Source organism: Terrapene carolina, unplaced genomic scaffold (assembly GCF_002925995.2).
Source record: "Terrapene carolina triunguis isolate 2854851 unplaced genomic scaffold, T_m_triunguis-2.0 Scaffold85, whole genome shotgun sequence".
Taxonomy (NCBI): domain Eukaryota; kingdom Metazoa; phylum Chordata; order Testudines; family Emydidae; genus Terrapene; species Terrapene triunguis.
This window is the reverse complement of record NW_020664436.1, coordinates 37,459,744-37,531,832: the sequence shown is the minus strand read 5'-3', so window position 1 is coordinate 37,531,832 and position 72,089 is coordinate 37,459,744. Positions and strand designations below refer to the sequence as shown.

General features: G+C 41.0%; 1 protein-coding gene across 1 annotated transcript; it reads right to left on the bottom strand.

Moving 5' to 3' along the window:
• Nucleotides 1-11,906: 11,906 nt before the first annotated feature.
• IPCEF1 (interaction protein for cytohesin exchange factors 1) lies at nucleotides 11,907-71,775 on the bottom strand. Its single transcript, XM_024201602.2, has 12 exons — nucleotides 71,608-71,775; nucleotides 70,237-70,424; nucleotides 66,624-66,675; nucleotides 61,427-61,463; nucleotides 60,617-60,786; nucleotides 49,742-49,815; nucleotides 46,174-46,245; nucleotides 43,651-43,712; nucleotides 39,458-39,549; nucleotides 31,799-32,171; nucleotides 16,889-17,079; nucleotides 11,907-13,346 (listed from the first exon to the last, which is right to left on the bottom strand). Exons 1-12 carry the CDS (start codon nucleotides 71,773-71,775, stop codon nucleotides 13,182-13,184), a joined length of 1,644 nt encoding a protein of 547 aa, XP_024057370.2. The 3' UTR covers nucleotides 11,907-13,181.
• Nucleotides 71,776-72,089: the final 314 nt, after the last annotated feature.

The following is a 72,089-nucleotide window of genomic DNA, read 5'->3' as shown; positions in this document are numbered from 1 at the left end:
ATGTGGGGGTGGCCAAAATAAGTCAAAGACTTCTCTGGCCTTTTCCTGCCTCAACATTGGGGTAGGCACTGACCAACCCACCCGACGCGTATTTTCCAACGGCCCCAAGCCGTTCCTTCTTGCTAGCCAAGAAGGGTGGCTGGCAGGATGGAGAAGACAGTTATACAATTCCTTGTGGGTCAGGTGGTTTACCCTTCCACTCTTTGAGCTGTGAGGAATGAAACCATTTCCACAAGGGTTTCCCATTTTTTCCATTCAGGATTTCTACCATAAACACTGGGGCTGGCCTGATTCACAATAAAGCAGGGGCCATCCCAGGTGTGTGTCAAAGAGTACTCCTTTGCTGAAAACTTTCTGTACATAAATAGTTACCCGCACAAAATTCTCTGTTAGTCACACACTCTATGGGCACCAACCTTTACCCAGTTCTTAGGGCTTAATTTATGCACCCCATCCTTTCCCAGTTCGTAGGGCTCCAGGCAAAAAGCACCTAACTTTACCCCTCTGTGGGCTCTGGGTTTTACTCCTCTGTGGGCTCCAGGATCTACTCCTCCATGGGCTCCAGGCAAACACCCTTTCCCTGTGGACTTGGAGCTTAATCTTTTGCGGGTTTATGGGGTCTCCCACCAGTGAAAGAGACCCACACACCAATACCCCACTCAATCTCCACTTATCAACAATCACCAAAACAGAATGCACACGCCATAAGCACAACGCTCACCACTCCCAACAAGACAGGTGAATCCTTCCTGATGGCCAGCCAGGATCATATCCATCTGGGGGACTCCAGCATCCGCACGGTGGCAGCTCCGATCCCGGGGCTGTTTCCTGGAGTTGGTTCCCTTAGACCACCCCCTTTCCCAGGGGCATTTCCCCTTCTTCATTACCCATCTCTCTAACCTGTTGGTTTTCTCCTGTCTCAAGCGTGCAGCCAAGGTTTTTTTTCCCCAGCCATCTCTACTTCTCTGATCTCACTAATGATCCCTACCAAAAGCCCTTTCATGCAGTCACAGCATTGCGCTAAAATCTTTACTTTTAAGGCACAACTCTTAACTCCTTATTGCACATTCCTAAAGTCATTCTAAAATTTATGGGATGTTACCAAATATTCTATGAGAGAGGGACCTCACTAAAGGAGTTTAGTCTGAAAAAGGAAGAGACAGTTTGCTCAGGTCTGTGCCTCAGTTTCCCCACTCCACAGCAACTACTCAACAAGTACCACATTCCTCTACCAATTTGTTACCCAATTTTCCCATTACTTTGGGGTATGCTCATTTATTAGGGTTACTCTTCTGGGCGGGGGGGTCTGTAATTCTATCAATGTACTGCTTTTGTCACTTCTGTTTTCATATGAAACTCTACTTCTCCCTTCTGCAAGTTCCCTTCCAATGGAGCTATCCTGCAGGGCCTAGGTTCCCCAGGGCCAGGTTCTTCTAACCCCAGAATCAGACGAACACACACACACACATTAACAGAGCACATCTGAGAGGCCCGGGTTAATCAGCACTCCCAATCTGACCCTTTATATGCCCCTGGACTCATCAGGCTGGGTCGAGCAGCACTTCCAAGCTGCCACCCTCATATTTCCCAGGTTCAGCATGTCCCTATCCCCACGTTTACGTTACAATTGTTCTGGTAGTAACCCACTTGATGAGCAAACCCCACGGGATTTTTGGGCACTGCAGGGATCTTTAACTTAGGTATGAGGAGCATTGCTGCAGAGTGAATGGGGAAGCCAACACCCCCCCCCCATGGGGGAGGGGGGCTGAGAGAGAAGCAACCAGCTTAACGATTAAAGCTATTTATTGCCAGGTAATAACCATACAAGGGGAGCCAAACAAAACAGTTATAATATTAAAATCTAACTTAAATTTGATTATAAAAGTCAGGTTTAGAAAACTATAACTTATCACACAAGTCAGGGTTAGAAGGTTATACCTAGAGAGAGAGAGAGAGAGAGAACAAGAGAGAGCTGGGATCTCACCACGCCGTGAAGCTTGAATCAATCGGGGTTCCCAGGTGGTGATGGTAGTGGAGGGTCCGGAGTGCTGGAGACAGGCAGAATCCCCAGCATGATCAGCCAGGAGAAGATGAAGTCCCAATGGAACTGATGCAGATGTTGGATCCAGGCATCAGAGCACTTAGTTGAGCATGGGTAGGAGTTTTTGTAGGGCAAGAACAGTGGTTCAAGGGAGAACACTAGATTTGTTTATGGGTAAACTGATGGCTCGAGGGAGTATACCAAAGTTGTTTTGTTCAGGCTAGACAATAGGAACTGATCATTCCTGGCTATGGGTGGTATTCCTTCAAGGGCGCTCAAAATGCAATTAGGCAGCTTCAGTATTTTGGATACCAAGAAAGGATTTATTACTAGAATTGGTCTGATAATTGCTGAGCTGGGTGTGTGCAGGCATGGGTTCATTAACATCTAGAGCAGAAATCCCCCATCATGCAGTGCTTCCCTGATTTTCTGGTCCCAGAGTTCCGTGCGGTTCATGCTTTGGAATCTCTGTTCTCCATTCTCTGTGCTAAAGGGGATGCAACCCTGTCCCATCTTGATTCAAATGAGGCTAGGGGAGTTTCCTTAATCCTATCACCTTTGTCTGGAGGGGTTTAGGTGTGTCTCCCAGTGCCTGTTCATTGCTTTTTGTAAATCTTTCTTCTGATCGGCTTTGGTTCAAGCAGAGGCTGGGGGCGGGGAGGTCTTTTGTGAGTCAGACAGGCTGGGTACTGTGCCCTGGTTCCCCAAGAACACAGAGCTGATACGTAACAAGCTCACAAGAGAGGCAGCATTAAGGTGATGTAACGTGAAGCTCAGCTTGATCCTTCATGCTGACCACTAGAGTTTCAAATAACATACTCCCAGCCAAATGTTTGTGATTAATCCACCCAGCAGCACAGAAAATAAATACATGTCTTTGGTTAAACTGCAATAACAAATTCAAGGAAATCACACTCTGCTCACTAATGTTTCTTGAACAAGGAGAGAGGCTAAATTAACTGTGTGTGTCAGTCAGTCAGTTCTACTTCGTACCCTTTTCTTACATGGACAGTGTTGTTTTACAAGCCATTCCTTCCTATATCCTCAATGCCCATCTAATTTCCTGAAGACTGAGGAAACCATGTTTCCTTGGTAAGCAAGCTATGTGGGTCTCACAGTCACAGCAAGCCATCATTTGTGTCACTCTCGGAGGCTCTGAGTTGTGTCTGCATAGATGGGATGTGAGCATTCTAGAGCTGCTCCCAGCCAAAAGTATTAGCAATGTAATTCAGCATTTTACAGTATAAGAAAATGTGGTTCAAATCACAGGATGATTGAATTTGAATTCCCTTTGCTTGTCATCATGCAAGCAGGAGAATTTCCAGGCTGAATAATAATACAGAGTCGATATCAACTGACAATTGGCCTCAAGATGAAATAGCAAACAAAGGCCACACAGGTGGACAATGAAAGTAATGCACATTTTTTCTAGTAATGTGCAACATTGTGTATGGTTTCTGTTGGCACAATCCCCCCATTGCAGGGTTGAATGCTGCTGTCCTTCAGCAGAACCCCCCCAAGGTGGACAGCAGTGGCAACATTGTCTTCACCACTCATGCAGTTTGTGTCACCACGTGCTAGCAGCAGCGAATGTAATTCACTGTCTTTAAGAAGACTGAGAATAAAAAAAATGCAGCAGTGGATCTACAAAGAGAACAGTCATTGAAGTGCCATAAGGAAAGATGGTTTTGTGGTAACAACACTGGATTATGATTCAGGGCAGCTGAATTCTATTCCTAACTCTGCCATAGACTTCCTGTGTGACCTTGGGCAAGTCACTTCTATTCTTTAAGCATAAGTTTTCCAGTGTGTAAAAGGGGAAATTTCCCTACCTCAGAGTGAGATTTGCAAGTATAAGTTCATTAATGTTTGTGAGGTGCTCCACTACTACCTTGATGAATGCCATAGAAAAGTCTATAAACACAATATCTGAAGGGCACATTGCATGCTCAGAGAAACTTTTTCACGAGTTCATAACTTTGATAATTTCTAACCAATTTTTCTAAGTGTAGTAAGGTGGATACATCGTATGTGTTAAATTTCATATTTCAAATCACAGCTGTGTTTTAAGCTATTTGTATGAAGAAAAAATGCAGCATATTTTTAGAATGGGAAGAGTATATTTTTATCCATGCTCTCAGCAACTTAAAAGCAGTTGGATTCAGCTTGCTTAAACTTTCACCAAAAAAAAAAATCATTATTGAGACTGAGAAAAAGCATGGAGCATCTCAGAATGAAAAGGCAAATGTTTTGGGAAGTTCTGATGTGTTGTGAGAAAACTGTGTATTATAACAGAAACAACACAGCAACCCTCACAATAGCATTTGCTACCTATGAGCAAAATAGGTAAGGGAGAGAAAAAAATTATGTATAAGAATGTAAGTGAGGGACCATATATTTCCATACCAGTTAATACCCTAACTAGACTTGAAGTCTGTTAGATAATACAATGGTGTGTTTTGTGGAGCTTCTGATGTCATTTCTACAGTTAGCTAGGGTTGCGTAATATTTAAAAATAGTATTTTTTTCTAGCCATTTAAAAATTATTAGTAGATTCTAAAAGACAGAATTGCTTAGATATTTATTAGTGTCCTTTCATTTAAATTTGCTTGTACCAACTTAATATATAAGGAAGCAACAACAACAAAAAAACCACAGGAGAGTCAAATAACCTTCATAGGGCATCTAACAAAATAAGGCTTCTGTCATGGAGATAGAAACTGTTATACCATTTAATTATTAGGCACCAACTTCTTGTTTAAGCCACTGCAGGTAATGGATGTGCCTAAATCAGGATTGTAGAATGACACGGGCCTGATCCCGAAAAGAGCTCCACCTAGAGTGCTCCAATACAGAGGTCTTCGGGGGTTCCATGTGGGCAAAGAATCTGCCTGCCTGGACTCCTCGCAGGATCAGGGCCTAACTTAGCCGTTTATGTGGCACGTAGCAGAAGCATAACTGACATACAGCCTGCATAACATGTTTTGGGGTTTTTTTGCCAGGGAAAGTGAGTTGGCCAACTGATGTACACGGTTACTATAATTAGGTGTCAGTGCTCAAGTTCAAGTACCTATAGATGTGACAGTGGTTTTTGTGTATAATGCCAAGACTTTGAGTGATGCAATAAAAATACAGATGGGAAAATATAAAGATATAAAAAGGAAAAAAAATCATTAAGTCCTATGAATGAGCTCATTGGATTATTAGGTTTCAGAGTAGCAGCCGTGTTAGTCTGTATCCGCAAAAAGAACAGGAGTACTTGTGGCACCTTAGAGACTAACAAATTTATTTGAGCATAAGCATTATTAGTTCACTTGCAATATCACTAAAAGCCAGCAGGCTGTGCATGTGTACTAGTTTTCTTAATTAAAAAACCCCACTATTTGATAAAGCTATCATAAAGCTGCCTTTTCCCAAAGGCAATAAAAAGGTAGTTTTACCCCAAAACACAGTCACCTGCTTTTCCTATGTTTTATTCAGATGTAAGAAGGGAACATAGGCTGAGGATCTTGCCCAATATCCATAAATTATTGTGATATATACAGAATGATACACACGTTTTATGTATGTGCAACACACAGTTTCCCACATATTTAAATCTTTTACTTACAGATAAGGTACATGCACAGATCAAAGAGTTCCCTTCATTTACATTCTTACAAAAACAAGCTGATGAGCAGTTACACTTTATGCCACCAAAGGACAGTGTAACCTAAAAAATTGTCGAGAAAGGAGGAAATGGAAAAGACTTAAGTTTGCTTCATAACAGTGTATGATAACAGGGATCTGGAGGAAGCATATTTCCTATGCTGCTGCATGTGTTGCTTTTCTAAAATGAAGTGAAATTTCCCTTATGCAACTCCCATCCCCTTTATTATTTTATTTTAGTAAAAAGAGCTGCCTGGCTGTGCTATATATATGAACATGTAAACACATCACATGTCTTTCAAGGGCGTTCATTTAGCATGAGATGTCCTCCTTTAGGAACAGGTACAGCAGCCAGTTAAAGGGGCTGTTTCAGCCAGGCTGTCCAAACGGTACGTTCTCTACCAGAGTGCAAGGCATTTTTCAAAATAGCCATTCACAGAAGCTTCCCGATTCTAAAAAAACAGGCTTTGAAATAATAATCCCCAAGTAAATTTGCCTGTCTTAAGAACAGGCTGTTTTTTATGTTACTACAAAGCAGCCAAGTTAGGTTTATTTGTTTGCTTTTTCAAAACCAATTGGGGGGGGGAGTCTGAGTTAAGAATTCTGTCTTGCGTGTTTAACGCAGAAGTGTCAATGTAGGAGGCTAGTTACCCTGGGCTACATGTATGTCATGTCCCCTAAAGTTAGGAGTTACATGCATTCATGCACCAAGATGCAAAAAAATTAGTACTGAGCACACTTATAGCACTTTACATTTTAAAATATTGAACAAATATTAACCTAACTAGCTAGTAAGCACTGGACTGGGGCTCAGAAGATCTGGACTCTGTTCCTGATTCTGCCACTGGTCTACTGGGCAAGTCACTTCATTACTCTGTGCCTTAGTTTCTCTATCTGTAAAAAGAGGATAATGATACTGCCCTTCTTGGTAAAGTCCTTTCGGATCTATTATTATTATGCATGTGTGTAACTTTATTCATCTGAGTCATTCCATTGACTTCTCATGGGTAAAGTTACTCACATGTGTGTCTGCAAGACTGGGTATTAATCAATCTTCACATCACCTTATGAGGTAGATAAATGTTTATATCTTCATTTTACAGAAGGGGGAAAGTGAGCCAGGAAGGATAACTTGTGAGAGCAGCTACAGTAACCTGTTCAAGGCCGCACAATATCTGGGACAGAGTGAGCATTAGCACTCAGATGGTTCCTAAGTTCTTGACCAATCTACTAATGCAAAACTCCTGTCTTGGAGAAAATTTACCCCTGTGCAGATGGTCCACAAAAAGGCTCATGTTCACTTAACTCCTCAAAATAGGTTCTAAGTGGGATATTAGTGGCACGTCAACTTGGTAGTGTCCCTCTGCAGAGGGAGAATTTCACTCTAATAGTAGACCCTTCTGTTTAAAGGCTGGGCCAATGTAAAAAAGAAAGCAAGAAGAGTAAACTGCGGAACTTGCTGAAAGTTCAGGGAAATCATGACTGACATTTTAAAGTGTATGTTCTTTCTACATGTCCCACATAAAACAGGAAATACCACTTTGGCCCTACCACTAGAAGAAAACCACTCCATTTCCTGTTATTAGAGTTTAGCTTTTCTCATAAATGATACATACTGCCATTGCAATCGATCACAGTTGAGCCACACAAAAAATCTTCCCATACAATGCAGGGAGACTCCTCCTTTGGAAGTGCCTTACATTTAGAGACGGATTTTATCAAAAAAATAAGTTGGTATACCAAATATACCGTATTATATACATACCCATCCCCATATATGTAGACATGATAGCCATGCGATAAACTGCATTTATCTTCCACATTGATTTACCTGCACTCTGCCCATTAACTTCTCCAATCAGCATTAATTCCAAAACTCTGAGTAGATTTAAATTAGCTCCATTACCACACACACACACTTCAACATACTGCCACAAAAAGTTTCCTTTCTCCCTCCCCCAAATGGTAGGATTTCCCCCCACCTCCCAAAATGACATTTGTCTGAGGCACATGGCTGTCGCCATTCAGTCCTGGACCAATGACAGCTCTTCAGTCCACTCTCTGATGAAATCATTACAGCTAGAAATGGAGCTCTGGGATTCTCTCCCATCTCAGGTGATTACAGCATTCACGTCTAGTCCTAGTAGCTCATGAGCTCTGGAACACTGAAATAGAGACACATCCTTGATTTACAGAAAAGCCATTAAAAATGGATTTTAGAAATGACTAAAATGGTTAAGTTCTACTTCTCCAATCACTCCAAGGTCTGGACAGCTGGACTTCCTGTACTAATGTAGAGATGGGCCTTACAGACAAAGGAATAATAATGAAGCTTTTTATTTTCTCTTTCTCTCACACACACACACTTAATTCTAAAACATTTCTATCTAAGTTCTCCTGAATAATATGTGAAACAACACACCTGGGTGCGATAATATAATGGCACCCATTTAGGACCTGAGGCATAATTCCCTGTATACTTCGCATTTTAGAGTAATGCTGCCATTCCAAATTCATGCCCCAAACCTTTTATACAAACATAATTGACTGCAAACACCACTGAGAAGAGAACATGGTGTTCAGTGCTCTCTTGTATTGATGTGCTTAACAGTTACATACACCACTCGTGTACGTCTGTTTACATAGGATTCATCCCCTCCTGTATCTCCTCTCATTCTGACTGAGAGATTTGAGATTTTTGAGCTGTTTTTGCTGCAATTATTTCAGCATCAGACAATAGAGTTATTTATCAGCTAAGAAGATTGGAATGTTTTCCCTTAATGAAAAATATGTCCTTTTATTCTGACTATCTCCACTTCACATTCTCCATGCTTTTCATTTCCTTCATGTCTGGGAGGCCTCAAAACCATCTGAAGAGGCAGGAGATGAGTTCTGATTGCTGCACTTATAGGTACAGTAAATTTACTTTCTCAGACACAGGAGTTTTTTGCCTGTGATATTAGCTACATTAAAGTTACCTTGTGCTGAGAATTCTCTGTTCTATTTTAAGTAAGAGTGATGTGACTCACCCTCTGCTAGTTTTGGAAAAGTCAATAGTTAAAAAATCTATAAGCCAGTTAACAGGGCAGTATTCCAAAACTATTTCAGGTTGCGTGACCCTGTTACAACCAATTATACTGCATTTGTCAATCCAAGGGCATTGTTGCATCGCTATATATTATACAGACATACACACATCTACACATACACACGTGAGTATGCACGCATTCACTCAGAGCAAGAGAATATGAATCACTGGGCCAAACTGTGCTCTCGTTTGCACAGTGTAAATCTATTTCAACCAATGGAGTTGCTCCAGATTTGCAAGGGTCTGAGGGCTCATCACTGCTGCTGCTGATCACTCTGGCCCTGATTCAGAAAAGCACTTGAGCATGTGGGCAGTGGAGGTGTTTAAAGTTAAGCACATGGGAAATCAGCAGCTTGCAAGACCAAGCCCTAAAGGACTGAAATTTGGCCTTCATTTATTGATTGATTGTTTAGCACCAACAATAGGTTTAAATTTGAGATGGACCCCGGAGATTAATCCCCAAGTTGGTACCTCTGAACATGAGGATACCACAAATGGGATAAGTAATTATTTGATATAATGCCAAATACATGGGCAGAGATCCCTCTTCATTTCCACATCTTTTGATTTTCACATCTAATCATGTAGTTCTCATTTGGGGAATTACATCCAGGCATCAGACAACTGGATTTTCCCACCTTCTAGAGGTTTTGCTGGAAATTATGCAAGATAACAAAAACCACTCCATTTGCTGTTATTAGAGTTTAGTTTTTCTCATAAATGACAATCGGTTGTCATTGCAATCGGTCACTCTTGAGCCACACAAAAAATCTTCCCATACAGTGCAGGGAGACTCCTCCTGTGGAGATGCCTTACATTTCAAGAGATGGATTTTATCAAAAAATAAGTTGGTATATCAAATATACAGTATTATATACACACCCATGCCCATATATGTAGACATGATACCCATGCAATAAACTATATTTATCTTCCACATTTGAATGATTTACCTGCACTCTGCCCATTAACTTCTCCAATCAGGATTAATTCCAAAACTCTGAAAGCCCCTAAAGAGACTCTCCTGGATAGATATATCCTTGAGTAGTGCAGAGCTCCTGTATGGCTCCCACACCACTTACTGTCGCTGTCAGCATAGAGGGTGTGGCTAGGGGCAAGGTGTATTATTTGGAGCTTCCATAAACCTGGCTGCCGTATGGACCCTTGGGGCCACTGGCAGCTGATGAAGGTGAAAGGATCTTGAGACTGTGGCCTGGTACAGAGCAGCCCCAGAACCAGGAAGTCCAAAGGGCACTGCACCAAGCACTCTATGCCTACAGGTGAAGATCTGTCCCTTCAAACTTTAGTGATCTGGTTTATTTTAGGCTTTTTTAAAAAAATGTACTTATTGTCTAAAATCTCGACAATTGATTTTTTTTAAGAAACAAGAGGAAATATTCCAAATGTGAGTGAAAATATTGGTTTAGCCTAATTTTTTGTTTACAAAATACAATACGATTAGATTTAAGGAAAGAAGTCTTACCAGGATAATAAATATCACTAAAAAATCTGAATTTTGTTGTTCACTAGGAACAACTGAAAAAAGTATGCTTGAAGTCTAAAAACATAATGAGGAATTCCTTAATGTCATAAATCAATATTTTATTGATTTATCCTAAACAGAATTTTCTTTAAGTTCCTGAAGTATTTTACAGCTTTGGCTGCATAATGTCAGTGTGCAACTGGCAAAAAAAAAAAAAAACCTTCAGTATTGTTGCTTAAAACAAGAGAATCTATACACACACACTCAGACATAAAACAAACCTTCATCATGTTACAGTTAAGGTTGCTAATGCAATTCAAGAGAATGGTCTGAATGGTAAAGGCTGGTGTAAGATCTATTTATGTCACTTAGCTTGTGGTTTCCATAGTTTAGGAGGTTTAGTTAAAAGATTTTGTGGTTTTGTTTTTAACAGATGTGCCCAGTGATTGTTTCAGTTTCTTTCTCTGATTCCTATACTAGTTCTTACCACCCAGTTCCAGTCCCCAGCCAGTCCTTGTTCTCTAGCTACAGCTCTCCATAGTCCAGTACTAACGCTGATTCAACAACCAGTCCCACTCCCTAGTTCCAGTCCAGAGGCAGTGCTGGTATCCCAAATCCAACCCTGCGTCTGAGCCACAGCACCCAAGCACCTCCTGCTTTTGCCTCCTGTGTCTCCCCATCCCTCAGTCCACTCTTCTCCTCCCGCTAATATCTGCAAAAGGGAAAACCTGCTTCACAGGAACCTATACAGTCCACCTAGGCAGGGCACCCTTCAATCAAACTTTAGTAGACTTACCAGCTGCCAAAAGTGCCCATACATCAAAGCTCAGAGCCTCATTTCTTCCTGGCTTCCTCCTGCATTCAATTCCCACATCCAACCCATCTCTAATGATCCAACATCTCCGGGATGTTCTGGGATATAGCTAAGTGTTTGGATCTTAAAACATTAATTGCTTAGTAATGAAATAATTCCAAGCAATTAAAACTGATTGCTAAGCAAGTGGAGGAGAGCCAATCTGTTCCAGTGAAGATGGTTAATATTCGTTTTCATAATCAAAATTCTAGTAACCCACACTATACATACAGGTAGGTCAATATCTGCATATCTCTGATTTTTGGTATTTATAGTGTATTCTGTTTAAAGCTAGATGAGTCCAAAAACTCTTAAGAACATTTTTACACACTGGCTAACTGGAGTGCATCTCCTTCACACCAGAGTATTTGGGTGTATATCTTTAAATGCTAGTTCCTGTGATGGGGATCCATTTAATAAGGAGGATTATTTCTTAAAACTCAGTGACTTTACAAAGTCATATATGCTGAAATGTGCAAATCAAACTATACTGCACATGGCCCAATTGGGAGTTCAAACGCGTATCCTGTGCTGAGAAACCTAAGGCTGAAAATTATGCCACTTTGCAGCAAAACAATGTAAGTGTTAATTTTTGATTAACTAGAATGTTAATCAAAACTATGCCACCTGTGGTTATGAAATTTTACAGTAAAATATTTTCCAACCCTAGACTATACAGTGAAATTTTTAAACAAATCTCACCCCGAGATCAAAAAGTAGAAGCAAGGTAGTTAAAATAAAGCTTACAAATGCAACTCCCAATGCGTCCGTAACTTTGGAATGATATGAATATATAAATTTATATTAATTATATTTGGGTATGAAGACTGAGCAGGCATTTCTCTTGAAATCAACAGATAAACAATCTCATCTATAACATGTGGTCCTTTTTACAGTAGGAAATGTACAGTACATAAATATATAAATAAAAATATATACAGTACATGGTCACACATTCACGTAAGCCATAAAGTGACACATATTAAAAAATATATAAGCAACTATGTTTTATATGTTTGGATCTGCCCAGCTCCACCACTGCCTGCTGAGTGTCATCAGGCAAATCACTGCTGTCCTGTGCCTCAGTTTCCCCATCTGTAAAATGGGGATAATATACTGACCTCCTATGTAAAGCATTTTGTGTTCTACTGATTAAAAGCGCTATATAAGGTCTATTATTATGAATATGAATTCAAGATAAACTTGTACTTTACGTATTCACTACTGTCAAAAATAGGTAAGCAGAAAATTGTCCTTTACTGAGTCCTATATTCCATAAGAAAAGTTGAAACTTGATGAGACAGAGTTTCTGCATTGCAGAACAAATTTATTTGTCACCAACACACATTAAGGGACCCTCTCCAGATGATGTAGGAAAACAGCATCTTGATCTTGTCCGTACACAATTAGGAAATGTTTATGGTGTCCACTGACTGGGTGCCTTGAAAATTATTTAAAATTCAGATGTATGCATAATAATTATCCTAGTTGCCACTGTTTAAACAGTAATGCAGTCAAAACAAGTGTAAGTAGAGATAAAAGTTCTTATTTGTAGTTATCTTGAAGAGACAAGTGGTAGGAGAGAGGATTGTATCCTGTTAGCATTATCATAGCTTTAAAAAAGTTCCTTCCATCAATAGGTTACATGAATAAAATGACCCCGAAGGTCTAGTATCTACAATATGTACATTCCTCTGTGACTTTCAGGTCTTTGTGTGCTTGGTTTACCTCTGACGAAAGATCAGCCATTCTTGAATGTCAATCCATTTCCTCTCTGCTTCAGATAATGTTTGCCTCAGACATGTGCCCAAAGGGGGCATATTTTTTTAATTTTGGGGTTCCATTTTATTGGTATGAAATGAGTTTGGAGAGAGGAAATAATGCTTTGGCGAATGGGTTGTTTTCCTTTTAAAAGGGAAGAGATAAGCACTTGGAAAAAACAAAACCTGAAACTGTAGTAGCTTAAAGCATCAGTAGGTAAAGAGGGACAGGGAGGAATCCTGTCATGTACTGCAGGTTCCACTGTCCTCAGATAGCGTTTTCAATTAAAGAAAGGTGGTAGATTCATCTATGGCTCCTTGCTATTCCCTCCCGGCACAGCCAGGGCATCCTGCTGCTGATAGATCTCTTGGATCAACATTGTGTTTGTATTCTTCCATTCTCTATACTTCCTTGCTGTCAGCTCCGGATCCTCCAGCAATTGGTTAATCATGGCCAGGTCATGCTCTTTACACTAGTAGGAAATCAAGAGGGTTAATAAATATATATATATTTCATACAAACTGTACACCGTATTTCCCTTAATAAAAACTGTCTGAACATAAAGCTGGCAAATTGCTCATTTTGGCAATGTGATTCCCTTTTTGAGTATGGGAATTTTAAAACACAGCCCATGGCAAAAGTTTCTTCCAATTGAAGTTACGGTTCTGTTTATACCTGGATATTTAAAATATACCAGATTTTTCACAAAAGCTCAAGAGAAGAGTTACATGAAGAACTGATCACTTTTCACATCATTTTACAAAAATGCTTAATTTAAAAAAAACTGGTAACAGCAGCAGCAATTACTGCAATTCAGACATAGTTTTTGACTTTCCTGAAAAACACTCCCTTCCCACATTGTAAATACCCTACTTTAAGTCCTAGACATATTCCATTTAGATGTAATCCATACTCACATAGGGTAGTTATCTGTCCCACTCTAGTGGCTAGACCACATAGGGAGGTTTACAAGGCTGCTACTACTTTTAAGTTAATGCACCCAGTTCCTTTAGCTCAGTATGTAGAGGCTCACATTTTTAGGCCCAGAGATCTCAGCTTCAGCCCTCACAGAGGATGTGAGCAGAGACATCAGTACATGGAGAATAAACACCTCAAGGTGGACAGGGATGGTGTCCCTAGCCTCTGTTTGCCAGAAGCTGGGAATGAGCGACAGGGGATGGATCACTTGATAATTACTTGCTCTGTTCATTCCCTCTGGGGCACCTGGCATTGGCCACTGTCAGAAGACAGGATACTGGGCTAGATGGACCTTTGGTCTGACCCAGTATGGCCACTCTTATGTTCTTATGTTTTCTATTGCAGAGCTCCATTTTCCTTTTCCAGGTCTACGGTATCTTACTATCCTTTTAGTGTGTCCCAGGCACACAGGGCTCCTCCAAGTGGTGATACTGGATTTCAACTATGGACACGTAGACGTCAACAAAATGTTCTTAGTAATTGTAGGGTAAGGACAAAGGGATCTGAACTGAAATGGTTCTCCACCAATCATCATTTAACTATGCCAGCTCCGGGCAGAAGCCTCTGTTGAGACAAATTAACTGCAAAAGTGGCCAATTCCCTCTGGCATATGCTCGGAGCAGGCCTCTGCTGTTAAACAGCCCCATGAGATGAAATTCTAGTGTTATAATAAGAAGGGATAAGCAAATACCCATTCTGGGTAGAAAAAAATAATAAAAACTATGTATGTGAGGCAGCGGACCCCTCCACTGACCTATGTCAAGCACCTCTAGTCAGCCTCAGGCAAGGGTCATTACGGAAGAAAGGCAAAAGTAAGACAGAGAAGGTTTCCAGGTCAGAGCAAGGAGGATGAGACAGAGAGTAAGTGGGGAAGTAAAGGTGGGTAAGTGGGCCCAGAGCTTTCTTGACCCCCAAGAATTATGCACAAAAGTGATCCTGACCCATAGCCTCAACAACTTTCCCGGAAGGCCTGACCTCTGTGATCTGTGCTTCTTGAACCAACTGGAACTGGACAGCTTATTAAAAAGGCAGATTACTCAGGTTCAACCCTATGTCTAGCTGGCAACCTTTATAAGAGGACAGCACAAGGCACAGGACAGAGAAACAAAGACGTGCTGGTAAAGTAGAAGAGGGGATTTTTTTTTCCCCAATGGGGAAATTTTCTTATTTTGTGGATCTTTCTTCCATATCTCTGGAGAAAAGACTAATTTCCCCCATTCATTTAGCATGTGAAACACTCTGCACACAGCTTCCCTCTCTTCCTAGCCATCCGAAGTATGTTTTGCTAATGATATACTATGGCAGCAGCAATGATTCATTGCTAGAGATGTGGAGTAGCAAGTCCAAACTAAGAATCCCAGTCAGCTTCGGTATGTTCATAAATCACTCTGCTTTAAGCTCATAAAGGTTTAGTCAAAGCACAGCAAATATGGATCAGATGTAAGACTTCCCTGAGTTCTGCATTTCCAATAGATTATGCAGGGTTAATTATGTCCTGCTTCATATAATATTAAAAAGAAATTACTTTAAAAGCATACTTTTCTACTGATGCAGAGTTTGGCATTTTCCTTACTATGAGAAAGTGCCTTTCACACTAGCTAATGTAAACAGCATTGCTTAAAGAATTCTATGTGTCTCCGTGTGAAATTCTCTAATGCCATATTTCTTTTGTTGACACTCCAACCTCCTGGTTTGAATATAGCAGAACCCATATTTTCTGCATTAAGAAAAGTATCCAAGAAAATTATCTTTCCATATTCAACTAGTGTTAGATCAAAACAAAAAAGTCGGAAGTTATAAAGAGTGCCATCCATTGTCAGATCCATGATTTACTCATTTATTTTCCCAGAGGGATGTGAATCCCCTTAGGAAATAAACAAAAACTCTAATAGCACTAAAGCTTTTATCCCCAACTCACCATTATCCCAATCTGAAGATTTAACACTAAGATGTGAGCTACCAATCCACTTGGCATTAAGCGGTTCTGTTCTTTCCTTTACTGGTGATACACATTACACTGGAAAAGCCATGTAACGTTTTTCTGTCTCTCAGTTTCCTCACCTGTAAAGTGTGGATACTATTTATCTATCTTACAAGTGTGTGGTGGGGCTTACTTCATTAATGATGAGATCCTCAGACCGCAGATGCTATAGAAGAATGGATTATTATGAGTCTCAGAACAGCTGATTTGGCATTAATACCAGTGAGAAATCTCTTTATAAATTTCTCCAGAGTAGACATGACTTAAAGCTAAGTAAAAACATTTGAGGTAAGATACTTCTAGTGACAAAAAAGCAAGAGGATGGGGAAGGCAACTTTTTTAATGTTCATTCAAATCTCTCTATTTACAATTTAATTTTATATTAATAACTTTTTTCTCTCTCTCTCTTCCAGTAGCACCCAGAAACAGGACTAGAAATTCCATGAGACACAAATGAGGCTCCAAGTGATTCCTATCCATCAGAGCATCGCAAAGTCTATCTATCTCTCAGACCCTCCAGGGAATGTTCTGAGAAACCCTCTCATCCTCTGCCCATGGTAAGATTCCAACATGAAAGCAGGATGCCTGTGTTATTAAAACTATTTTAGTTCCAAGAGGCCCTTAAAATAGCTTTAGCACATCCTGTGCATTCTGCAGTAATCCCTTAAGGAAAACTTTCTTGGCTAAGGATCATTTGTTTGTCCATTACCATCGTGTACTTTTTCTGCTCTCCCTCCTTTGAGGCTGCCCCATTCAGTGCACTCACCAAACACCCACTGAAAGTGTGAATTTTACAACTGACTACAATATGATCTCTTATAAATTCCTGACACCTTCTCCAATCAGGCTGGAACTACAGCAAGACCTGAACTATTGCTTCCACTTTCAAATATAGCCACAAAACACAGAGGCAGGAGAAAGTGAAACATTATTTCAAAGACTTAACTGAACAACATTCACTTTGAGATTTGGGTGAAGTTTAGGATTGTTTCTTTTTCAATTCAAACTGTTTCCCCTCTTTTTAGGCTGGAACTTTACCCCTGGTAACACCTCACCTTTAATGTGCTATTCAGCATTCGGATTTGGTGGAGTTTCTCGTTCATGGAGGGGTTTTTGCTCCGTTTGGCGAAGGACTTTCTGAGCTCTTTTTTGGTTGAAGGTCGACGGTCCCCGATGGGAGACAAACTTGCTTGTTCTAATGACTTGTAAAGTCGCTCCATTTCATCTTCGGAGCATTTTGCCTGTTCTATAAAGAAAAGAATAATAATAAATAAGAATGTGACTATGATAGCAAGTTACAGTGATGCTGGATTCAATTAACAGGATTTTAACAATGTTAAAGGGACTATATTTTCAAAATAAAAACAGATGGCAATTTTTCAGTAACATACATATGACAAAAACAAAAAAGTAAGTGCTGGTATTGATACTTCCAGCTTCTGTCTCAACAGTGACAAGTCTATTTCTTGAAGTGAAGGGCTATTTTGTGTTCTGAATGTCTTTATTATGTAACTCTGAACAAGTGTTAACAACATTCACTTTGAGCAAAAAGAAGCTTTGATGGAATCTACTCTCATTCAGCTTTTCCCTTCACTCCAAACACTGTTCATCACCTTGAACACTTGTTCCACTGGTCTCTCTCTGTTCCTAGAAAACACAGAGCAAATTCTGTTTGATACAGCAGCATATCTTGAACTAACATTTTGTAGTTTTTAAACACACAACCAAAAATATTTGATTGAGGGAATAAAAAAACAGGGCATTTCAGGAGTCACGAAAGAAGTTTCCGAGATGCTGGGACTATGTATGAACAACTAGGACATATGGTCACATTACATATAGTTGCCAAATTTCATACACTGACTGTGGCACAGAATTCCTCATGGAACTTTCACAATGAATCCTTGTTTAAGAGTGTTTCAATTATTCCTTTCAGTCTGACAGCTTTCTAGGTGCAGCACCATCTCCTCTAGATGGGGACATTTGGGAGAAGGAGAGAACAGCTGGGAATTAAGCAGAAAGATAGGACAAAAGCAGCCCTGGATAAAAGGTAAATTTTTAAAGACACTATTTAATATGAAGGCGCAACAATTAATATGTGCCAGGTTTAGATGACTGAAGGTTAGTAAAAAGCAGGGCTGTCACTTAATCACAGTTAACTCACGCGATTAACTCAAAAACATTAATCGCAGTTAAAAAAATTAATCACGATTAATCGCAGTTTTCATCACACTGTTAAACAATAGAATACCAATTGAAATTTATTAAATATTTTGGATGTTTTTCTACATTTTCAAATGTATTCATTTCAGTTACAACACAGAATACAAAGTGTACAGTGCTCACTTCATTATTTTTATTACAAATATTTGCACTGTAAAAATGATAAAAGAAACAATATTTTTCAATTCACCTCATACAAGTATTGTAGTGCAATCTCTTTATTGTGAAAGTGCAATTTACAAATTTTGTTACATAACTGCACTCAAAAACAAAGCAATGTAAAACTTTAACGCCTACAAGTCCACTCAGTCCTACTGCTTGTGCAGCCAATCGCTAAGAGAAACAAGTTTGTTTATATTTACGGGAGATAATGCTGCCTGATTCTTATTTACAATGTCACCTGAAAGTGAGACCATAGCTGGCATTGCAAGGTATTTACGTGCCAGATATGCTAAACATTCGTATGCCCCTTCATGCTTTGGCTACCATTCCAGAGGACATGCTTCCATGCTGATGATGTTCATTAAAAAAATAATGCATTAATTAAATCTGTGACTGAACTCCTTGGGGGAGAATTGTATGTCCCCTGCTCTGTGTTTTATCCGCATTCTGCAATATATTTCATGTTATAGCAGTCTTGGATGATGACCCAGCATGTTGTTCGTTTTAAGAACATTTTCACTGCAGATTTGACAAAACGCAAAGAAGGTACCAATGTGAGATTTCTAAAGATAGCTACAGCACTTGACCCAAGATTTAAGAATCTGAAGTGCCTTCCAAAATCTGAGAGGGACGGAGTGTGGAGCATGTTTTCAGAAGTCTTAAAAGAGCAACACTCCAATGCAGAAACTACAGAACCCGAACCTGACTCAGATGATGAAAATGAACATATGCTGGTCTGCACTGCTTTGGATAGTTATAGAGAAGAACCCATCATCAACATGGACTGATGTCCTCTGGAATGATGGTTGAAGCATGAAAGGACATATAAATCTTTAGTGCATTTGGCACGTAAATATCTTGCAACGCCGGCTACATCAGTGCCATGCGAATGCCTGTTCTCACTTTCAGGTGACATTGTAAACAAGACGCAGGCAGCATTATCTCCTGCAAATGTAAACAAACTTGTTTGTCTGAGCGATTGGCTGAACGAGAACTAGGACTAAATGGACTTGTAGGCTCTAAAGTTTTACATTGTTTTATTTTGGAATGCAGTTATTTTTTTGTACATAACTCTACATTTGTAAGTTCAACTTTCATTATAAAGAGATTACACTACAGTACTTGTATTAAGTGAATTGAAATATACTATTTCTTTTATTTTTACAGTGCAAATATTTATAATAAAAATAAATATAAAGTGAGTACTGTATACTTTGTATTCTGTGTTATAATTTAAATCAATACATTTGAAATGTGGAAAACATCCAAAAATATTTATATAAATGGTATTCTATTATTGTTTAACAGTGTGATTAATCACAAATATTTTTTTTAATCACGCGATTAATCGTGATTAATTTTTTTAATCGCGGGATTAATGACGATTAATTTTTTTAAGCACTTGACAGGTCTTGTAAAAAGGCATTTTCAATATGGGAATCTTGACTGTAGGACTCATTTTGCTGCTGGTTTGACAAGGCCAGAGATTTTTGGTCATCAGCTCATACTACAAGCTACACAGGTTAGGCTCATCTAGCCCACATAATCTCTCAGGAAAAAGGCCTGGGTTTATTGTTTCTTTCAGTGATATTGGGTCCTTTAGCTGGCAGTGGTATAACATTCAATTTTAGTTCACTGCTTTTTTTTAAAAAAAAATGGCCACCTATGTGCCAACTGAATTTTGTTGATCAGAATATTTTATAAACTGAAGTAAATTAAAAAGTGAAATTAATCCTTTCCTTTCATCCTACCAAACTGTCTTTTCTTGTCTGAAGGAACAGGTCCCACCCATCTTCCCCCCCACTCCCCCCAACACACACACTCTCTCTCCTTTATACAAAAGAGCCTTCACATTATGACTGCCCTAACCTCTCCAAGGAAAGGATTAATTAATACTGCCCAGAGTGAGCCATCTTCTTGGATCTCCACAGTAAATATTTTAAGGAAAAGGTAAATGGAAGCCACCACTGTGTCACACGCTTCTTTTATAAGCCTATGTCGTACAGGTTCTTAAGTGACACTTGCCATTAGAGAGCAGCACTAAGGGAGATCAAAGAATCATAGAGTTGGCTAAGAGCCAAGATTTGATCCTAAGAATATCTTTGTAAGGTTTTCCTATAGCACCCATGACCATAATGTCTAAAGGCCTCATCCTGTATCCACTGAAGTGAATGGGAATCTTTCCATTGACTTCAATGGGCAGTGGCTCAGGCACAAAATGTTGAAGCAGTATAAAAGATGTTTCCCACGTTCTAGAAAATGTTGCTCTCTTTCCCCCTCCCCACAATGCTTTTTAAAACCCTTTGGCTATAGTGAGAAAACTTTAGCTTTATGATACTTTACACATATTTGTGTTTCCAGTGCTCAAGGCGTGTGTGGGTTATCAGGCATTTTTACATTACTTTACAAATATAAACAGACTGACTGTACCTTGACTGGAACTAAATATAGCTTATGGCTTTGATACAATATTTGAGGGGAGGGGGAAGCAACTGCTGTATATTTAACAAGCTACAGGAAACAGAAAAAAAATTGCACGTGCTAGGCATAATACACGGCAGTAATATTTCCTGAAAATTGCTGGCTCATACTGTTTACTTTGGAAGAAGCAGCTGCATTTGGTTCAAAAGTGGATTTCTGCTCATGGCAGGGTTGGCTTTGTTGGTAACATGACATATTGGGATCGTAAATGTGACATTCAATTTCAGAGTGAAGGTAACAATTATCAGGTGTATAAGCAACTCAGGAGACAAAAAATAAATGGAATTTTATTTTATTAGCTTCAAGCCACAGCCCAAAACACACTAATTAGGGAGTAGGGTTCAAAAAAGAACTAGATAAGTTCATGGAGGATAGGTCCATCAATGGCTATTAGCCAGGATTGGTTGGGATGCAACACCATGCTCTGAGTGTCCCTAAACCTCTAACTGGGAATGGGCAACAGGGGATGGATCACTTGATGATTACCTGTTCTGTTCATTCCTTCTGAAGCATCTGGCACTGGCCACTGTCAGAAGACAGGATACTGGGCTAGATGGACCATTGGTCTGTCCCAGTATGGCCTTTCTTATGTTCTTACACAAGACTTTCTTTTGGAGCTACTCAATGATGACCACCAATGCACTACAAGGGCCACTGAGGAGCATGAGACATGCCATCCATGAACACACCTCTTCTGATTTCTGCATGCTGACATCTCATAGAGCAAAATTACTATTCTTAATAATAATAATAAATAATTAATAATCATCAGGGTATTTTATGTGGCAACACAGAGCACTAATTCCTAGGCCAACCAGACAACTTTCAAACTCTTTTTGATCAATTCCCCTTTCCATCGCCTCCACAAAACAATCCAATTGGAAAGATTCTCAACTTGCTACTAAAACACTCACATGGTCGAAGGCCAAAACCAGCTATTTATCTCAGAGCCTATATGACAATGAGCTGATGAAAATTCACATTTAATTAAATCACTTCATCAATTCGTAGCAGTTAAGGCCAGAAAGGACCATTAGATCATCTAGTCTAACCTCCTAAATCTAACAGACTATTAAATGTCACTCATTTACCATTCCACTGAGCCCAATAACTTGTGTTCTCATCCTACCTGCCTATTTTCTCAATTTAAACCTTATGATACAAGAAGGGAGGATTTCCTTATGGCCAAAAACTCAACACAGCAGCTCCCAAGTAACTCCATACAGTAGCTCCCAAGTGACTAGCACTTCAAAGGACAGACAGAATAGGGTGACCAGATGTCTTGATTTTATAGGGACAGTCCTGATATTCAGGGCTTTGTCTTATATAGGTGTCTATTACCCCCCTCCTCCCCATCCCAATTTTTCATACTTGCTATCTGGTCACCCTAGACCAGAATTTTGAATTCCACTTCCAAAGCCTTTCAAAACTGCAGAATTAAAGATTTTTTTCCCAAAAGAGGTGGGTCAGAGTCAGTAGATTTTACATAGAATGTTAAAATACGAAGCTGTTTCGCTCAGGTGAATAAAAGTAGCAACAGTGTAGAATCTAAATGGAATTTTAGAAAATGGTTTAAAACAGGGTTCTGTTGACCATGGTATGTGGAGCACTGGTGGACTGGTCACATGATGTTCTTTGTTTCCAGTTGCTCATTAACCAGGAGCTATAACCAAGGAGAAGAGTTGCCACCGGAACAGTTAAAAATAACTAAGTAAATACTTGCCTAATATTTCTCTTTTGTAAACAAATCCTGTAGTTATCAATAGATAACATGCCTGTCTATAGATCAGAAGATTTCAGATTTGACTCCTGCCTGGCTTGTAGTTCTGACCTCAGCAGCTTGCCTTTTGAGCAACCCTTCCCCAGAAGCAAAGCCCAATGCTTTGTGGTCTTGAAGGTTTTACTCAATGCTTCATATTCAATGCTATGCGATTGCAAATGTGAGAAGTGATCCAGGTGACTATAAATGGTAAAGGAGTTGTCCACAAGACACTCACTTTTCAGATGTGGTCCACGCTTTTGAAATACCTCATTTTAATATGTCAATTAGGTGTTTCAACAAGTCCAATAAACAATTTGTGATAATAAAAAATACTTAGCACTTGGACAGTGCTTATCAACTTTGAAGTGTTTCACAAGCGTTTTGTCATGTCAGAAAACAAGACGACACAAATTGTAGTTTTGTTTCCATAAAAATATTAGGGAAAAATTAAGGTTGGATGGTTGTGATAAAGTAAGCACTGACCCAAACCTTGACCTGCAACTGAACTTTTTCTGAAGTTCAAATCATAGGCGCTGACTCCATGGGTGCTCCGGGGCTGGAGTACCCACAGAAAAAAAATAGTGGGTGCTCAGAACCTACAAGCGGGCCCTGCTGATCAGCTGTTCAGCAGCGGGCAGGAGGTGCTGGGGCGGGAGGCGGAGGAGCAGGGGCAGGAAGAGGCGGAGTGAGGGTGGGGCATTGGGGGAAGGGGTGGAGTGAGAGTCGAGCACCTCCGGGGAAATCTGAAAGTTGGTGACTCTGGTTCAAATAATGTGATGTAGTCACAAGTTATTTTCTATCTTTCAGCTTAGTGCTTCTGGTTCCATCCATGACTGGAAACAGAGTACTGATACAGTATATCACAAGAGCAACTCAGCATTTCTATTCCAAACAGAAGCAGGAAGCATAAGAAATCTCACAAGGAAGCCAATTCTCATGAGCTTTGTGAACAGATGTTTTAGGGCCCAGTGAATTCAATAGTTCATATAAAGCTTGAGCAATCTTGGGTGTATTATTGTATCATTGCAATATGTTTACTTTGGGTCAGACAGTGAAAGGATATGCAGAGAGTACACATCACTCAGTCTCCCATGTCTGAGTCATCTATATTGTGACACCCAAATGGGGTTTGTTCTGATGATGTACAGTAGAACCTCAGAATTATGAACACCTCGGGAATGGAGGTTGTTTGTAACGCTGAAATATTCATAGCTCTGAACAGATTGTTATGGTTGTTCTTTCAAAAGTTTACAACTGAACATTGACTTAGTACAGCTTTGAAACTTTACTATACAGGAGAAAAATGCTGCTTTTAACCATCTTAATTTAAAAGAAACAAGCACAGAAACAGTTTCCTTACCTTGGCAAATCTTTTTTTTTTTAAACTTTCCCTTTATTTTTTAAGTAGTTTACATTTAACATTGCCTTTTTTTTTTCTTTGTCTTTGCTGCTGCCTGATTGTGTACTTCCGGTTCCAAATGAGGTGTGTGGTTGACCCGTCAGTTTGTAACTCTGGTGTTCATAACCCTGAGGTTCTACTGTAGCAGCAAAGTGCTGAAGAGTTTGGGTAGGTGAGCTTTCTCTAGAACCTCTCTGATCTTCATCCTTCCAACTGGCTCATCTAGCCAAATTCAGGTCAAGTTGTTATTCATCTCTAGCAACTTATTTCATAACTCATCACAAATTAGTATTTTCTCTACCCCTGCCCTTCAGAATATGTGTATTCTCTCTAAACCATGCAAGTTAAGCCATAGAAATGCAACTGCAGCACTTCTTTATCTCATCCAAATTTTTCAGTTCAGAAGTGGATGATACAAACATGCTCATTTTTCTCCCAGCAGCTGCAGAGGGACTGGGAATAAAGTGAAATGGTGAAGATTAATAGAGAAGAAATACAGCTGTTATGTACTTTTCCATTTGTCTGGCATCGTTAGCTACAGGCTTCTAAATTGTAGGATGTTACTGATGATCATACCACACTGATCAGTTTTACAGCATCTTTCAAGCAAGGATCCCCCAGCAGTTTACAAACATTGGTATGTTAAGCCTCACAACACTTCTGAAGGCATTATGTCTGCTACATAGGTGAGTAAATTGAGGCCGAAAGAGATTGCGACTTGCCCATTGCTACAGAGGGAGGAAGTGGCAGAAAAGGGAACAGAATCAAGACACTCAACTACTTGTTCTCCATTCCCCTAAATACCAGATCACACATCTTGCCAATAATGTCAGATAGACAAACCAAGTAATCTATCTGCTGCATCCTCATTCTCCTCTGCTGCACACAGCTATTGCTTGTGGCCAGGGCCGGATTAATGCAAGGGCTTTAGGGGCTGCAGCCCAGGGCCTCAGGCTAAGGCAACAGGCCCGCCGACAGAGGAGGGGGACAATTGCCTGGAGGCCCGGGTGATTTAAAAGAGCCCGGGGGCCCCAGCCACCACCAGTGGTGCAGCGGGGCTAAGGCAGGTTTCCTGCCTGCCCTCGCTCCACGCCGCTCCTGGAAGCGGCTGGCACATTTCTGCGGCCCCGGGAGTGGGGGGAGGGTGTCTCTGCACGCTGTCCCCGCCCCAAGCACCAACTCTGCAGCTCCCATTGCCTGGGAACTGCGGCCAATGGGAGCTGTGGGGGCGGTGCCTGAGGGCAACGACATGCCGCAGAGATCCCCTGTGCCACCCCTCCTAGGAGCCGCTGCCAGAGGGGTGTGCCGGTCGCTTTCGGGAGCCACCCAAGGTAAGGGGCAACCCCTGGCACCCTTCTGAACCCCCACCCCCTACCACAGCCTAGAGCCCACATCCCCTCTCTCACCTAAACTCCCTCCCAGAGCCCACACCCCTCCTGCACCCAAACTCCCTCCCAGAGCCTGCATCCCCTCGGACGGGGTCCCACAAAATCTAATAGCCTCAGGCCCACAGGAGAGTTAATCCAGCCCTGCTTGTGGCTATCACAATGCCCCAAATATCTTGGTGTCAAGGTTCACAGAAAAGAGAAAAGAGATCGGAGGGAGAAATTGAAAAAAAAAGAAAAGAGAACTCTGCGTCACCATCTTGTGGCTCTCTTTCTCTCTCTCTCTCTCATCTCGTCTCCTTTCCCAGTTATGTCTGTGGGATTCCACTGTCTGCTTTTATGGTAATAGAAGACATGGAACCTGTGGTTAAGAGGAAACCAGGGAGACTCAAAATCTTATTGTTCATTTTTTTAAAAAAGTCCTGTTTCAAGATTTTGATGATGTTCCTGGGAAGTTAATTACAGCTCCCTCAAAGCCACAGACAAAAGAAACTGGGAAATAATTTACTTAAAAGCATAGATTAAACATACTAGTCCCAGTGAATGCAGAGCTGCAAAACTCAACTCTGTAAAAGGGAGAGACAGAAAAAACAGGGAAGACATGTCATTACAAACATTAAATACCAGGCCATTTACCCACTTGTACTTTGGGTTCAGAACTGAATCAATTTTTAAAGAACTGAGACCTGACAAGGAGTTGCACAGTTAAAAGCTCATTTGCAAGGTTCTGAAAAATGTATAGGTAAATTTTCACTTTAAAACGTTGATCCTTTTCTACATCTATCAGAATTATCATCAAAATAAAGCTAAGGTTAGCCACGTCCACCTACAGGGCTACCTTCCACATGCAGCACCAGATTCTCTCCTGAAGCAGAACTCCACCAAGAGAACTCTGTTGGTTAGCTACAGCCAGAATCTTACCCCTTTATACAGTCAGAGCAGGAAAAGGGGGTCAAGGCATAGTAGAGAATCTGGCCCATGGCATTATTAGCAGAGATGGGTTAAACCAAGGGAAGAGAATGTCAACTCTGAAAACCAGGAACTGTTCAGATCCAGATCTCATTAACAAATTCCTTCCCACAGAGCCACCCCTGCCAAAGTTCAAGGAGTTTGAAGAACAGGCGCCAGTTTTGCACCATCTCTAATTATGAGCATGACACAGATCATCAAATGTTACTGGCTAAAATGAAACAACAGAAGAACCAGCATGAGAATCATTTGCCGGAAGAATTTCTTTCCTTAAGCTTTAGGCCATTAACTTCAGCTGGCCGTAAATCCTCAGGAAGAAGGATGTTATTGCTGTTGTAGAAGAAACCTAGATAAATATAAATAAATGTTCCCATTCTCTTGTAGCAATGTTTCAATATCTTCTGCTTCCTTTCTTTCTTTGTTGTTATTATTATTTGTGGTGATGGTCATAATCAGGCAATTTGTTCCAACAGTTGCCAAAAGAAATAAAAATTATAGGGATTGGTTATTGAGTGTATCTTGCTGCCAGGGAGAAGGTAAGAGAAACCCCTGGATACAGAGCACATAGTCAGATACTTGTTTATATTCTTAACTGACTGGTGTTTACTTCTCTGTTTCTTTATGCCAGGTGGAGTTTTGATTCCTTTGTCTTATGTACAGCAGGCAACAATCCTGCAATATTAATTTCTATAAAAAGCAGATGATGGAATCAACTTCCTATTTCAGAGTGAGAAACCTGTTACATCTCTCTACAGAAAATAGTCCCCTCCGTCTTCTCTCTTATCTAGGGTTTTGTACCACACTCATCTCTACAATATCTGAACCTTCCTCAAAATACAGAGCAGTGGATTTAATACTACTACTACTATTTAAAAGTGCTGTGCAAGTCTCAAAACGTTCAGCATTTCAGTTTGAATAATAATTCGAGTCTGAACACTTAACTGAATCCTTTGCTTCTCTTAAGGACATAGCCATTTTAAAAAGTGAGAATGGGTTTGTTTCATTTCCGTTTTCCTGTGTCCATGTAACGTTACTTCTTAATCATGATATTTACTATGACCCAGTATATGTTTTGGGGTCTACTGAATTCTATCTCCAAAGGTGTATCACATAGTAGGTGTAGCTGGGATTGTATTTCATAAATTTACTGTTGCTTGTTCCTATTCTTATCAGCTCATTATTATACAGTTGGTTTTCTTTGCAGCAAAACATTTTTTAAACTGGTGTTGCTGTGTTTCTTTTTCTCTTGCCAGGATATCAGTAGAGCAAAAGTCCTTGTTTAGTTTTGCACATTCCCCCAGGTTTAAAATAACTGTTTAAATCTGTTTTTATCCCATTTTTTTTCTTCACATATATAGTCATCCATGGTGCACACAAGCCTAATAGCAAATGGCAAAACATCAGGCTAAACTCAGCTGAAGACAAACAAGCAATGTATATACAACTAACCTGATGTTGGGATTTGCAATTGGAAGGTCTCATTTTGGGTTATGGAACCCTTTACCCACCAGGCCCCCTTCTTTCCTGCATAGCCCTTCCTACAAAGTCAGAGATACTCCTCCCTCCCTGTAGGTCAGGATTTTCCCCATGTAGATCCTTTTTCCTGGCTGTTGATAACCAAAGAATTCATCAGTTCTGGAAACCTTTCACCTAGGTCCTACATGCCACCATGTTAGAAATTCCATTCTGGTTCTTCCCTTTGCCAAAGGGCCTCAACGTAGATTGTGTGACAGGTTATTTCTCTTCCCTCAAGAGTGAAGAGGGAGGCGTGTGCATGGAGCTGAATGTTTCAAAGCCAGAATATTCATCAACTCTATAATTGTTCTGGTTACAACGGTTCAGTCCATTAGGCAATAGGAGTATTGGGCCTTCAAGGAGCAGCAATATAAGCTGGGACCTTGCCCCTTACATCCTATCTCAGGCAGAAGGGTATGTAAGAGCAGCGGTGCAGTACATGTACAGAGAAGAACCAATACTCGTTGCATTAACAAGTCTTCAAGCCATGGTATATTTATTCACTGATTAAAACAATCCTTTCATTCTGTTGTTGCTTGCTCTGAATAGAGTATATTTACATCTGGCTTGCCTGTGCTTTGCTAATGTACTCACAGGGTTCAGACACATCCCTATTAGCTATCTGCAGTGGGAAGGTCCTGCTTGATGAGCCTCAGAACCAGCATTATATTCCTTCCAATATGCTCATCTCAAGCTGAATCCCTGATTTTCTCAAATCTCATAGCTGAAACACCATGAAATTTATCTGCCACTGAGACTTCACACTCCCCCCCCCCACAAATCTGCTACAATAAAAAGCTTTTACTCTCCACCCCCACCCTCCCCTCCACTGCACCCCACCCCCACTCCCAACCAAATGAAGGAGAGAAAGACGTGTACAGTATGTAATTGGATTACTTGGTAGTGGGTTATGATGCACACAAGCAAACACGGAGGTTATTCAGTTTCCATAGTGACTACTCTGTTGAAGTTATCTATTTCTGGAGTTCCATCACAGAATATCAATAGCTAGGGATCAGTTTACAAGCACTTTGCCTTTTTTGACAGCTGCCAGCTAGACAATGCGGGAGGAGGAAACGTTACTTTTCTCCAAAATATGTTCAGCCATTTTAAACCAGTGTACCAATGGGACCTTTATAACTTCACAAGACAATTATACCAAAAGGTTCACAGATTTTCTTCATTGTTTTTAGTGGTTGGTATTGTGTCATCTTAGTAAGATTTGCTTCTGAAAAATTGTATTCCTAATATTCTTGTGCATTATCATGCTAAATCTTAGAGACAAGGTGGGTGAGGTAATTTCTTTTATTGGACCAACTTCTGAGACAAGAGACAAGCTGGTCCAATAAAAGATATTACCTCACCCACTTTGTTTCTCTAATATCCTGAGACCAACATGGCTACAACTATACTGTACAGGGCTTTGGAGCGGAGCCTGGAGCTGGAGCGTGGAGCAGCTCCGGAGCAGTGGAGCTGCAGGTTTTTGCATGGAGCTGGAGCGGAGCCGGAGCACAGCTCCAAAGCCCTGATACTGTATACACTAAATCTTAGTAATACAAGTAATTGTCAAAACAACTGATTATATCACATTAGTGTATACTAAGCAAAAAAGGTACAGCTACAAAAATTTGAATAGCAACCTCTGAACAATTGGGACAGTCCTCTCCCAGAGGCATGGAACCAAGCAATTACTGCACCCCATCACCTACTATTTAAGGAAGCTTACCCTGCCTGAACGAAACTGTGAGCTCTTGGACAAAGAGCTCTTGGCAATTAACACTGCCTTTGAACAGTGGTGTCACTACTTGGAAGGGGTCCATCATCCAGTCCATGTATTTACTGAGCTCAAGAACCTCGAGTACAGTGCAGGGCCAAGCCCATAAACCAACGACAACTCCACTGGGCCCTATTCTTCTCCCAGTTCAGCTTTACCTTGACCTACCTCCCTGGAACTAGAAACAGCAAGGCTGACACTTTGTCCCCAAAGGTATGGCTCTAACCCACAAGGCCCCAGTCCAGAACCAGCCCACATTCTCAAGTCCGATAATTTCCTTCATGTGACCCACTGCCAGGACCTGCTGATGCTCATCCGCTCTGCCTCTGTCTCTGGAGTTCCACCAGAGGAGATGGCCATTACTGATCAAGAAACACATGACACCCAGGAGGGGATCATGTTCGTCAGGGACCACATCTATGTTCCCCCTCGACCTGCAAGAGTGGTTGTTCTTCAACTGTGCCAAGACTTCACCCAGGAAGGACACTTGGGGTGACATAAAACACAACAATTAACATCCGGTACTTCTGGTGGCCCCATATGCACCCTGCAATAGGGATCTTTGTTGCTTACTGCCAGGCATGTGCCTGCACCATGATCCCATGCCAGAAAGCCTATGGTCTCCTCCAACCTCTGGACACCCCATCTCTGCCCTGGGAGGCCATTTCCTTGGACTTTGTGGTAAAACTATCAGAATTCTGACAATGGTGGATTGCTTTTCCAAAATGGCCCACTTCATTTCCTGCTTTGGTTTACCCTTTGCAGGGGAAACCACCCACCTCTGGCTAAACAATGCAGTCTATCTTAATGGACTCCCAGATCATGCCACCTCTGACCAGGGGCTTCAGTTCACTGCCTACTTCTGGCACTAGGCCCTACATCTATTAGGGGTCAATGTGCACCTGTCCTCTGTCTACCATCCTCAGTCAAATGGCCAAATGGAAAGAATCAACCAGATCCTAGAACAATACCTATGATGCTACACCAACCATCACCAGGATGACTGGTCTACACTATCACCATATGCTGAGTTCTTGTATAATAATGCAGACCATGCAACCATAGGCCACAGCCCCTTCTTGTCAACTATGGGTACCACCCCTGACTTCACCCACAACTATCAACATCCTCACCCCCCTTCATTGGCGTTGGACCTAGTACAACACATCCATCACATCCAAGAAGAGATGAAGGAGGACTACAAAAGGCACATGGACCAGCATAAGCAATAAGACTCTACCTACTCCGTAGGACAAAAGCTATGAATTTCTATAGACAGACAAAAAGACTGTATCGGAAACTAGACCACTGGTTCCTTGGCCCATACCAGATTTGGTGACAAATCAATCTGGTCATCTTTGAGCTCCAACTCCCTCAATCCCTTGAGTCCACCTTGTATTCCATGTCTCACTCATAAAACCTTACACTGAGAACACATTTCCCCATAGATTCCAGTCACCACTCCTACCAGTACAAGTACAAGATTAGGAGGAATATATTGTCCACAAAGTCCTCGATTCCAAAGTCAAGCAGTGTAAGTTGTGGTACCTGATTGACTAGGAAGGTTATGGCCCAGAGGAACGCACTTGAGAGCTAGCTGAGAACATTCACGCTCCTGCCCTGGTTCAGGTCTTCCATAGGAGCCACCCTGAGAAACCTAGACCCATGTCTCCCAGAGGGCACCCCTAGGAGAGGGGATGATGTCATAACCCACAGACCTTGAACCTTGGCCCAGAGGGTTCACAGAAGCAACCATGCTCCAGCCCTCCCCTTGGCAGCCTGCTGACAACTGCTTACCCAGGACTCATGAAGCCCAGCCCGTTTGAGGCTCCACCCCTGAGGTCCTATTGATGGAGTCCCACTGGCCTGACTTAAGCCAGCAGCAGGAACAGGAAGGTGTCTGAACAACTGAGATCCACCCTGCTCTGGACTGTGTGCTTCCCACTCCCACTCCCCCAGCTTGACTTCCTGGCATCCCAACTCAGCTTGACTCCTGGCATCTGACTTGTGGTTCTGATCTCAGGTCTGTCTCCTGCGTCTGATCTCTCGGTATCCTGACCTGGCCTGACTCTTGACTCCTGTCTCGTGACTGTGGATGCTAGCTCTGACCATTAGATCTGGCTGCCCACAACCCAGCCATGACAGCAGTTTATATACTCAATGCACTGTACAGACATTCTCTCATCAATCACACTCCACTGGCAAGTTATTCAGAGAAAAATTAAAAAGAAGAGAGGAAAATGCAGATTTCATGTTCTATAGTCCTGCAGAGAGGTGCCTCTCCGATATGCTCACCTTTGGATAGTGTCTTCGTTCCTATCAAATCTTCTGGCACAGTTAGGCGATCCCTGCTGCTGTCTGATGAAGTTGTGCCTTCACTTACTAAAGAGTTCTGAGATCCATTATTAGATTTGAGAAGCCGGCTTTCTGCCATTTCACTACTGTCCGCCATTGGATGATCATCAGCATGAATCTGGACACAGAAGGATAAAGGCTGATCAACCTCTTCCGTGTTAACTATGTCAAGCCAAGACTGTCTCTCCGAATGAGCCATTTTGGCTAGCAAGGAAGATGAGGAATCTTGTGACTTCATGGTGCTTTCCAGGGAGGAGAGAGAACAGGATGCTTCACTTGATAGCGGCGAGATCAATAAGGACTGCTGCTGAGCCTGTTTTCCGGAACAAATTGAGAGAGAAAAATAATTATCCAACCGCTCCTTCTTTTCTTATTATAATGACCCATGAAACAGTTTCACACATTTTCAAAGTATGCAAAGAAGTGCATGGTCACAAATCAACAACTGCTCCCCATACACACTTTCACACATCCCAGAGAGCACATTCTCTTTTGAAAATGTGGGCATATGGCTTTCAAATATCAGCTAAGGCCTTGTCTATACCAGAGACCTCTTCTGCTTAAGGCCATTGGTTGCCAGTCATTAGGAGTGCAGCAATGGTGCAAACTCCAGTATAGACATACACATCCACTATTTGCACTAGTGAGACTTACCCCAGTTTCAAACTGGGGAAAACTCCACCAGTGGAATGCTTATGTTTTGGATTTGGTCTTCTTGGTACCTCAAACTTCAATAGATTTTAGTTCTCCCAGCTTTAATGATCTGTGTTCTGGTGACTACAGGTGTCTGTCCTACATGTGTCTCAGGCCTTGTCTACACTAGGCAGTTTCACTAGTGCAACTATACTCATAGCTGGCCACCAATGGCAAAAATCAGGTCAAAACCCCATTGTATACTAGGTCTGAGGTACAACAGGCAAGGTCCTTCACAAGAAGCTATTTAAGAAAGTAAGAAGTCATGGGTGAAAGGCAAAATATTGTTATGACTCAAAAACTGCCTAAGACTGAAAACAAAGAGTAAGAATAAATGGTTAATTTCCATCATGGCAAAAGGTCAACAGTGGGGTGCCTTCAGGTTCTGTATTAGGTATGGTGGTGTTTAATATATTTATTAACGAACTAAAAAAGGCAAGGGGGTGGAAACAGCGAGGTAGCAAAATTTGCAGAGGACAAAGTTATTTAGGTTAGCCACACCCAGAGAAGATAGGGGAATTTCAAAGGGACTTCACCACGATAGGTGAATGGGCAACATGATAAAGGATGAAAGTGAATGTTGATAAATGCAAAGTAAATTAATGGAAGCATATTATCCCACATCTGCCAACTGTGGGGTTCTTACACCTTTCTCTGAAGCATTTGGTACTGACCACTGTCAGAGACTCAATGGGACACAGCACTGAGTCAGTATGGCAATTCCTATGTGGGATGGGGTGTTCACCCCACACCAGAAAGGATGGGGTTAAAAGCAGCCTAGGGAGGCTGCACACGGAGCAGCCAATCAGGGCCCAGTGGGCTTACATAAAGGGAGATGCAGGGCATGAGACATTCAGTTGCTGCAGGGAGCCCAAGGAGAGAGGACTGTATTCTTAGTGGGCTGCAGGAAGGTAGCACTTTGAGCAGAACAGTTGCTGTCAGGGACCGGGGGAGCAAGTGGGAGCTCCTGACTGGCTGCCGGGACATGCTAGCTGTAGGCCCTGAGAAGAGGGTGAAGAAGGTGCTGGGACTGTGGGGAAGTGGCTTAGGGAATTGAAGCAGTATTGCCAGAGCAGTTAAGCAGAAGGCTTCTATCTATAGGGTCCCTGGGCCAGGACCCAGAATAGTGGATGGGCCTGGATCCTCCCCACTCACCACGGCGGAAGTGGCTGAACTATAGAACTGGGAGTTGCTTGCCCTCCCGGAAGAGGAAAAACAAGGATAGTGATGCAGCTGGAGGGCTAAGTCATAAAAAGGATGCTGCAGTTCCTGGACTGGGGTGGGTCTACAAGTGGAGACAAGGACAGGAGAGGCACTACCAGGAGAGGGTGCGCCAGATGAGGGAGCTAATGTATGTGATGGCGAGCAGGAGGGGCCGCTCTAGGGAGCAAACTACGTCACACTGTGTTCCTAAAATAGGAGAGATATCTGTAATGATCAGAAGAGAGAACATCTAAACTGAGAGCACTGAAAAATGTTGAAGTTGGGTTGCTAGGGAAACCTCCTGGCTAGGCATGACAAACATAACACACAATCATATCCTTAGGGCCAGTCTAATATACCTATTAACAATACACTAATGATCCATAGATTAACAGCATATCTAAAAACCAAATACAACATTTTATATTATGCTGTGCAAGCTTTTGCAATTCAATGCTGCTGTAACATGCACTATTTCCTTTTAAAGTTGGGGGGGGAGGGGAATGAAGCACAGTTACAGGGTGTAATTATTAATCTTTTGCAGAAGACAAAGAGTGTTGATAAAAAAAAAATCCTGAGTAGAGCTATGATTTTTCAGTCACTGGCTGGTCTGAAAAAATTGAAAAAAAATATCAGTTTGGGTTGAACAGAAACTGAAATTTTTCAGAATTCTCAGTGAATCAAAAAAGGTGAAAAAAATGTATTTCATGTCAAACAAAATGTAAATAAAATAAAAGGAAATGAAGGGCTAGATTCACAAAACTGGAAGTGGGGGGGCAGAGGCGATGCATCGGGGTTACATGCCCCTCCCACTTGCGCCTTGGCTTGTACTGAGCATGCTCAGTAACACTGCTGAAACTGGCTGCCCTTCCTCTGTCCCCCCACTATTGGCAGGCACAGGTCGTCTCTGGGGGTGCCCTTATACCCAGTAGCCTGGTAGCTAGGGCACTTCCCAGGCATGGGAGAGATCCAGGTTGAAATCCCCTCTCTGGAGCAGACATTTGAAACTCAGACCTTCCCTTTCCCAGGTGAGTGACTTAACCACTAGACTATTCTGGAGTGGGTCTCTCGCCATCTCTACTGTTCCACTTTGTATAAAATATTCATTGGGCCAGAGAAAGAGAATAGGAATGACACTATAACCCAGTGGTTCAGGTGCTCACATGGGAAGACTGATGCCTAGGCTCCAGTGCCGGCTGTAGAGTAGGGGTTTGAACCTCGTTCTCCCATATCTCACATGAGGTCTAAACTACAGGGCATGAAGAGGGTACTGACACCACCACTAGCTCCAATTTTGTGAATGGTGAATAAATCCCTTTCTGAATCTAGCCCCAACACCGAAATGTTCCATTCTGATAATGACAAAAGGGTTTATTTTGACATTTCCAAAATATTTGCTTTTTTTGATTTGACTGAAACAATTCACTGACTTTAACAAGAATTTGTGAAATGTTTTGGCCAACCCACATCTGCATATTTTAATAAAAAAAGGTCAATCCAAAAAATTTCATCCAGCTCTAATCCTGGGACTAATTATAGCACTGACTGACTGCATTCTGGTAACTATATTAAAAACGTTTTTTCAGCGCTCTTGAGCCTAACCCAGCTGCTTACAGAATTTAAATTATTTACACTGTCATAAATTTCATCTGCTAGAGTCAGAAGTTCCTCATGGTATCCCAAGAAATAAAGCTGACAATAAGCAAATCAGGAGGGTTACTCTTCCCTATAATTTAAGTCAAGGAGAGACACTGGCCAAGTATCTGTTCCCCAAAGCAGTACAACTAAAACATAAAAATGAATGCCAATGTGATGTTAATGTTCTGATTTTAAATGCTCAAAAATCAGGACAGGAAAATGTTGGAATTTACATATGTAAAAGAAAGCCTTAACAATATGTGAACTTTGCATCTTTGTGAAGGACTCTTTTTCTTTTCATTTTGTATTAAAGAGAAAAAGGATGACGGAGGTGGTAGAGGAAAAAACTCTTCTAGTTCTCTCTTTTTAATTTATTTATTTTTTTAAAGCTATCCAGTATTTACCTAAGTTACCATAGTGGTTGCTTTGGAGCTATTGCAATCTTCCATATACTAGTAAATCTTCATTTTAGGGACATTTTTAAAAGCAGATGTTTGACCAAGGCAATCCTAAGGCTCCCACTGGAGATAAATGAGTCTTTAGGGCCTCTTTTAGAGAGAAATTACTGACATGAAACACCTTAACTGTCCTCTTGGGATCTCTGCAGTCTATTATCTCAAGGTAGCTGCTGTTTGGGAGCAATAAATCCACTCACATGTGGACCTTCCTGCCTGAGAAACCATGGTTTTCAGGAGAGCCTAAGTGACTCTAAAGCTTGAAGAATATAGTCCAGCTTGAGGAGATAAACCTGCACTAGCTCTGACCAAGTATGTACCTATGGTCTTGGATGGGCTCATACTCAGGGTGGCTAGCTCCTCCTGCTGTTAGCACCGCCAGGGCTACACTAATTCCTAGCGTGCTGGCTCAATCGACTTTACACCTTCCAGCTCTTGTGTAGACATACCCTCAGAAGCATAATTCCCATTTTCAAAAGTGACATAGACACTTAGGGGCCTAAATGTCATTGAAAGTCAGAAAGTTTAAGGCCTGGTCTACACTGGGGGGGGGGGGGGGGGGGAGTTTGATCTAAGTTACTCAACTTCAGCTACGTGAATAACGTAGCTGAAGTCGACATACTTAGACCTACTTACCTTCACTGAAGTAAGTTGACGGCTGATGCTGTCCCGTCGACTCTGCCTGCGTATCTCGCCCTGGTGGAGTACCAGAGTCGACGGGAGAGCGCTCGGTGGTCGATTTATCGCGTCTAGACTAGACGCGATAAATCAACCCCCGCTGGACCAATCACTGCCCGTAGATCCAGTGGGTAATGTAGACAAGCCATTAGGCTCCCAAGTGTATCACTTTTGACATTGGTTTGTGTTCCTAAGATAAATGTTACTTCTAATAAAAATTAGAAAGTATGTAACTAGAGTATGGATTCCAACCTTGGGTGTGTCCCAAAGAGCAGATTTTCATACAATAGCATCCAAAGTGTGGCAAACTTGGGGGATTTATAGCACAAAAATCCTATATTGAAGGCACACGTCAAAAGCATTACTTCACATACCTTCTCAAAACCAGCTGCTCCATTCCAAGCATTACCCCAGTATGAGGCATGCTGTTCATTTGTCCAGTGGCTCTGCTGCTCCAACAGCTGCCTCTGGCAATTTATGAAATTTTGGCCAAAGAGGACTTTGATATGACATTAAATCAGGTCTGCTGGTGTCTGAGTGTGCTCTGCTAGCCGTGACTAGTAGTAGCCAGAAAGCTGTGGGTAGGACCAACCAGTTAGGGTGCCCAGACAGCAAGTGTGAAAAATTGGGATGGGAGCGGAGGGTAATAGGAGCCTATAGAAGAAAAAGACCCAAAAATCAGGACTGTCCCTATAAAATCAGGACATCTAGTCACCCTACGCCCAGTGCCAATCAGTGCACTGCCTACTGACTAACTAAAAAAAGACTGGGTTGCTTAGTGGATAATAGGCTTGTTTCTATCAGGAAGGTGATGTGGGGGTGGGGAGATGAAAGCTAAAGGGGGAAGAGGGTGGAAGAAAAAAAAGAGGAGCTTGATGAGGGGAGAGATCAAGGAAATGTGAGTCCCCACAACATCCATCTTGCTTGCACCTCTCTCACTCCCCCACCTTGCTAAAATCCTAAAGCCAGCCTGACTCTTGATGCAGTGGATTTCACATACAACATACAACAGAAGAACATATGGGAAGGAGACACCCAGTGATGGCCTTTGCAGAAAGAGAATATTTAAAATAGTATGATTAAACCCGCCTATGGAGAAATGCAGAGATATTCAATTAAAATCTCAAGATCACAACATGAGGGAAGGGCAGCTACAAAGTACTGTAACAACCCATTTGCTTTTATGCTGGCACTATTAAGTCAATGATTCACTGCAGTATAAAATTCCAGATACTTTATTCATTACTAGCCTTTGACCCAGAATAAATCTTTGAGCAGAGTCTTTAATGTTCTCATTCTCTGCTCTATTTATAGCCACTAGACCACATTTAACTTTCAGTTAGTGCAGTGAATAAAGAATCTTGAATTTTACATGCCAGTGAACAATACATGTTCCAGGAGTGCCAGGTGGGTTGTTTTACAGTGTTTAACATTTGACAACTGTTTTAGGAGAGGAAGTGCAGATTCATTTATCTGACTGAAACAAAAGGGGAAATAAGTGAGCGGGTGACACATAATCCTAACTTTATAAAAGCAAATTTAGCTCTGGTGCAGGGTGCCAAACAGACATCCCTGCAGGCAGATTCTCTTTTTATCCACAGAACAGTACTCACAACTACAGTGTAAGCTTCATTGACTAACCTATGTGCCTCAACATATTCAGGAAGAACCACCTCTATAGGTGAGGAGGTATTTAGGGTTTGACTTTTTGCTTAGGGGAAGGGAACATAAAAACAAAAATCAGTCAAATCAACACCTGCCATTAGTTGCAGTGTCAACATTTGGGCTCATGCTCCAGACTGAGCCCAAACGTTGACACTGCAATTAAACAGCTCCTTAGCCTGAGCCTTGCAAGCCCAAGTCAGCTGGCCTGGGCCAGATGCAAGTTTTTAATTGCAGTGTAGAGAACCCTTAAAGAGTCTAAGAAGATAAAGAGAAATGAGGGAGTGGGGCAATGTGCTGCAACATGCAAGGAAGGTGATAAGTAACTAATGGCAGGTGTTGATTTGACTGATTTTTGTTTTTATGTTCCCTTCCCCTCACCCAGGAGCTGTTTACTTTAATCTATAACAGAAGCCAGGCAGGAGGGAACTGGGGAATATTCTAAACAGAAGCTCTACGGGAAACAGAAAGAAAGAGACAGCCAGCCTACTGAGCCTAGCTTTAGTAATAGTACTTTTTTCCTTCTTCTAATCGTTTGCCTCTTCAATGTTAGAAGAAAGTGATTTTTTATCATTGTCACATAACATCATCCTCCCTCCATTCACACCTCTCTCTCTCTCTCTCTCTCTCTCTCTCTCTCTCACACACACACACACACACACACACACACACACACACACACTTACTTCAGTTCCAACGGTTTTAGGACCTTCTCTCAACACCATACCCCCTTCTTCCATGCTAATGAGAAGCTTACTCATGAGATAAGTAGATAAAAATTGATATGTTGGGTGACTATCAGTTAGATTCTTTTCAGTATCACAGAAGAAGAGACTCTTTGGGAGGGATTTAAATGAGGGCAGTGTAGTGTCTTTATGGACCAGCCCTGGAAGGATGTTTGATACACAGTGTGAAATCCACCACTTCCCTCAAAGATACATTCCACCCTCCAACTTTCGTTCTAAAATGATCACTTTTGGTTTAGCTCGTCACGCAGATTAATCATTTCATCCATGTGTTCAATTCTCAGTGCACTGTCATGGAGAAGGCTGACATACTAGTGTGCAATGTCACTGGGAAGGGGGGAAGGAAAGGAGGGAGGGGAAGGGTGCAGCAAAATAAGTGCATTCATATTTCGCAGGCAGATTAAATAAATGCTTACAGCCCTTATTGTAAATTATTAGTCAGACATGCACCTACTAAGAGGGTGTGATGACATTTGTGCCAGCGGTTTAGCAACTGGAAACAAGCTAATTACTGTAATACATACCAAATGAGGAGAAGGTGACTGTTCTGTGTACGGAGGGGGTGGAGTCTCTCCTGCTATTTCTGGATCTTCATGTTCACTCTCACTATAGCATTCTAGGAAAAAAGAGTAATATGAAAAAAAAATAAACACCCATTTATTCCTTCTAGCTGCTCAGCAGTTGAAGATCATTATATGATTATATTCAATTATATGATGGAGTTGCCTCCGATTGAAGGGAACTGCACTCAATGACCCAGGAGATCCCTTCCAGTCCTATGTATTTTGATCTGAAGGCCAAAACCCATTGTCTTAACGTCTCCTACAGCAGTGTCTCCTCATTGCTATTTTATGGCAACTTGTTTTGAAATGTATTTTTATTCCAATTTTATCGTTATGGCAGGAGTCATCAGATGGCGCTGCCATAGACAGTTTTACCAGTTCCTTTTCTTTGCATGTGAGCAGTTTTCAGTCTGAAGAAATGCTGTGTTGTTAGTTTTGCAAGTTTGGGGAAGTTGTGGCAAGCAGTAGGGAAGTTTGTTCCCTTCTTTAGTCTCTCTATCTAGTGTCAATTCCTGGGGCAGAGTTGCTCCCGGGGAAGGAGGCACTGGTGTTTTGACCAAGATTCCTGGAAGAGGGCAATTGCCTGAATACTGTTTGTGACCATCTTCATTCTAGGATTGATGTACATAGAGTCAAATAAACAAGTTGCACTAAGAATACACTCAGATTCCACCTCACTATTTTTAACTCCAGCAAGAAAGACCTGAAAGGCCCCAACATCTGCTACTGCTCAGCAGAGGGACAACAATATGAATCAAAAGGAAAATAGCAGGGGAGTTAGTGGAAGTATTCACTGCTGCCACTTGGGAGGGTTTTTTTTTCAACTAGATTAAACAAACAAAGCATTCACAAACATGGTATAGGTTCTAATCCAGTTATACTCCTTTACAGACCAAGAAATTGAGACACAGAGCTTAAAATGACAAAGAAGGTGACAAAGGAAATCAGCATGCTGTTGGTCCTAACTCCCAGGGCCCTGCTATAGCCACTGGAAAACACTGCTTCCACTGGATTAAATCCCTCAGCAGCAGCCACCAGCACTGCAGATTCAAACTCAGAGCAAGTGTTTATATGAGAGACTTCATTCTGTTTAAATGCTTTCCTGTACCACATACCATGTGCGACAGAGTACGCACATACCCTGTACCTGTACATCTGATCTGAACTGAGCCATCGTGTGGTTAGCAAGAATCAGTTAAGCAAAGTGTAATGACGACAGCATCAGTGGGTGTTGGGAGACTGAGGTACTCACTGCCCCTGTGGTTTCAATTGGAACCAGTATTCTTCACTTCCTCTTATAAGCTGTTGCACAATATTACTATGTGCTGTTAAACAGCAGTAGCAATATCACCTTACTATCTTTGACATAACTTACAGGGTGTTTGTGAGGTTTCTGTTTTTATGTTCATGAAGCATTTTGTGGTTCTTGGATTTCATGGCACCATACAAGTGTGAAGTATTATTTATTAGCATCACCATTTGGTAACAATCAATTATCATATCTTTCAGATAAATTATTGGTTGTACTTTTTTGTCTCCCTTCTTTTATATATGGAAAACTGTGTGTGTCACTTTTTTGGTTCTAATAATTTACCTGTCTGCAAAAAGCATTGACGTGAAGATTTTAAGCAAAAGAAAGATGTCACAAAGATGTTGACGAAATGACATTCAGGGGATTTGCCAGGTTTTGTGTAGTTTTGCACATGTTCTCATTTTATTATTGGCAGAACTAGAGGATTATATTAGTTATTTTTTAACATAGCTACGGTTTTGTTTATTGCAAACTTTGCCCAGCTACATATTTTAAAATCATGTTTAGAATAACAGATTGAAATGTTATGCAAGTAGAAACATTTAAGAAATCAAAGGAACTACTGATTAATAAATGAAATATTCTTTCTGTGGCTTTTCTTTTATTCAAACATATGACACCAGAAAAGTAAAATCTATATCTGATATTGGAAATGGATTGAAGGAGGGACTAAATGCACAGAAACCATTCCCCTCACTCTCCCCTCAAAAAAGCAAGAATCCAAGAGTGGGAATCTAAGAGCTCCTTGAATAGTTATGTCGTGTGACACTCAGGAAAGAGTTATGGTGCTGGAAACTGTAGCATGTCCTTAGGCTATGTCAGCATTTTCCCCAAATGGGAGGAAGATGGATAGGCCTTTAACAACACACACATCAGGAGTACAGGGCAGGAGATGGGGACGGGTACATTTTCCTGAAAATAGCAGTGCAGGGTGTCAGCTTTAAAAAGTTTGGACAATACTTGACAATGTTATGTTTGTTCTGATGATGAAGTGCTGGTAACTTGGTCACCTGCTGCAGAGGTTAGCTGGGTAGAGTTTCTCAGGACAGGAGCTCTCTCGTCTGCTTACATAGTTCCCATTAAGCTCAGTTGACTTTCCTAATTTTAATTGCTTCCTATTTTCCTAACTCTTCTCTTGCTTCAGCTGTTTCTCCAAACACAACCAGCATACTGTACTTCCTGGAACTTTCATTTTTAAGTTCCTATTTGTATCCATAATATTGATAGGTTGCCAGTTAAATTATTGTCATCATCTTTCAATCAGCCATTCTGCTGCTTGTCTAAACAGCTCAAGAAAAGCTGGACCCCTTCCCTCCTCTGGTAAAATTATCAAACTGGGTTCCCTGCTACGAGACCTAAGATTCAGTGTAGCAACGTGCCCTCCACTTGCCCCAAACCGCTCTGCTCTAACACCTGGGTGAGGGGATGAAGAGGCACTAGGGAACGTATCCACAAATGGCAAGTTTCTGGAGAAAGTTAGTGGACCAGTGAATAGAGGTTTCTGTTAAAGAGAAGGAAGGGGAAATACACTGTATCCCAGTCAAAACAAAGGAGACAGTGAAGTATCCTGATTCTCCAGGCACCTCAAGTTATCATCACCAGTGATTTCTATCAGCACAAACAGCTTGTAATACCACTCCATATGGCACTGAGCAAGCTCAGCAAAGTTAACACTAGCACTGTATGAATGAGTCCTATGTATGAGCTACGTCCCCATTCACAGAAGTAGCAGAGGGCCTAAAGCAGGGGTGGTTAACCTTTTTTCTATCATGGGCCCATAGGCGCCAACTCTGTGGGTGCTCCGGGGCTGGAGTACCCACGAGAAAAAAATGGTGGGTGCAGAGCATCCACTGGCAGCCTCCCTACCAGAACCTCCCCCTCCCCCAGCACCTCCTGCCTGCTGGTGGGCCCCGCCGATCAGCACCTCCCCTCCCTCCCAGTGCCTTCTGTGGATCAGCTGTTTTGCAGCATCAGGAGGCTCTGGGGGGGAAGAGGAGAGGAGCAAGGGCGGAGTGCTCGGGGGAGGGGGCGGAACTGGGCAGGGAAGGGGCGGGAAGAGGCGGGTAAGAGGCAGGGCAGGGGTGGAGCGAGGGTGGGAAGAAGCAGGGCAGCGGTGGGGCCTTGGGGGAAGGGGTGAAGTGGGGACAGGGCCTGGGTGGAGCCAGGGAGAGCACCCCCAACAAATGAGAAACTTGGCACCTATGCACGGGCCATTGACCCACATAAAAAATCAATCACGGGCCACACACAGCCCCGCAGTGAGGTGTGGTGCCTCAGGGCTTCCTGCCCGCAGTGGGGCAAGCCAGCTCTCACAGCTCCAGCCCCACGGGGGGGCGCTGAGGTTCAGGGCTTCAGGCCTGCAGCACCGAGACTTGGCGTGAGCCGGATGAAATTAAGCAACAGGCCAGATCCAGCCCACAGGCCATAGGTTCCCCACCCCTGGCCTAAAGAGATGATTGTATCAGAGTTCTCTGGTGCTCATAAACACAAATAGAGTGAACCATTTAGGCTGTAAACTTCTTGGGTGCAGGGACCTGCCATTTTATGTCTCTAAAGCACCATCTACACATATAGTACTGTATTAATGAATAAATAATGGAAACTCTTTTAAATCATAAATTCCACAGTTGTCAGACAGTTAATTGTTGTGCCTTGGTTGATATAGAAATCAGATATTTCAGGGCACAACTGGGTTTTTGGTGCTAGTGAAACATGCAACAGCTGATGAGCCACAAACTGAAAGTTTAAAAGAACAGCGTTGATATGAAATTCATTGTAGCAAAAATCTCACTGTGTAAAAAAAATGAAATCTTTCCATGCAAAAACTGTGATGTGAACATACCTTCTTCATTCTTTCCATTGGATGCCTGAGGAATTACAGCTAGCCCCAGTTTATTTAGCCACCTATGTTATAAACAGAAAGCAAGCACATGTTTAGGGATATGTGTATTCTACTCTGCAACACCTCTGACCATCTTCAGATACAGTGATCTTCCTATCTTTTATTATCACCACCAGTTCTTTTCTTTCATCCTCAGTTTAAACTTCCTGTGGGAATCAGAGCAGGTCTACACTACCAAGTTAGGTTGGCTAATCTACATCACTCAGGGCTGTGAAAAATTTTATGCCCTCTACAATGTAGTTAAGATGACATAAGATCCAGTGTAGACACCACTATGTTGATGGAAGAATTCTTCTATCATCCTACCCACTGCCTTTTGGAGAGGTGGATTTACTACAGCAATGAAATAACCCCTTCTGTCGCTGTAGCAAGTGTCTATACTCCACAGCGCTACAGCAGCGCAGCTCAAGGTGAGCCCCCCTGTAGTGCAGACTCTCCTTAAAAGGTGCTGAATACCCCTACTCCCATTGATTACAAAGGGAGTTGAGGAGCATTCAAGCACCCCCCAAGGAGATATGTACTCCTCACCTCACAGGCTAAGGAACAGTTTATAAGGCTATTTAGAAATCCCTCTATTTTTAAACTGCTTCCATACATGGGTATCTGAACCAGTGACTTAATTATTTAAGATACTGTAACAAATTATTTATTCCTCACAGTTACATAATCTTGCGCTCTGATCAGATCATGGCATACTTTGTAAGAGTAGGTCCTTTAACTCAGGCTTCCTGACCAAATTTAGAATTGTGTAAGTTATGTTCTCCCTTCCTAAATGTACCCTTCAGTTTTATATAGCATTCTTCACTTCCTGTTCTAAACTGTTAGGTAACGTTGCTGCATGCTATTAACAGCCGCTGCGTTTCCCTCCTTCCCTAGAGGGCTGTGTTTTCTTAGTGCATGAAGTGACAGCTGGTCATAGTTTGTGTACCTTTTCAATTGATAAATCGTTTGGATCCTTTGAGCTGTAAGGTGCTATAGTGTGCAAGATACTATGTGCTCATTCACCCCCTCTTCAGACTAATCTGTAGGTCTAGTGGACCTCTGGAAACTAGTTATTCAACAATTAGATGACATAGTGTCTCATCTTGTTCACCATTGAGGCCACTGGGAAATTTGCCAATAACTTCAGTAGGAGTAGGATTGGGTCCTTAGTCCCACCTCCTCCTGATATGAAGTATAGCTGTGCATAACAACTAAAGTCCCACCTCCTCCTGATATGAAGTATAGCTGTGCATAACAACTAAAGCTTACGGGTTGTCATTCCTGTAAAAGTGAAGAATGAATTTTGGCTCCAGTTTATTAAGGACCTTGACCTTACTCAATGAAGATTAATAGAAATGAAAGTAAAAAAGAAATCTTAGTATTTCAAACAGAATGGATAGGTCCAAAAAAATCCAGATTTAAAAGGTTGCCATCATGTAGGAGTGTAAGGTGCACATTGGTAAATGCAGGCAGCTATCTGCTATCCAACATTCGTTTGCTTTTTATGTTTGCACGACTGCTGCAAAGAGTTCATCTTCTAGCACATGTACTAAATAAATGAAGCAAACTACTCCCTGAATAAACCCATTAGTGGTTTAATGGATGGATGCCTACAAGAGTTACAAACAAAGGTCCTACTCCTATAAACATTTATGTACATGAGTAACTTTACACAAATGAATAGTCCCAACGAGTTCAGTGGGGCAAGTGTAAACAGTTTCAGGACTGGGACCAAGAAGGCAGATACCGCTTACTCTAGTTTTATGCATGTGTGACTTTTGTTTATAATACATTTCCATGGAAAACATTAGTATTAATACAAAACTGAGAAATTAAGTTCTCATAAATCAGCAAATCCACAAAGATTAACTCTGACCCTATGCAGGGGTATCTCACTCAATCCTCAAGAAAGATTTTCTGCAAACTGCAGTTGTTAAGTAAATTTCATTATGGCTTAAAAAAATCAAGGCCAATATTAAATTACTGTATGCCCTATCGTACCGTACCTTACTCTGTAAGGTTGTATAAGAAATTTCAGTTTGTATTATATAATGTACATTAAAATTTGTCAGACAATTCATAATTCACAATACATGCCATATTTTAAAGCCTAAATTCAAGGGTCAGAGTTAATCTTTGTGGATTTGCTGATTTATGAGAACTTTAGGAACATTGATTTATTTTTATGAAACATTGGCGGACTGATTGAAAATTGACCTTATAATGGGATCCTAACTTAACCTTAACTATGGATATTTCCACTCCATAATATCTTAATTAAATTGGCATGTTTTTAAATAGCCACCACTAGAGCAGGGTGTTTTATCTTACATTTACCTGGAAGATAACCACTGCATCAGCAATAAAAACAGCACTCTTGAATCACAACTACTACTTGATAAGTAAAGAACCAATATGCAAACAAAGCAATGGTTCTAAGATGGTGGGCAAGGATAGAGATATTCAGTTGCTGTTACTTACCTATTCATTTCCTCCACATTCTCTGCTGCAAAATAAAATGTCTTGATCTGTGGGTGGCTGACCTTAATAGCACTTCAAGAAAAAACAACAACAACAACAATGCAAACACACACACACACACACACACACACACACACACACACATAGAGGAAAAGTTAATTTAGGTAGGAAAAAACAATGAAATTGTGTGAGCAAATTATCCAAAGCATAACACCTTTGTACACTCCATTCTATTAATGCAGACCAAGTTATCCATCAAGAAATGTATTTCTTTCCTCAAAATTCTGTGCCATTTTTGGAATTTTATAGGTCTGTCATTTTAGCAAAGATACAAAGAACATTGGGTTGAGATAGATAAGAGGCGTTCCAGTACTGAAAGGACATTTTCAGAAGAAAAAAAACTACTAACATATTTCTAGTCTATTAGCATCATTTTATGGCTTCCTGATTTGTACACCCTTTTGGTGAAGAGAAGGGAGTAAAAAAGATACACCTCTACCTCGATATAACGCTGTCCTCGGGAGCCAAAAAATCTTACTGCGTTATAGGTGAAACCGCGTTATATTGAACTTGCTTTGATCCACCGAAGTGCGCAGCCCCGCCCACCCAGAGCACTGCTTTACCGCGTTATATCCAAATTCATGTTATATCGGGTCGCGTTATATCGAGGTAGAGGTGTACTTGTGAAAATAAATGTTATAATGATATTAGCTGCCCTCTAACAAACCAACAATGGTACATGCTTGGGAATAAGCGCTAAAGTATCACAAGAAAGATGTGCCGGCTAAAGAAAAAAGTTTCCAATTCTGGATGCTCACATACGAAGAATCCATCTCAATTCACCTCTGTTCTGTTGCCGCCGAAAAAGAAAATCAGCCTGTTTCAGAAAAGCAATAAAGTTGCCTTCTAGTGAAGGACTGGAGGGCCAATGGGACTGGAATCTGCCCACAGGACTGCATTGAAAGTTGATTCCATTCGATGGTTGTTTGGTGGCTTATATAAAATGAATTGAACTCAGTCCAAATACTGCAGGCAAGTATCCACATAAACACCCATCATCAACTGTGTCAATAAGTGGCAGCTACAATGAAGAACTATACAGCAATGGAGACTGAACTAGCTAGTTGAAACACACTGGTAAGTTAAAACAGAAGAAATGTACATTTCTACAGCCAATTTTATCTCTGTTCTGTGGATAACTAGAGGATTTCAGGAAGCCTAAGCAGATCATGGGGCACCTTTTCTCAAAATACCTATGATTTTTTCATTTAAGACATCTCACCATTTTTAAAAGGGCACAACTTTATATGCCCTTCTTCCTACATGTTATTAGGTAGCTTTCTAATTATATGCACCAAACTCTAGAAAGGAGATTATTGTTCTCACATAATTTAAATAATAAAGCAAATTATGCTAATTTCTGCATTTTGAAAATAAGATCATAGCAGGTCCCCCTTATGTGATAATTAGAACTGGGAGAATACTTCAAAAGTTTCTGGTAACATTCATTCCAATTTTTAGATGAATTCATTGACTGTTTGCAGCCTTTTTGTGTTTTATTGCAAATATTCTACCAAACCAATTTCTGTCCGAAATGATCACTGAAACAACCCGTTGGAAATTAATTGGAGAATATCCACAGAAAGCAAACATTGAATTTGCAAATAAGAGTATTCGCAGAGGAATCCTCATTCTAAGAGTTTCACTCATCCAGTCAGGGAATGTAACCACACCCTGTGACTTACAATTGAACATTTCATACTTGAACCCCTAATCTTAGGCACCTAGAGCCCCTCATTTGCAAACACTATCTATCATGCTTAGCATTGCAAATGGTCCATTGAAGCCAAAGGCAACAGTCAACACTTGCTGTGTGTTATGTGGCTCAGCAAACAAGGGCTCTGAGAAACCAACAGGGAACTCTGGAGCCATAGACTCTCATACTCATTTTGCCTCTGTTCCTCAAGAATTCAAGTAACAGGCCTGCCAGCAAGCGTGCCTCAAGAAAAATGTGGGGATAGAGCATAGGGAGGAAGGCATTCTCTTAAAAGCCAGGATAAAACCATGTAGTGTTTTATAGATTAAAAACCAAATCCTTGAACTGCATTTAGAAGCATCTGGAAGCCAGTGCAGTGTATGGAGCATGGTGGTCAGGGCCGGCCCTAGATAAAATGGTGGCCTAGGCAAGGAGCATCTTCGGCACCCCTACCCCCCTCCATTTGTTAAAATTTTGAATACCTTATTTTTTATTGCATTTGTAGCCCTTTTCATGACTTTGCATGCATGACTTGTCCCTGTCATATAAGATGATAAATTTGCACGCTAGGATCTGTAAATCTGTATTTATTCATGCCATATGTAAGTAGATAAGAAAAAAATTGTTTCCTTGAATCTTATAGAAACATTTTAATTTTAAGAATAACTGAAATGTACTAATATCAAGAACTGAACTGTGCACCAACACTGGGTGGACCAATATTAAATAGTGTTACAGTAGGTGACAGTCTTAGAATATTAACCCTAGTCCTGGGCTTTCATTTCACTTCACTTTGTTCTTATATCTCACTGACTGACTGTTGATGCCCCTCCCCTTATATAGTATGGCTGACAACATTCTAGAAGGTTCAAAGAAAATGTAGTTCTCAGAAAGTCTGGAAGGTTCCACGAGATTCTGCAAAGAACATTCCAGCAGGTTAGTGAAAAGTGAATCTATATAAGGAATACCTGAAACATTTTACTTCTATTTTCCCTTTTGTCACTAACAACAAAAACAGCATCTTGAGCCTGGTGCCCCCCAAGCCTGGCACTCCAGGCAGTCACCTGGGTCACCTGCCCCTAACTCCAACCCTGACTGTAGTAATATATCAGACAGTTTATGCTGCTAAGTAAGTAAGCTGTCATGTCCTGAACAAGCAGAGACGTCTATGTGATCCTCAAGCATAACCCAAAGAATTCATTGCAGTAATCTAATCTAAAGAATAATCCCTGTTAATACACAGCAATATTATTTATATCATTATTAACCCTCCCAGTTAAGAAAAGGTAGCTAATCAAGAGTGTTCTCATTTGGATACCAGTAGAAAGAAAGCCCTTGGTATAAAGACATATTTGTTGTTTAATAGAGTATTATGACTCAGCATACCATAGATTTTATCTTTACAAGGGTGCACCAAATTCACTTTCCACAACTCCTAAAACTGCATAAATCCCATGCCAGGGTTCTCCGGGGAAGGCTAGCTGCTCAGTCCAGATAGGGCGGCAATACACAGGAGGCGTAGTGAGCAAAAGGCATATCAGGAAAATAAAACAAAACAAAATAAAGTAAAAATAATAATAAGAATAATTTTCCAGGCAATGTCAAACATACAAAACTAGCTATTCTTTGTGCAAAAGTTAAGCCCGGTCATGGTGAAAGTAAGAAACTCAGAAGTTCTTCAGATAGTCTATTCATGACATTTCTGATCTCCATCCCTTTTCATTGACCTCCACCAAATTCAAATGTAGCTTTTGGCGTGTAAAAACTTTATTCAGCCAAGCTTTATTCAGCCAAGCTGAGTGACAAACTTACTACTTTTTCTTGCATTCACTCGCTCGGTCCACAGTGAAGTCTGGCAGGTTGATGAATCCTTCAGCTTTCTCAGCCTGCAACAAAATACGTCACTGGCATTAACCCAGGCTCCAGTGGGGGACACTGCTGACCAAGGTTACATTAATTCCCGACAACCTTTTATTCCGTGCATATACATTTCTACTGCAAGGAGCCAGATAGGACTGACTTTTATGTGACTGTGTGTCAGGGAATCAGAAACCCTGCATGGGTTGCCTATCTCATTGTGATGGAGGTGCCACTACTCCGCCTCCTGTGCACGTGAGCAGGGTGTGGGCATAGCTTTTGCTCCACAACCCCAAGAACCAAGCAGCACAGGTGAACTGGCACAGCAGGGGATGGAATCTGCACCTAGTATAGGGTTAGGGAAGATTACTCCCCCCTCTGGAGCAACCATGCACTGACTCATATTCAGGATTTGTCACACAAATAAAGTCACACCCTGGTCCGTAGGGTCAGCTACGGATACAAGCTCCAAAAGCAAAATTTAGCCTCAGGTCTGAACAGGACTAAACTAGAGGAGGCACTAGGGGAATGCAGGTCCCTTTGTAATGATCAGTGATCACATGCAGATACTGCTGTACATGAACAAAGTCATCAGCCAAACCTCATATATACAGCATGGGAAACTGAACTCTTAACCTTCAGCTCCAAAAAACAGAAGCCTCTTCTCATTTGAGGTGAAGATTAATGTCAATATAGGTCAGTAGGAGTGAGGACCGTATCCTCTTTTCAGATATGGCCATTAGAGACTCAGAGGCGGTAAGCACTTGAGCTGGTTTGACATTCAGTACAACACTGCTTAGTACACCTTGCTAAAATAAAGGGCCAGCTTTCCCAGGCTTCCTTTATTCACCCACAACATTGCCAGTGCAATTTAGACATCTAAATATCTGATTTGCAGGTATAATTAGTTAATTAAGCATTTACAGGTGGAATTTTTAGAAGTGCTCATCCTGGACCCGGTTAAATGCCTGGTATGTGAAACACCGGGGTACTGAGGAAGGACGGACAAAGCGCCCCTCCCCAAATTTGAGTTAATAAAGTTGCAGCCTGCTGCTGAAATCCATCCCCATGTCTCTCTTCATTCACCTGTGCATCCTGCTCAATCACTATAGACCTGAACCCTTCCCCTCCTATGAACGGCAGTGATGCAGACAAATAAGAACCTGCATCTGTATGTGTGGGGAAAATATGGATGTGTTCTTTCAAAAAATATTAGAAATATTAATTCCTGAACTACTCATTTTTGTCCCTCCCCCTCAACCCTACCACATTATAATTCTGAAAACGTACACTGTGAAAAGCAGCTGAGCTATCTAAAGATATTTCAAAGAGCAGGGATAATTCAGATGGAGCAGAGATGCAGAAGACTGACAGCATCTCAAACTACATTGTTTGTGTGTGAATTTGAAGAGACTATAAAAAGGAGGATATTAGCCAAGAATAGTCTCACATTTTTATACGTCAAAGATTTAAACTAGAGCGACTGAAGACATTGATTGAGAAATTAAGTGCAGAGGAAGCAATGAGGTTAATCATAGGAGGTGAGGAAATTGCAGTTTTGTGGACTGGCTTCTTCTGCAGTGAGAAATGTTGTTGGTTTGCTACTGTTGTTTTTTGTCTTCTCTGGATTATAATTTTAATTATCTGTCAAGGGTGCCGAGAGACTGGGTTAGGCTTTCTTTTACCTTTCACATGTTGAAATGTAATTAAGTTAAATTAATAGCAAGCTGGAGATCAGAAGTTTTTAAAAAAAGGAAAAATAAAGCGTAGGAGAGAATTTTACTAAAATCGCATCATATTTAAAATAGGATAAACAACACCCTGAACTAATGCTTTCAATCTAGCAGCAGCTACAGTAAATGAATGGAAAAGTAAAGGAAAGCCAATAAGAGAAAGAGGAATTCCAGGAAAGTGCCTTCCAAGGTTTGGCTACTGATGGTACTAAGGGAAGAGAACAAGTTATGCAGGGTTAGAGTACTGAAAGCTTGGTTACCTCCTGAGCTAAGTACAGTAAACAGACTACATCTACATTTCTCTTCCCAGTACAAGCTTACAAAAACAAATGCCAACACAGACAAGTGCTCCATGTGGTGCCTAGCATATCATTGAAACAGCTGTTATTAAATGCACCATTGGACTGGAAAGGTACACCCACAATGCTGGTTTCTCCACTCCATCCACCCCCAATCTAGCTATACAATTTTAGAAATTGAGATTAAGATGATCTTTTTAAAAAGGAACATCCTTTATACCCCCCACCGCCAGCCCTACCCACACACCAACGAACTGAAATTTAAAGAACCAATGAACTTTGCAACACCAGGTGGCTCTTTGGCAGCACATAATATATATCTCCATTTAGAGAAGAAGAAGAAGAAGAAGAATGCACATTACCATAGTATATGTTTTTATATCTTCCTTGAGGGATCAACAAGATACTACTTAGTGGTAAAGTTTGCCATTACTGAAAATGAATGCAAATCCAAGGCATTCAGAGTCATCCTAATACACCTTTTACCATTTTTAAAGGATGTTGAAAAATTGGAGAGGGTTCAGAGAAGAGCCAAAAATGAATCGAGGGCTGGACAAAATGCCTGACAGCGAGAGATTTAAAGCTCAATCTGTTTATTTTATCAAAAAGAAGATTTAGAGATGATTTGATTACAGTGTATAAGTACCTTCACAGGCATGATATACCAGGTATTAGACTCTTTAATCTAGCAGAGAAAGGTATAACAAAAACCAGTGACTGGAAGTTGAAGCCAGCTAAATACAAATTAGAAATAAGGCACTGTTGTTTTTTTTAACAGTGAGGATGACTAACCATTGTAATCAGCTACCAAGGGAAGTGGCACATTCTCTATCGCTTGATATCTTCAAATCCAGATGGATAGCCAAACACTTATTATGCTTCAGTCAAACAAGTTACTGGGCTCAACATGGGGAGAACTGGGTGAAATTCTATGGCCTGTGGTATACAGGAGCTCAGACAAGATGATCTAATGGAAATACCCTCCCCCTCCACCTTAAAAATGTATGAATTTGTGAATCCAGGTCCTAGCCCCTTTCATTCATCTACAGAGGGCGCATCTCTATAAACAAATGTAGTATATAGCTGTAAGTCTCATTTTGGGATTTTTCAGGTTACACTTTTCATTCCACTGTGGGCCACTCAGTTTTAAAGGGAATCTTTCCCCTCAGTCATTTAGGAAGATGGATACTTACAGCCTCAGTACAACAGTGCACTTAAACACAGGTGCTTCAACTAAGCATGTGATTCAGTCCAACTGAAGACACATGACTATTCATGTTCTTAACGTTAAGTAGGTGCTTAAATGCTTTGCTGGAGTGGAACAACAGTGCTTAGCACTTTTCAGGATCAAAGTGTAAGTGCATTTTAGGGTTCCATATTCATTGTGATTTCATAATTTCCACATCATATTTGATTCATTTGCAAGTTGGACATGCTACTGTTGGGTTGGCGGGGGGGAGGGGTTGTTTGTTTGTTGTTGTTGTTTGCTTTGTATTTTTTTTGTTTCTGTTTTTGCTTTGTTTTGTTTTCTTTCTGTTTTAAATTGACAGCTCTATAAACTAGACCTGGTATCTTCACTGCAATCTCAAGACATGCAGCAGGTATAACTGAGAACAGAGTTGTGATAGCTGTGTTGGCTCCACAATATTAGCATGCGTAAAAACCAGTAAAATCTTATTGTTGTCACAGAAATCAACAAATAGGATTCTAAATAAGCACAGGGAGCAGATATGTGAAGTAAAGGTGCCATTTTTATAGTAAAATTTTGGAATGGAATGGCATTTTAAAAGCTGAAAATTCTGTGAAAGTCATAAGCCATTATCATTTGTCTCAAGAATTATTTTCTAACATGATTTTAAATGTACCATTATTAATTTCATAAGGATATGGTCAAGCTTCTCTATGGTCTTGTTGTAATATCTCAAGATGGCCATGAAGGATTCAAATTAAAAGAACTCTGATCTACCTTTACAGCAGGATGTTCAAAAAGTGAGAACAAACTGTTACATTGTGGTTTTAAGATGGGTTGCCCTAGGTATAAAGGAAAACTGCCCAATAGTTTGAAAGTTCACAAATCAAGATGTGTCATCATGAATAAACTGGGACGTGTATTTTTTTTTTTAAATTATCATTGGTGTGTTAGACCCTAGTATTGGAAGCAGCCATCTTGCTGAAAAGTCAGTGACTATAGTTGGTTTGTGAAAAATTTCAAAAATTTTAAGCTGTCAAACGATTTAAAAAAATAATCGCAATTAATTGCAAGATTACAAAAATGATTGCAATTAATTGCACTGTTAAACAGTAATATAATACCCGTTTAAATGTATAATATTCATTTCAATGGGTTTGAAATAAACCCATTTGTTTTTTAGTTTTAATGTTTTGCGATTTTAAAGCAATTTATTATTAATCATTTCAGTTTTAGGCAAACAAAAAATATCTATAAAAATCTTGAAAAGTATTTTGATTAAAAATGTCTCCAGATTTAACGCAAAACACAAAAACTGGCTCACTGATGCCAATTTTTTTGAAAACTTTTTTTAAAAACGGACCAATTTTAACCAAAAAAACCCCTTTTCATTCAATAGATTTCAACCAACTATATTTGTGATAGACACAAAACACAGGATCCCAGTGAAAGATACTAAGCCACTTTACCATTTACTTTAATAGGTTGTATACCCTCGTCTACAGTTTTGGATTCTTATCTTTATTTTTTACATGTTATTTATGTGATACTGTATGGAATCTGGGGGATACTTGAGGATATTATGAATATCAATATTGTAAAATTGCAATGAGTTGTGCCAGAAATGCCCTGTAAGATATCTGAAAAAAATGTTATAATTTGCCAAATATGATAATCTTGTTTATGTTTGTATCACCTTTGTATTATGGGTTACAGATATGTATGTATGTCTGTATTTCAAAACTTGTGCTATGCTTCTGGGTGACACCCCCAGACAGTTTCAGCAGTGCCTAGCCTGCTTGATGGCCCATTAAGGAGCATCAGCTATACAATTGACCCATTAAGAGAAGGCAGATACACCTTGTGACTCAGCAAGGCCTGCAGGGACATACCTATGGACAGAACTCTAAAGTTTCCAAGCCATGTGCTGGGCAGCTTGCGTTTGGGACAAAGGAAGCACAGGCCGCATGGCAAAAGACTATAAAAGGCAGCTGCATCTTCTCCATTTTGCCTTCAGTCCTGCTTCTTGTCTTCAATCCTGCTTCTTACCTCTGGAGGGACTTTGCTACAAACTGAAGCTCTGAAAAAAGGACGGAATGACCCATCCAAGCTCTGGATGTGTTCCAGAGGGACTTTCAAGCCAGCAAACACACCAATCAGTATTGGAACTTGATATATGGACTTTGAAGTCTTTCTACGTATGTGACTGTTTTACCATTTAACATCTCTCCTTGTTTTTTCTTTATAATAAACCTTTAGTTTTAGACACTAAAAGATTGGCTGGCAGCGTGGTATTTTGGGTAAGATCCAAACCTATATTGACCTGGTAATGTGACTGACCCTTAGGAGTCAGAAGAACATTTTTTAAAATAACTTCTCACTGTACTGGACCTAGGTGCTGGCTGGGAGCCAGAGAACTGGAATGCAATAAAGAAGGTTGTGTGATTTCTTTTTTGCTTCTTGATAACCGGTGTGGGGAATCAGAAGCACAGTTTGTGACTGGTTGGGGAGTTTAACTTCAGTGTTATCCACTAGTCTTGGGAGTATCTGCTCTCTCTTTTGCAGCCTGCCCTGACCTTGGCATTTCCAGTGAGGGCTATCCCAGGTCACAATTTAGTTTTAACTTTTAAGAGAACATAAGCAATCGGGGGAAAGGTGCGAAATTGATAGCGCTGGAGATTGAAGTTGTCATTTCATCCACAGAACAGCAGAACACTGACAGCACAAACTGGTTTCTGTGGCCTCATCAGCGTGCTTCAGTTGTGGCTGGGGGGGGACCATTTGTAGGCATGAGTGAGAAGTTCACCCTCCATGTCTACTCAATGCTCTGCTTCTCTGATAAATCCTAAGATTGCCAGTTGTGGATAATTTTTGTAATGTTTATCCAGGCCTGCAAGGAACCTCATAGTTGAACAGTCAGCAGAAGGCAATGACTTTTTGACAGTGCCAAGGGGTCTGATGAGCACAGTTTAAACACAAGTAGTTAGAGCAAGACTTAAATATAAATATTGAGTCCATCATCCCCTGAACCCCCTTTTATTGTATTCATCAGAAGATTTTTCTAAGCTGATTCCTCATGAAACAGTGTTAGAGATCAAGACTTTGAACAATGTGCATTGCTATAGAAGGGAACTTGCAATTTTTGTCCATCCACTGAAAGTCACACAAGTAATCCTAGAGATACACAACAAACAGTTGATTAGTCTCCCATTTTCCAATGAATCACAGGTGCACATGTGAGACAGACATGAGATGAAACAGGAGTTTAGCACCAGAATTATTTATGTTCATTTTTTTCCTTCCATGCAGAAGTAACGCCCCACTCACAAGGTTTCAGTATGAATGCTCCAGACTAGAACTAAAACTGCTTGGGGAAGGCAGAACCTGATGATGTCCTTTCTAAATGTTCAGTTTAGAAGCATCCATCTGTACAGAATAGCAACAAAAAGAGGGAACTAGAGACTAGCAAACAGTGACTCTCAAAGATGTCTGGAGTTCAGTCTGGATACGCATTCAGACATTTTGGAGCTTATCAGACTAACTTATTAAGATTGCCCCACTTACTCCCAAATCAATTCTCATTCACACTTTTCAACCCCATCAGATCCTTCTCAGTTTCCTTCTCCCAAGGTGCTTCCTTTTTTATTAAGGTCACAACTCTGAAACTGTTCCTGTTGAGATTTCCCAGCTGCTGTCTTCTGGTACACTGCTGGTGAGATGTGAATGCATTCGTTCCCCATTCCCTCTTCTATGGAAGACTCAAAGTTTGAGCACAATAGCCAGACCTACAAAGAGTTCCAGAGCTTCTGAGGCCCTAGGATAGATTTAATCAAGAGCATGCAATCCACTGGGGATGGTGGAGAATACCCACACTAAAACTTGAGAAAATATAAACGTGGATTCTGATATTTCTCCAGCCTTACTAGAAAAAGGCCATCAACACCACACTGCTGTTGCTGTGCTACCGTTGTCAGTATCTGGTTGACTGTAGCATCTACAGAAAGCTAAAAAAACTCTTGCTTCTTAAAATAAAGAAAGTGGTCATACAGAACCACAGATAGCCAAGGTCACGGACTTAATTCATTCATCTGACCTCAGCTTGATTCCACCCCCACCACTCTTCACTAGTGTGTCCCCACTCTTCACTAGTGTCTCAATGTCTAAGAGGATCTATGTTTATAGGCCCTTTTTTATAGTAATCTGAGTTGAGTGTTTAGATGCTAAAGTGGAAAGTGACTCTGCTGCATCCTCCCAGCCTGACATACAGCAGCTGATCTCCCCACATTGTTGAAACTACAGAATATTCTAATGATCTTTAAAACATATAGGGCCCAATTCTTATGTCAGTTGCACTGAGGTAAATCAGGATTAACTCCACTGACGGTAATATAATTGCATCAGTATAAAAATTGGTGTCATGCAGGTGAATTGGGTCCATAATATCTTTCAGCAAGTCAATAAGAAACCAGCAGAATCTTATTATATGCTGGTCCACAACACTGCATCTTTATTCTGCTTCAGGCACTAGCATGTAGGAGCAGGAGTGATTAAGTGACCAAGGCATTAACAAGCATTTCTAAACATCAATGAAGAGGTGGAAATATTCACTAAGCTATAAAATACGATGGGCCAAATACAGCCCTAGGGTAACTGCACTGAAATTAATCAAACTGCACCTGGGATGGCTTTGACCTAATAAAGGTAAGCAATAAAGCCTTCCTCTTCCTTTGACACCTTTTCGTTGGTGTGATGCTGCTGAGTACTGTCTAGAACTACGTTGGGCAGAGGCCTGTACTTTAAGTAGGCCACGGTAACAATAGTCCAACTCAGCCTGTTACTTAAAATTGTTTATAAAATCAAGAAAAGGTGGAGACAAATGGACCAGTACAAACTGGATTGCTTACATTAAAACAACGGTGATGAGGGGTCTTCCAGGCTCCTGGCATAAAGCTGCAGATTGTTATGACAATGAGCTGAAAGAGTCTCAAAATGGGAGGAAATGTTTATAGTTGAAATCACTGAAATGTGTTTTGAATGGTTAACTAAATAAGGTAGCCACCCCTTTTTGGACATGGTCTATCTGGGGGGTCACTCAGTGACAATCAGGGGTGTGGGACATGGACTGGAAGGAGACAACTTTATCACCATGGCTTCCATCTGCATCATCTCCTCGCACCCCAGAATCTACCATTATACCATTGGGCCTTCATCATCCTGATCCTAAGAGAGAGACCTGAACAGAGCAAGCCAGGGAAAGGAAACTGATGATATCGCCACCTCCACCTGCTATGTGAGATTTGCATTTCACTCCTTCATGTCAATTTCCTTCCCAGTCTTATTTTATCTCTTTCCTATCTCTCTTAGGGTGACCAGAGAGCAAGTGTGAAAAATCGGGACAGGGGGTGGGGAGTAACAGGCACCCATAGAAGACAAAGCCTCAAATATCGGGACTGTCCCTATAAAATTGGGACATCTGGTCACCCTAATCTCTCTCTTTCCTTTTACTTTCTGTCCAAAAAGATTCTATTTAGCAGGCCAAGTCTGACATGTCTCAGAGTGGCTGATAAAGCTCTGCTATGCCCATGTCTCTCCAGTAACAAGGCTGAAAGTCAGATTCAACAGCAGAGTCAGGAGCTGCATTTTCTATCTTTGTTATTCTTCTCTCCTCGTGTGTCCGCAGGGCCGGCTCCAGGCACCAGCTTAACAAGCAGGTGCTTGGGGCGGCCAAGGGAGAGGGGAGGCATGTGCGGCAATTCGGGGGCGGCAGGTCCCTCACTCCCTCTAGGAGCGAAGGACCTGCTGCCGAACTGCCGCCGCCGATCGCGGCTTTCCCCCCCCCAATTGCCACCGCCGGTCGCGATTGTGATCGCGGCTTTTTTTTTTTTTTTTTTTTTTGCTTGGGGCGGCAGAAATGCTGGAGCCGGCCCTGTGTGTCCCTCTTCTTTTTATCTTAAAGAAAGAAGGATTGGACTTCAACGACAACTGCAGCAACAAGAACTGCTGCAAACCACCTCAATGGTCTTCTCTTTTCCTCTAAAAGAACAGTTAATAGCATCTAAAAAGAGCCCCGGAAAGGAGTTTCTCTCTATAAAAGAACTCTCTACAGCTAAAGGGATGTTAAAATGAAAACCTTTCTTAATACTTTACATTTTAAATGTTTTAGCAGCTTTCTTTGATAAAAGGTTTTTAAAAATTTTAACGGTAATTGTTACAATGTAACTAAGCCAGTGATTACTTGACAAGAAATCCCAGACCACATTTAACTGTTTACTGTTGTAATTGTAAACAAAGGTTTCAGTAACATCTTACCCCTTGTTGGGCCCAAGACATCCCTTTTTCAGTAGAACAGCTATTTGCATTTAGAAAAGTTAATAATTCACTATTCAGCAATTAAACTTCATGGTTCCAATCCACTGTGCTGTCCTAGTCACCTAATCCCCTGACCCCTCCAAATTCTAGGCTCCCTCAGTGCAGGTGTCCATAAAAAAATACAGTCGGAGCTTTTGTGCCAGATCCATGGGACACATGAGTGAAAAAGATGTAAGTGGGAGGCGGAAACGCTCCAACTTGCATCCTTCTGGTCAGCAAATGCAAGATGCTAGCCCTGCCTAATCAAGTAGGGTCAGAACAAAGTCTAAAACAGGTGTACTCACTCTTCAGTACACACAGTGCCTTTGCACGCAAGCCATAATCTTTCATTAAACATCCAGGTAAAGCATCTTAGCTAAACAGGACTGGCTCTGGGCGATTGGTTGCAGTATAGATCGCCTGACCATGCCAATAGAAAGGCAATTATGCAGTATTTAATCTCTGCTACCTTGACACATTTTTTTATTTCTAATTATTTTTTATTTCACTTGATCACCAAAATCCAGGGACTGCTCATTGTCTCCATCATAGGCTGCTTCCCATTCACATTGTAATAGAAGAGGGAATGTCTGGGGAAAGCAGAGTATTGTCATAAATAGAAAGGCTCTTTTAGGGAAAGTTCATCCTCTGAACTGAAAGCTGACTCTTGAGTTGAAGTGCAGTGTACAGAGCAGCAGGTTACAAATTAACAAAACACACAACAGTTTAGTTACAGACACTGAATGTGACAACAGAAAGACAAGAGATAACACCATAATGAGCTGGCCAAGCTGTAATTCTGACACCAGCTTTCCTATCAGACAACAATATCAAAAGGAGAGTAAAAGACAGGTCAAGCAAGGTTCAAGCCGGAGGTGGGGGAAATAAGCAAGTCCCCTTATTAAAATTAAGCAATTAGTTCAGTTGAGAACATGAGAAGAGTGCTGCCCCTTGTGTGCCTGTCAGCTTCTTAAATTGGCAAGTTCCTTCCAGCATTTAAATGACAGTGGAGCCTGTAAAGAACATACAGGTTTAAGGGATCAGACTGTTTCACAAGTGCTTGCAGAACCAAAAAATGTGGCAGCAAGTTTCTAGCATTTGCTCATTTTGTAAGAAATCTTAAGGCTGAACAAAAACTAAATTAGCCTGATCATTTATACATCTCCAGATTACACTTCAGATCTGCCCCAACCCTTTCCTTCCCAGTGCCAGTAGTCCCTGCTTAGTCACTCACACATAGTTAGGAGTTTATTGTACTCACCAATTGGCTGCTGTACCAGTATAATGATGAACCCTTCAGCACGAACCAGAACTTTTTCCATTTGTTGCCAATGAAAGGTCCTTTTTCCTTTTTCTTGTAGAGCCACCCCTGGTAATCAACTAGTCCCAGATCCTTGCACGATATCCTCCGTCGACTCATAATAACAATCCCTGTGCCATTAAAATAAATGGTTCTGCTTGTTTAAATGTACAGTAATAAATAAAGTAAATATATCAGTCCATTACATTTGCTATATTAACAGTCATCCAAGTGTCTCTTAAAATGCACATAGAAGTCAGATGGTCAGCCAGTTTTATGATGTCTGTTAGACACATTCATTTAAAAGGCATTCTAAATGTACAAAGATAAAATGAGAAGATGTTCTCAGAAAATAAATTACCCATTACTCTAAAGATAATTGCACACAAATAAGACATGAATTATTGTAAAATAAAACATACTAGATAAAAATGTGTCTCGTCCTTCTTACAACTGCATTAGAAAAGAATAGATCTATTTAAGTCACAGCTAGAGAGGACTAGCTTTCAACTAAATGAAAAGCTGCATGTCTCTCTCTCTCTCCTTCTCTCACTCTAGAATCTCCAGCTCGGTGTCTATTGACATACCACAAGGGCTTAGTCCAAATGAACAGCACGCTGTCATTTTTTCAGAATCGATGCAAAAGTAAGCGGAGTTTAAACAACAGTCCTTCACCAGCTAACCAGCGGTATGAAAACCTCGACCTCTCCCGAACAAGACACATTTAAAAAAAAAAAAAAGGAACAAAAGAGGAGGGAAAAGATCTGTTACCTTGACTTTTCTGTTTGGTCTTCTGACGCAAGGGAACCTGCAAGAAATGCAGGAAGGAAAGAAAGGAAATTTCAGATTGTATTACAACATTTGTAAAGAAAGACTGGGGGCGACTGGAGGAGGTGGTGTTTATACGGAGGATGGAATCTAAAGACCCACTTGCAGCGAAAGGGAAGCTACTAGCTGAAGCATAAAATGTGTTAATTAAAACTGATGTATGTGCAGTTAAACAAGAACAAATGTAGCACTATTATATATATGAATCTATCCACTAGTGCTTCCTGTTTCACACCCACAGGCAGCCTCTCTCTGACTGCTTTTTAGCTGAATCGTATAATGTTCTCTGAAGTAGAAAAAGAAAAGTTAAGCCTGCAACATTTTAAGCCTCATTACCTTTATTAGGGATAATTACTGACATGTAAGGGTGAAAAATACGTCAGGTATTTTGTTGTTATCACTGAGCTCTTAGCACATTGTGGGCATTATTGTAAACAAATAATAAAAACAAAAATATCACTGCTTTTTCCCCCTTTTTTTCTTTCTAGTACACATATCTTCCCCTACATGAGTAAGATGTTGACAGAATACGTGACAGATAGGAGGATAGTGTCTCAATATTAAAAAAATATTGTCCACATTTGGCTGATTTTCCTAATTATAATGTATAAATATGCTTAGTTGATTATGTTATCCCATATATATTTATGTATTTTAATTATATGCATTCATTTGCATATTTACATACAGTATATTTTATCCAACATTATTATATGGAAAATACATCTGCCTTACTGAACAATAGAGAAATGAAACTAAGGGTTATCAGCTTGAGTTAAAAATTACAGGGGGGCCTGAGGTTGAACTTGAGCTGCCAACTCAAATTAAAAGCTGAGTTGTGTGTTTTCACTGCTATTTTAGCCTGAGTTAGTTCACATGGGTTAGCTAACCCAAGTTAAGAACACGCCATTTTGTGCAGTGTAGACATCACTTCATATAGTTTAATTTGAGTCCGGAGAATAGGGAATTAGGAATCAGAAGTCCTGGGTTCTGTTCTTAGCTCTCCCCTGACCTGTTGTGTTACCTGAGACAAGGCAACTCACTGCTCTTTGTCTCAGTTTTCCCATCTATAAAATGGGGACAATAATAGCTATTCTTTTTAAAGCATTCAGACCTCTCAGTGAAAAATGATGCCTACAAGCTTAGTATTTTGATATTTGTTTATGCACACAACCCAGCTATGCAGAGGTGATATTCATCTGATGAATTGAAGAACTATGTAACAAAGGACTACACTGTTTCTTTGACCACTTAACTTGCCAAGATATTCATCTTTTAAGTTATATTATCTTTAGGGACAGAAAAGCTATTTTATGCCCTTTGGGGAGGTTTTCATGGCTCCATGTACAGTTGAACTCATGGTAACTAAGACACTTGGCTTTAGAGTGGCAGGGACATACAAAAAAATATCAAAATCATGTTTTTTAAAACCTCAAACATTTTCTCAATATTTTTCTCTGTAACATAGTTAACACATACATAACTGTGTACCAGAAAGTTTTTATTGGTGCTTATTTGGGATGACCTACCTAACTCACTTGTGGATGGCTTTGCCAAGAGTGAATGAAACCAGACTCATGTTAATCATCACATATTCCATATTATTTTTTATTTATATTGTGGTCCATTGGGTGTTTTTCTCGCAACAATGCTCCATGGCAATAGATCAAGGAAAACAATGAGCAAATAGACCAGTTACATGGGAGCCACTAATGTTCCCACACTCCCATATGGGCTGACCCTGAAGTCTTCTTTCCAAAGGAAGTTGTACCTGATTCAGGCCTGAGCCCATAGGAAGATAGTAAGAGCTGCCAGGACTACCTCCTTGGACCCAGTACCTCCTACCTAGCAATTACGATGGGATGAAGAAAGAGAAAGATGAAATAACACCTCTTATGCAGAAGCCAGGTAGTAGGAATGATGCTATGATGCTGTAAAGATGACGCATCGTTGAAATCCAGATTAATGAAATGTCATGATGGTAAGATTGCAACACAGTGACAGGATGTGGCTCTCTGTAACTATTTGATGAAGAAGTAGCTCTCCGGCTAATGCACGACCTTTATCACTGAGCTAAAGCAAAATAGCTTAGACCATAGACAGGTCTGAAGGGAAGAGACAGAATCCCCATTGCATGAATCATTTATAATTGAACGGAACAAATCACTGGTAAATATAATGGCGGCATCCCCGGAGCTGGGCATGGATTGCAGTCGCCATGAATTAATATACACTTCTGGTACCAATTTCCATGGTTCTAGTAGCAGAAAGCCATAAACTTTTCTGTTAGATGAAAAACATAAAACCTGTGATTAGTGTGCTCTGTTTTCACAAGCCCAACAGCCTTTATTACTTGTTAATAAAATCATATAAAATAAAATCATATAAAAATAAGAACAGGAGCATTTTCTCCTGTAAGAACTATTCCATTTATTCCTAACAGGTCATGGGCACAGTCAAGGGTCCCTGTAGTCCAGGATTCTGCAGCAGTGGAATTTGTCATGGAATCCCCCCACTCTCACAGAATTGTGCTCCAGAATTTCAGCTCCAATACCCATCCTGGTCCCAAAGCTAATAAATTTAATATGGGGAAAAAACATCTGTACTCACTAAACTCATGTTCATATTTAATATTATTGAAACCTCCATTTTTTTAAATTTTAATTAATCTACCACTAAACTTGCAGTCTGCAATGTGACAAAGAATCCAGAGACTTGCAATATTTAGGTCCGGCTTGTCACAAAACACACAGGATGTTGAGTTGTACTAGCAAATGGTTCTCCAAAAATCAGATTGAAGTTTCCCATCTTCAAGATATCCAGCTATGGCCATTATGTGTAGGGAATCTTTCAATTCAGGATACTCGAGTGGATAGCATAAGGAATCATCAATAAAGAGCCACTTGGGATTTTCTGATTTGCAAGTTTAACTTGAGACCAAGAGACAAATCCCTTTAACAAGGAGGAGTTTTTCAAGACAATGAGAAGCAGCTAAAAATCAGTATAAAAACAGACCCAACCATAATCAATCAAACTAATGGTCCAAACCAGTGGTATAGCAGCCACGTCAAAAAAGACTATATGGATTACAAAAAGTGCACTCACTGGAACAACATAAGACTACAGTGTGCCAGATTGTTATGTTTTCATCATGAGTGCCATGATATTTGGTATGCTTCTTAAAGCCCCAGCTCCTGGAGTCACCCAATTTATGTGAGAATCTCAGTTTTCATTATCCTTCAAAGAGGAAAGCCGAAAACATGAATCCCCTAATGGCCCCAAAATAGAAAAGCAAATAAACCGAATCTAATTTTTTAAAATCTCCTTATTTTTAAGCCACTCATGATTTTGTTCAGCCTGACTTCTGATTTTTGCTTGCAGTTGACAATAGTGGAATTTTTTTCATTGTAGTTTTACCCATCAGGAATGTGGTGGACAGTAATAGGACTAAAAGAACAGGAGTACTTGTGGCACCTTAGAGACTAACAAATTTATTTGAGCATAAGCTTTCATGGGCTACAGCCCACTTCTTTGGATGCATAGAATGGAACATATATTGAGGAGATATATATACACATACAGAGAGCATGAAAAGGTGGGACTGTGACCTACTGGAACCTCTGCACCTAAATGTAGACTGCAAACCTATGGATTACTATCCAGAGCTCCTCCCGCAGAGTGCAAATACATATATGCACTAGATGTAGCTTGATGAAACTGCAATGCTCAAACTAGGTCACATTCACTTTTCTCACTGGCTGACCCAATCAATAGGCAGGAACTTATAGAGATGTGATGTTTTGGGGGATATGTCTGTGTCAACTGACAAATTCCATTTTGGTTTTGTGAACATCACGTTGTATTTTCAACCTCCGTCTAGAAGGTAGCCTTTGGTGTGGCTTCGAGCATTCATTTGGTAGCATGAACTTGACATCTGGTGGACAGATTATGAGTATGCTCCATAGTGTAGCATAGCTCCATAGTGTAGACTCAGCCTAGCGCCAATGGAAGGGGTTTTTCTGTTGCTGTAGGAACACCACTTCCCTGAACAACGTTAGCTACGTCAACAGAAGCACTCTTCCATCAATATAGATGAGTCTACACTGGGGGTTCTCTTGGAATAGCTGCAACACTAACAGATGTGGATTTTTCATATCCCTGAGCACCGACCTAAATTTTAAATATAGACCAGGCCTTAAGGCATCCTGTAAATCTCTTGTGTTTTAATGGTAGAGTGTTAGAGATTAAGGCCAGAAGGCACCACCAGATCATCTAGTCTGACCTCCTGTATAGCACAGGCCATCAACACCACTCAGCAACCGCACACTAGCCCAACAACTGAAATGAGGCCAAAATATTACAGCCCACAGGAGACTAGACTATTGCACTGCAAGTAGAGAATAGGAGAGCCCAAGGTGCACCAGTGCCTGAGGGACCCACAATGGTAGAGAAATGATTAAGTGAGAAATACCCAGATCATCCTGGCAAGTGACCCGCACGCAGATGCTGCAGAGGAAAGCAAATAATCCCCAAGGTCACTGCCTATCTGATCTGGGGAAAATTCCTTCCCAAGCCCACATATAGCAATGAATGAGAGTATGAGAGTGAATATATAACATATTCCTTTGCTAACCCTGTGTTCCGTGCTTTACTGCCATGTTATACCTGAAAGGTGTAAGTAGAAAACCAGAGCTCCCACACCAGGTGATCTCTGGAGAGAATGTGTCTAAACAACTGTAGGTTTGGGAGGGCTGATGCACTGGTTCTGGGGTCTAGGCTACCAGATGGTGGGATACCACTGCCCAAGAAGGGTCAGACATGGGATCTGCACCTGAGAGAGTGCCAGAGAGACCCAGAATCAGGAACAGTGACCAGAGTCACTACCAAGACCCAATGGGCTTAAAAGCACATGGGACTCAGCTGTTGAATCCAATCAAAACAGACTGGTGCTCCTCCAGAAAGCAGGACTGGACCAGGTTGTAACAATCTCATTGGCTGGCCCAATCAATAATCAAGAACTTATTTAAAGAGTGAACGTGACCTCAGCCTTTTGGAGAGCAAAAGTACACACACAAGTAGGGCACTTCCCTCAACCCATCCTGCGACTAATGGCTCTAGCCAAAATTGGAGATATACTTACAAGAGCATTCCCATCAGCAGCCATGTAGGATTCCAAAACCCAAGGGGAAAAGCTGCAACAAAGAAAAAAGATGTTTACTTAAGATCTAAGCCACACTTTTACAGCATAAATCTCAGTGAAAGGGGGAAATAGTTTTCAAAAATGTTCTAAATTGCCTAAGTTTACAAAAGTTATGTTCTTCAAACATAAGGGTGCTGTATATGATGTAACTTTACTAGCAGAGAAGTAAAATAATGATCTGGACCTGAGGTCTAGCTTCATCAAGTCTCTTTTCAAGATGCGCAATATAAAAGCTCAAGGTTAAAATTTGTTTTAGGCAATGGGTAGAGCTGGTCTAAAACTAATTTTCCCTGTAGAAATTTTTGATTAAAATGAAGAACTGATAAAAAAAACTCTAAACTTTTCATCAGAAATGTAAAGTTTTCAGACTAAAGGCTTTGGCCAAAAATGGGGTAGTGTGTCAACGGAATTTAGTTTGTTCCTCACGTACCCATTCTCCTCTATGGGCTAGGACCCCCAGCTGGACTACATCTCCCATAAGCCATCCTGGTGTCCACTTTTGGTGGGGAGAAGAAGTGCAATATTAAGTCCTTGGCCAAGGTGTGTTATAGGAGATGTAGTCCAGCAGGGGATCTCTTCCAAAGAGAGAATCTCTCTCCAGGTTTTAGGCCACCAGTCTAGATAATAGCAGCTGCAGCCTCAGTATGATTTTGGAGAGCAATATTCTTTTGGACCCTGAAATACGGATTTGTGTCAGGCAAAATATCAAAGCAACTTACCGGACAGAAGAAAACCACAATAACTTTACGAGGACCAGCTAACTAACTAGAAAACCAATCCCTCAAAAATAATGGACATCAAAGAGTCTTTCAGTAAACTGGAGAGTTTAGAGAATACAGTATTTTGTTTAAATGAGCAGCAGCCGGAATGTAAGGAAATATAGTCACTCTTCAGGGAACTCTATAATTAGTACTTTTTTTCTGTGCTGTCTAAAACTGTGAATTTAAGAGATATGCCATTCTTAATATGTAATATTTGTTTTATTTTGAAAATAAAAACAGTAAACAGAAAAATACATATATACAGAGTCTGGCCCCCAACAGTTTCAAACCAAAAATAAAAAGATGAACGTAGCTAAATCTGAAGAAATATATTAATAAAGAGAGATGCTATAGAAAAGAATGTCAAGGTTTAGAAGTCATATCCAAGTATAAACAGGAAGAGAGGAAACATCTTAGTTATACAAGCAAATTAAAGCAGAAGCATCAAATGCTGAACCAGAAAACGAGGGAATAACTGAACCAACAATTGACAATGGTGATTACTGTGATGTGACAGGTCTTCCCATAATTTTTCATTAATTTTTTTGTAATTATGAGAATTTACACAGCTTTAGATCACTCTGAGCCTGTGAGTGAAAGATAAGAGATTTAGGTAACTGTCAAGGAAAAAGTATGGCTAATAGGGGCCATTTATGCTAAGGTGGCTGAAATTGGTTTCAGAAAAATCTTTGTTATGACTTTGACTGAAGGTAAAAATTTTAAAAGCATTGAAGTAACTTGAGAGCCAAAGTCCCATTTCCAAAAATGACTTTGACACATAGGCATCTAAGTCCCATAGACTTTTTCCTCATGTTAGTTAACTTGAGTCAAGTCCTGCAATTGAATAATTTACTGTTATAGCCTCACATTAAGCAGGTCAATGGTCTTATGATAGAGGCCCAGGACAGGCAAATGATCAGTTTCTAAGGTAAAATGTCTTCCCACTAAGTAGACTTTGAATCATACAATAGCAAAAAACATTGCCAAGAACTCTCTGTCAGTCAGGGAATACTTTGCTTCCAGTGGGGTGAGAGTACGAGATGCAAATATAACCAGATGTTCCTCCTGGAGCAGAACTGCACCCGACTCCTGATTGCATTCATCAGTTTGAATCACTACAGGCTTCCTTGGATCAAAAAAAGCACAGGATTGGATCTGACAGAGGACTTGATGCAAGGTTTCGGAAAGCCTGATTTGTCTCTTTAGTCCAGACCAACTGGCCCTGGCCCTGAGTTAAATCTCACAGCAGCTTTGCAAGGATACTAAAATGGGGCAAAGCACGGCCACCTATGTATTGAGTTAGGCCAAGAAACAAATGTAAACCCTTATGATCAGTGGGTACCACTAGTAAAGCAACAGCTTGTACCCATTCACCTGTCAGTTTCAAACCATTGGCTGACAGAGAATGCCCTAGAAAGTCTACAGCATCTTTTGCAAAACTTAACTTAGCTGCATTCAACTTTATGACAGCTTGTCGGAATTGGGTTAGCACCTGGTCCAGAATACCATTATGCTCAGGAAGGGTCTTAGCAATGACAAGAATGTCATCGAAATAGCAACATGCCCCCTGGATAGTATCAAGGAGCTAAAAGACCACTCTCCAAAATACCTCAGGAGCAGAGACTAAACCCAAAAAACAGACGTTGATAGCAGTACCTCCCAAATGACATGTTGAAAGTCAATAACAACTGTGAACTTCCAGCCACAGTTATTTGCCAATAATCTATCAGTAATCCAACATAAAGAAAACCCAGGATCCACTTACCCGGCATGTCACCTCTTTGAAGTTTGGCCGTTAAAGCTGCTCATGCTCCACCTATTTATTAAGTGCACTAAAATCTGTGCACAGTCAAATGTCACCATTCTTCTTGTATACAATCACTGTGGGTGAGCTCCTTTCCACATCCCGAATAATACCATTATATTTCATGCACTGCAGTTCTGCTTGTATTTTGTCCACAAGTGCAGGGTGTACAAGACATGCAGGCGGTGCAAAGGGCTTGGCATTCCAATCCAACTGCAGAGAATACACACATCCCATGGACAGAACACCATCACTGTTAAATAAATCATGGTGAGGTATCTGAACAATACATTGGATATGCCCTTCTAATCTAGCAGACACAAATACACCTGAGGTGTCCTGTGCAAGTTCACAGATCATATGACAATAATGGGACTATCTGCACAACAGTGCCTTTAACAACGTAAAACTTTGAAGTCAAAGCTATGCGTTTGTACAGCACAGAGCGTACAGCTTCACTCAGTGTCTGCAAAGCATACCAATTCCAAGCTTTTATATCCACTGTAGTCAGAGAAATGTCCAGATTATGAACTAACCCAGAGGGGAGTATGTTAAACTTCAGTACCGGTATCCACCATGCACTTCATCGGTGTACCATTAATTTCTACAATACAGGATACCGACTGCAGCGCCTTGCCACATGAGAAGATCAGATTAAAAGGTGACATCAGGGTCCCTGGTAAAGGTAGTCTCATGCAGCTTCATATTCACAGTATGCACTTCAGGCCTATCCTTGTTATAGTGTACCACGGCACACTAACTTAAAGTGTACTCCTTCCCACAAGCCCAACCCTTAGCAGTTCTAGCTGAGCTCACAGTGAAATTGGCTATGTGACCGTACTGCCACAACAGTAACAGTGAGGAGCGGGCCCCTTTTGCTGATGTGGTCATGTTGCTGGTCTAGGTGGCATTGTATGACTCCGGGCAACTGAAATAGAAGGAGGAGCTGATGGTTTAAGAGTAGACACAAAGGTAGTAGCAGCCTGACACAGAACCTCTTTCAGCCTGGACCATGTCAACTGCCTCATTCTTAGCAACTACAGCATCAAGAGTCAGCATTCTAGAATCTTCCACCAGTAACCATTCGCCCAGGCAGTCATCAGGTACACCGGTCACAAAAATGTCCCTAACCACAACTATCATAACATCCCTAAATTCACAGTCCTGGGCCAACCACTGCAAACAATATGCAAACTCATGTATGGTTTCATCGGACTGCTGACAAGCTTCAAAATATTTCTTCCTCAAATAGAACAGAATCTCCAGTGCAAAAATGCTCATTGAGGCACTGCCCAACCACACTAAAGGAGGACTTGGGCTCTGGAAGTCCATCCTAAATATCAATGTGATCATGGCCTAAGCAGTCGTGCAGCAAGGGTAACCTAGCAGCAAAAGAGAGTTGCATGATCTGCACATATATCCCGCCATCAACACTTTACTGATCTTTCCCAGTACTAATCTCTCAGCCTCCAATCTTCAAATAAAGTAGCACCAGTCACCACCAGAAATGATGTTCAGGCAGCATGGGTTGCACAGTAGGAGTGCTTGTTACCATGTCATCACACTCAAATGTACCCCAGAACACCCAGAAAAAAAGCAGCAGCAGCAGCAAAACACGCTGGTAAGTTGTCAATCAAAACATGTAAAAACCATGAACCAGTCAAGTCAGCAACAGTCTGAACAAAACAGGACAGTCTAAAATAGGATTGCCAACCCTCCAGGCTTGTGCTGGAGTCTCCAGGAATTAAAGATTAATTTTAATTAAAAGTAATGTCACGTGATGAAACCTCCAGGAATTCATCCAGCCAAAGTTGGCAACCCTAATCTAAAATGCCGATATGCAGGAGCAGACCAAGAGTAGCTGCACACAACCAATTTGTCACAGTGGGATTTCTTCAGAGATGAATGTTTTCATTTTCAGAAATCATTGATATTGAAAAACTATTGAAATTTCTGCACATTGGGGAGTCCGGGGGAAGCAAGCAGAGTTTAGACCAGCACAAATATTAGTACTCTTTACTCCTGTTCTTACAAGATCTACATTAACCAAGTGGCATGTGAATAACAGATTATGCAGTTAGCACGGGAACACAGCAAGTGACTTGTAAGAAATATTTTGCAATCATTTCCACCTGGCTACTGCCTCCATTCTGAAAAATAGAGATATCACTGTCGAAGATCAAAAAACCACAGAGAGGAAATAAACAGGTATCCACAATCCTCATGTCAAATGGGAGACCTAATCTGCTAATCACATTTTTCTTGCAGAATTTAAAAAGTATAGTGTCTGAGTTTGTAGCTCCCAGGTTGTAAAATACAGTGCATGTGCTGATTTCTAGAGCTTTTTCTAGTATCTCACTTGTATCTCAAGGAGATGGAGGATCATCTGTAGATTTTCTCTGATGTACCTGTATCCAGGAAGGTCAGAAACTAGACTGATCAGTTGTTCCACCAGGCCATCTTCAGACCCAAATGATGAACACTTTTTGAATTCCCCATGTACTGTACCCAATGCTTTATTCGACATTGGTGAGGCCTCATCTGGAGTACTGTGTCCAGTTTTGGGCCCCACACTACAAGAAGGATGTGGAAAAATTGGAAAGAGTCCAGCGGAGGGCAACAAAAATGATTAGGGGTCTGGAGCACATGACTTATGAGGAGAGGCTGAGGGAACTGGGATTGTTTAGTCTCCAGAAGAGAAGAATGAGGGGGGATTTGATAGCTGCTTTCAACTACCTGAAGGGGGGTTCCAAAGAGGATGGCGCTCGGCTGTTCTCAGTGATGACAGATGACAGAACAAGGAGCAATGGTCTCAAGTTGCAGTGGGGGAGGTCTAGGTTG

Coding starts and splice junctions, on each gene's coding strand:
- IPCEF1 (XM_024201602.2), bottom strand. CDS start 71,775: ATGTCGAATAAAGCATTGGGTACAGTACATGGGGAATTCAAAAAGTGT. Junction 66,676..70,236: donor CAGGCTGAAAGAGGTTCTGT/GTCAGGCTGCTA, acceptor TCTTTGTTGCAG/CTTTTCCCCTTGGGTTTTGG. Junction 49,816..60,616: donor ACTGGTACAGCAGCCAATTG/GTGAGTACAATA, acceptor ATTTTGTTGCAG/GCTGAGAAAGCTGAAGGATT.